The sequence below is a fragment of the Ostrea edulis genome, chromosome 3 (assembly GCF_947568905.1).
Source record: "Ostrea edulis chromosome 3, xbOstEdul1.1, whole genome shotgun sequence".
NCBI classification, from domain to species: domain Eukaryota; kingdom Metazoa; phylum Mollusca; class Bivalvia; order Ostreida; family Ostreidae; genus Ostrea; species Ostrea edulis.
The window spans coordinates 26,051,858-26,104,202 of NC_079166.1; the positions used below are offsets into that span (position 1 = coordinate 26,051,858).

At 35.5% G+C, this 52,345-nt stretch overlaps 2 protein-coding genes across 2 annotated transcripts; one reads left to right on the top strand and one right to left on the bottom strand.

Moving 5' to 3' along the window:
- Nucleotides 1-1,282: 1,282 nt before the first annotated feature.
- LOC125674368 (uncharacterized) lies at nt 1,283-9,387 on the bottom strand. The gene is made up of 3 exons (XM_048911509.2): nt 9,058-9,387; nt 4,104-4,283; nt 1,283-1,835 (listed from the first exon to the last, which is right to left on the bottom strand). The coding sequence occupies exons 1-3, from the start codon at nt 9,368-9,370 to the stop codon at nt 1,612-1,614; spliced, it is 717 nt and encodes a 238-aa protein (XP_048767466.2). The 5' UTR covers nt 9,371-9,387; the 3' UTR covers nt 1,283-1,611.
- Nucleotides 9,388-22,500: 13,113 nt separating this feature from the next.
- LOC125674361 (uncharacterized) lies at nt 22,501-41,991 on the top strand. Its single transcript, XM_048911494.2, has 2 exons — nt 22,501-22,622; nt 38,807-41,991. The coding sequence occupies exon 2, from the start codon at nt 39,634-39,636 to the stop codon at nt 41,989-41,991; it is 2,358 nt and encodes a 785-aa protein (XP_048767451.2). The 5' UTR covers nt 22,501-22,622; nt 38,807-39,633.
- Nucleotides 41,992-52,345: the final 10,354 nt, after the last annotated feature.

Consider the following 52,345-nt stretch of genomic DNA (forward strand, 5'->3'; position numbering starts at 1 on the left):
AATATACAGGGGTTACTTACTCCTCATTGGCACCTGATCCCACCATCTTCATCTTTCATTCTAAACCGATGGGAGAGAGACATATAACTTCCATTAATAAGATAAATGCTATAAAGACATAAGTGTTACCGTTGTTGAGTCATATTCTGATGTTCATCCCTAGCCCACCCAATACTTGTGAAGAATTAGAAAAGTTATCTTGTTATATTTCTCATTTGTATGGAGTGGTTCAACTCCAAGAGTAAATCAAAGTACTGAGAATACTGATAGGCGGAAAGATATTTGTTAGTACAAAATTATTCTTCAGCTTGACCTTGGATCTTCTTACCTGAAAATCAATGAAGGTCATACTCTCTTTAATAACAATCACTATCTGAAATTTAATTAATGTGAAAGATAGTAGCTACAGGCAAGTTTTACATGAAAATGTTAAATGCATTTATATTTGATATGCATGAATAGTAAATAGTACATGTAAGACGGGTATCAGTAAATTGCGACAAGATACCAGGGGAAGAGTCAGAAGCTGGAATACCATATTAACACAAGTACTGGGTTAGGGTACACAGTTTTTACTATTAGTTATTTTAACGAGTATACTTACCTGACGTAAACCAGCAAGCACAGTCCATGATGCATTTTAAAAACATTCCAATCATTTGCATTTTTTATTTTTTTCTATAGGTATTATTGCGGGTGAGACCGGTCGACACGGAATGCTTACTCCTCCCATCTAATCGCATCTCTGGTATATTCAAGTGTCCGATTTTGCCTAATTTTTTATCCCATGTTCCTTATAAAAAAAGTCAATATAACGAACAGTAATCAATCTCATAATTCCTATAAGAAATTTTCAGTTGAGATTTGTCACCGTTATCTTCACCTTTTCATATTGATCTTTCTTGCATTTTCAGACACCTACATTGTAATAATTTCTTTTTATAAATATTTATATAACGAACTTACAACTTCCATTTTGTATTTTCATTGATATTACTTATATTTTACAATTTTGAAAACCACACAAACATTATTTTTAGCATAAATAGTATTAACAATTATCTGTAGAATTATCTAATGTGTGTATCCCTGGAAATAGTTTAGTGGTAGATTTGATGATTTGCATGACACCAATATCCTGTAACTGCATATACAAGTTATTGTGTGAATATATGTGTCGGGTAATTGGCCCGTCCGAGGTCCTGGCGCGGTAAAGAAAAACAATTAAATTGACATACTTTCTTTCTCTCTAAAACTCACAAAAAGAAAAATAACAAGCACATGTATTTATCATTGTTTATAATTTTACAAACTCATACAATGGCTAAAAACCAACATGTAAAATACAATTAGATGTTTTATACGTCCCCCACATATTAGAACGACCGACTTGCATTTCACGTTTCATTTCTAAACACCATTTCACCTCTTTGACTGTAAGAGCCCTACTGGCTTTTCATTTGGTGTCACTGTTACCTTTACAAGAATCAATGATACTAAAATCGCAGAGAAGAAAGATCCATCGTTCATGGTATAAGTGTCTTGTTTACTCCATTAAATTGATAATACTGGAGTCATATTGACAATCATATGAATGAGTTATAGTAAAACCTAAATCACAACGGGCGAGATTCCGTAATGCCTACAGATGTAGTGGTAGGGATACGTTCCCTCTGAAGTCTCCTGTAGAAGTGTTACGTCATCAGTTCGAAGGTAGTTGCCATCCACATAGGGTTCTCCGTCGTCCCACCTAAAGTAAGTCATTGTCTGACCATCATCATCAACGAAGGTGGATCCATTGGAGCGTGTTCCTTGAATATATACTGTCATGGTTTCTGTTCAGGAAAAAAAAACTTAAAGAGCACATCTTGTTTCTCCAAAATGCAATCATTCACTGATATTGAGAATTTAACATTGATAACAATTTAACCCGCTATAGACAGTACACGAAAGGGATGGATGACACACTTCCGATGCTTTTGAAACAAAATAGTAATATCTCTATTTGAATACAAGTACTGTACTAAATTTACACGAATTCATTCCCCGGGAATTTTAAATGGCATATAACAAAGTGGAAATTGAATGCATGCATAAAATTCTACAGAGATGTTAGTTAATTTGAAATCAATTATTTTCACAAATCAACAACATCAAAACGAATGAGTTTTCAACACTTAACACGACCATCCCTCAAGTAAATTAAATACTAGTCTTTTTGGACAACACAGACATGTGTATCTTCAATAAAAATGGTACTCGAAAATAGTCATATCGTGTTATCAGTCATCTATAAAGTACATTGTTAAACATCACTCTAATTCTACGAAGAAGTATTCTAGAAATGAGATTAAAAACATTTTGGACTTTCTCACTGACGGCATCTATGTAGCTTTTGGTGCGTTCGAATTTCTAGGGGCACGAATTGTGTTCTTTATTAGTGACATGTATTCATATTCTTATGAAGCAGAATTTATTCGAAAGATACTGCATGGGAAGAAAAGATATCTTGTTGTGGAGGCCAATGCGACATTTCATCTATTAACAATGCTGATTTGCATTCATATTCTGATTCGCTGAAAGGCGAAGATAACAAAAAATGATCAAACTCATAAATCATATAATCATCATGAAATAGAAAGTTTGGAAAATACGTAATCCTGGATATAACAGAGATGGCATCAGGTGCCTAGGAGGAATAAGCATCTCCTGTCGACCGGTCACGGTCCGCCGTGATCCTTATATCGCCAATAGGTAAACGGAGTTATCCGTGGTCAAAATCAGTGTGCCAACAATTAGTATGAAACACGTCAGACAGCATTTGACCCAATGATAGGTTGTATTGGCAATAGAATAGAATTTGAGAAATATTTGGATATATTTTAACATAAAATATTGTTAACGGCAAACTAACAACTCAATATTATGAAAAACGAGATGATTTCAGCTTTCCCATCGTCGTCAATCGTATTTACCTATCCATAATACATTGCAAATTGTGTTTATGTCTTGATTCAATGCCTCAGACCATGTTCTGTGCTATGTGTTTGATTTTTGTTCTATCAAAGCATGGTACTGGACAAATAAGTCGATGTTATAGGAATTTTAAGAGTTTCATTTAAAGGGACTGGTTCACGATATTTGAACAAAATACTTTTTTTATTTTTGATGTGAAACATTAAAAATATAACTCATTTAATGTTGTCAGCCAACATTTTGACCTACTGAATGCAAGAATAAAAGCAATATTGTAGCCTTAAATCTGTGTTATGTGAACAAAGACTCGGGTCTTTTTATGTAAACAAACAAATCAGCAAAATATCAATTGTGTAATATAAAGCATCTTAATTTTGCATAATAACAAATTTTAACTTTCAGATGACACATTCTACCCGAAGAATGCTTGAAATGTGAAATATATAATAAATTTGGATTGATATCCATTTCTTCTGAAAATTTCGTAAACAATAACGTACCGCAATCTTTGTTTACAAAACAAATAATGAACTCTCTAAAATGAGCTTCCGTGATACTGTATAACCTTAATTTGTATGTGAAATCATTTGAACACAATAGGCAGTAGACTCTGGTCATTAAAAGTGAAAAACAAAATTTTGGGGAAAATCGTGAGTCAGTCCCTTTAAATTCATTAATTAACAAATTTTATGGTCGTTACAATAAGTTGATTTTCAAATACAAGCTATTACTGGATTGAATAGTGTCTAACGTGTTACATACCATTTTCCCGCCGTTCTTGACTGCGGGTTACTCCATTAATGTGACCAGTATAGGGTTCACGGCGGGTCGGTTAACAGGGAATACTTAATCTTCCTAGGCACCAGATTCCACCTCTGATATATCCAGGGGTCCGTGTTTGCCCAACGCTTTAATTTGTTTGGTCTACTCTTTATCTTTATATACTTTGTGGGATATAACAGATTGATTACTGTTCGTTATCCACACTTTTCATTAAAATGTTTATTTTTCATATATTCGTTGTTCATAAAGATAACTCTGATTACCACAAACACTACTGCGTTTGAAAAGTGGAGTTTGTCAATATCTACAATATATGCATCTACAAGATGCAAAAATGTTTTTACCCATGATTGTTAAATGAAAGTCAAAGATGGCATCAGAGTCCACCAGCAACAGTCGACTTTCAGGGTGATCATTGGTGCATTGGTCCTTCGCTTTCGTTGCAATTTTTGGTTCTGTGTAAAGCTTGTAACAAATGTACAGTGCAGAATTCCATGCATATCCAATCGTCTCGCACGACATTTCTGTGAAAAAGCAAACTACCAAGTACATGTTAGGACAAATGAGTAACCATGTAAATAGTGTATTTCTTCCTTACCATACACAGAATGTATTCATAAATATTTCATAAAATGTAATATTCAATTACAGATGTGGTTTGACCAACTTTCATAGGCATCTTTTCTGTGCCACCCCTCCTTCAATATATTGTTTACTTACCACATACGTTCTTGCAACCATCAGAGCAGCTTAGAAATTACATAATGAAACCACAATAGTTTAGGAGAGAAGCTCATGGGAATCATTGGTTTATTTTTTCATATGTACTTGTTTCATGTACCGCAAGTTAGACTCTTGCAAGACGTTCCGGGTCTTATAAGTACGGGCTTTTCATCGTTGCAGTTTCGGAGTACAGATTTGCCATTGTATTTCTCAAAAGCCTATCGCATTCCCCTTTAATTAATCCAGTAAAACTAGATTACAGGTGTGTGCAATTTTTTCATGTATGTACTGAAAGTTGTTGGTAGATTTCGTACCAGAACTCTAATTTGTGAACTTCAGAGAAATTGGCTCCTTCGTCAATGGTAGTGTTTTAGGAAATCATTCAGGTGTCAGATATTTCAGTCATAGATTAATCTCGGCGACATGTGGTAAGAATTGCCAATATCCAAAAAAGAGTTCCGATTTCAAAACATGTTTTTAGATAGGGAACATGAAAACATCCTCTCTAAATCTACCATGATCACAATTCTGGAAATCAGAGATAATCTCATCAATTTTACTAATGAATAGCGGCGAATAGGGACAATGATACAATTCATTTCTGGGTTCAAAGTTGGTATCACCATTATGTGTAAAATATACATAGTGAAAATGTGATAATAACGAATAAAGTAATACAATATGGATCCCTGGACATATCATAGGTAAGAACAGGTGCCTTGGAGTAAAATCTTCTATTGTCCGATCACATCCTCCGTGAGTCTTACATCTTGATCAGGTAAAAGGAGTAATTCGTAGTCAAAATCAGTGTGTAAAGAACAGCCTAACAGCTATTGTGAAACACGCCAATTGACCAAGTGCCACGGAATTTGCAGAGAAAAAATGTATATGCTACGCTCAAAATATCTGTGTAAAATGACGGTTGTCATCGGCCATAATATTAACATTTCAGTTTTGACGCATTCAAGATAGGAGAGAAGATAGTAGAACTCATTAAAATACTCTAATCACTGAGCGAGTATAACCGATGTATTGACGGCAGTTTCTGATGGAAGATGAAAATAACAAAGTGATCAATGTTATAACTCTTAAAAGGAATACAAAAAAAAGAGTCGGGTAAACACGAACCCCCTGAAACACCAAAGGTGGGACCAGTTGCCTGGGATTGGTAGGCATCCCTTGTCGACCAGTCAAATCCACCGTAAACCCTATGAGGTAGACGGAGTAATCCGTATTGAGAATCAGTGTGCCAAGAACGGCTTAACAATCGGTGTGAAACACGTCAAACAGTAATTGACCCAATGATAGGTTGTATTGGCAAACTAGATCAATTTAACGACCACAGAATTTGCAGACTTTAAACAAGACAGATATTTAGATATACCAGGATGGCATAAAAGATCACGACCATCAACAGGTGATAGTGACGATAGACACGAAGTATAAGTGGTTCATCTTCCATTTGTTTGTTAACAGTGATCAAAGACACGCAGTATAACAGACAATATCTCATTTGGCGAATGAAATGAAGTATAGAGAGACATATGCTTTATTTGTTATGTTAATTTCGTTGATTACATACACTTAGAGTCAATATTCGTTACACTTAGACCCTGTCCTGAAATGATATCCATGAGAATCAATAAAGGTATCCCTAACAGCTCTGTTTTAATATTACGATCGGTATATAAATCAATACAACAAATAGTTGAAGTGATCAAAGTGACGGTCTATACAGTCGGAAACAACGGATTTTCTCATTAAATTCGTTCATACTTCGTGATTCACTACATTATTGTTTTACTCAATAATTCGTTAAAGCATTTTATATGAAGTATGATTTCACCATCCAAAGAATGATACTAGCCTTCCAGTATGTTTTGTTTGCATGACATAAATATTAAATAAAAAATAGTATAAACTTTCAGGTAGACGTTCTATTTTTAAAAAAAAGAAAAGATATTTATGAAAATTAAACCCGTTTTATTTGTTCATGATTTCCAAATTAAGAAGAAGAATATGTCATTTAGAACAAAAGATACAATAGCCAACTGAAAGGCAAAGATAACGAACAGTGGTCAATCTCATAACTCCTATCAGCAATACAAATTAGATAGTTGGGCAAACACAAACCCCCGTTTGTTATCTTCCCCTTTCATGCATTTGAAATGGAATTTTATGATTTTTCTGATGTATGAAATAAAATTTATCACTGTTTGTTATCTTCACTTTTCATGCATTACGATTATTGTGATGCATGTGTGCATTTTCAAATGCATTTCCATGATTTTTCTGATGCATGGCGATTTTGTGTATGTATGAAATGCATTATGATAATTCCGATGCATAATATGCATTATGAAATGCATTACGATTATTATTATTATGGATGTAAGGATTATCAATTGAATTTCTCTTATCTTCCTGATGTATGATATGCATTATGAAATGAGCATTTTTGATATACAAAAAACGGAGTCCATATCCAATGGGTACTTTAGAGAAAACCATAAATCAATGGTATCACATATAGGAGTTATGAGATTGACCACGGTTCGTTTGTATAGTAAAAAACGCACTTCCAGATTGTTGGATTTGAATGCTGAAATATCTTGCTGTTACTAAGAGGGAATTTGTATATTGTAGTATATATTTTTAAAACATATACATGTATAAATTATATAAAAGTATTGAATAACATTTACCTTATCGTATGTTCATGGACTTGTTTTTATAATACAAGTATATGTATATATTTACTTTCTCTATGTGTTTGCGTTTGATATCGTTGCTGATCGTGATTGTAATGACAGTCTTGGGAACACGATGCAGTTTTCAATATCTTGATATACAGAAGTATATACATGTAACATGTCCATTTTAACGGAGGGAAAATCTGACAGAAATGAAAGTAAAATGTACAAATAAGATACAAATTCACTTTTGAAAACACGTGAGGGTATGGACTGCAGCGCTTCATAATGACATACTATTCATGATGCATGTATGTTAACGCGTTTCCAATCTAATTAAAATTAGATGTTGGATCCACTCGCATACTCGCTACACAAACATCTAACAACATTCCGTAGAGGGTCACGTCAGAGGTCAAATTCGATTGACCAATGAAATCACCGCTGGCAAAATCATTGAATGTTTGTTGAAGCCGATAAGTCTAGAGTGATACCGAATTTGACCTCTGACGTGACCCTCTATGGGATGTTTTTAGATGTTTGTGTAGCGAGTATGCGAGTGGATCCAACATCTAATTTTAATTAGATTGACGCGTTTCATGAAGAATACCAGCGGAAGCTTCGCAGTTCGTACCATCAGGAATCTTCAAAAACGAAATTGATTTCGAAAATATAAAGAATAAAGAAAATTGAAGTTGGAAGGGCGGTTCGGCTGTACACCCCTGCATACTGTAAAGCTATAATTGAATAAATAGCATTTTGATTTTCAAATCATTTAAGATAATCAAAGTGCATTTTCCCTTCATTTAGAGAGGAGTGTGCAGATGAAGATTTTACATAGAACTAAATTATTGTTCGCCAGTTCATACTTAAAATACGACACTAAGTGGATATATTTCAAGTTGAACAGTACTTGAATAATTTATCTATAAACCTGCATTACACATACTTTGGTTTGGTGCAAAGAATACCTTTTTAAGGAATAATTTCCTTTCTGTGGATTGGAAAACAAATAGGGCGGAGCACCATTTCCAGTTCTCTTCCAAACAAAAGTATTCTATTTTCTGTATTTTCGTTTTAACCATTATACTTTGAAGTGTTATGCGACATAGTTCACTAAATTGAAGATATTGATCAACTTTGAGATTTTACAAACACCTTCTATTTCAGTTCTGTACTATATACACGTACTTTAGAATAACATACATCATCTAACTGTTTAGTATCATATATACATGCATACGAGCCAAAATATGAAATAGATGCACTTGATACCGTGTTAAAATGGACAAGAAGTATGAGAGAAATAATAAAATCTCGTATTTGACACATTCAAAAACGTGATTACCATACAACCTTTTGTGTTTAATATTGCTGTATTTTTAGCATGATAATAATCATTTGAAAGACATCAGATGATTCCATACTCATTTTGAATTGAAAGTGTATTGTGATTCAAGTTTGTTTCTCTGCTAGAAAGGGTTCAAATAAATCTAAAAATTCAAATTAAGTTGTCATTTCTAAATTAAGACCGCCATTATCATTAAAAAAACGATAAAATCAAATTACTTCAAACTGGAAATTATAAAAATATGTCGACTGATTGATTGATTGTATCTTGCTTAACGTCTCGCTCGAGAATTGTTAACTCATATTGAGACGTAAACAAATTTTTCGAATTTGAAATGATAGAAATAGAATTCAAATAACATTCAATATCAGATGTGTTACTTTGGAATTCATCATCTGATCGTGACTTCATCATTTTCATCACATTTTCAAATTAGGGCCAACATCGCACACTAGAGTTAAAGGGGACCAGTGAACATTATAAACATATCCATATATATATATTTATGGAAATCAAAGATTTCAAACAAACCTGCATGATCCTTCGAAACGTAGTAAACTACCCCGGGTTTAGAGAACAGAAATGGAGTGGTCGTCTCAAACACTTGTAAGTGTCCCTGGCAGACTGAACCAGCTGACAAGAACACTGAAACACAGCCGTGTGTCGTAGTGCATCTTCGGAGACATTGTACTGGCGAACTATGGTTCAGATAAAAGATTGCCGGTTGCATTGCTATTTTTCCATCCATGCTAGGGAACGTTTTGAAAATGAAGAATTCCACATTGTTTGATATACATATTGCTTTACTGAAGGAAAAGATAACTGTCAAAGCCAGGAGACACATTGTTGTTCGTACAACTGCTTCCTCGAAGGTTGATATTGGATATAAGGTTGGATTTTTATATGAACATTTAGGTATTGCACAATACATATTGACTGCAATGAGATTTTTTAAAAGTCGATTACACTGATGTTTTTATGCACATTCGTAATACAATTGAATATTCCACGTTTCAAAATCGCTTTAACCACATTCAATATTTTGAAACATTTAAAAATTACTTTTTAAACATTACTCCTTAAAATTGATCACCTATTCCACTTTACGATCTACACCCAAGTGAACCTTAAACAATACTTTGGCAAATATGAACACGTGAAAATGACAAGCAGTGATCAATCTCAAGATTATGAAATTAAAAAAAGGACAAGCACAAAACCATGGACACACCAAAGGTGGCATCAGTTACCCAGGAGGAGTAAGTTTCCCCTGTTTACCAATCGCTCAAAACCTCTCATCAGTGCAATGTTAGTTGGATAGTTTTAGTCGTACCGTTTGTTAAAAAGTTGCGTTGTTAGTTTGCTATTAACGTTTGTGTTCAGTAGAGTATTTAAGTATAAAACAGTGGATGACTGTAGTATCATTTAGTTTAAGTTCACTAGTTGTAAGGTGAAGATAACGAACAGTGATTAATCATAACTCCTGTAAGCAATACAAAATAGATAGTTTGGCAAACACGGACCCGTGAACACACCAGAGGTAAGATTGGGCGCCTAAGAGGAGTAAGCATCCCCTGTCGACCGGCAACACCCGTCGTGAGCCCTATATCCCGATCAGGTAAAAGGAGTTATCCGTAGTCAAAATCAGTGTGCCAAGAACGGTCTAACAATCTCTATGAAACAAGTCTGACAGCATTTGACCCAATGATAGACTGTATTGGCAAACTAGATCGTTGTAATGACCATAGAATTTGCGAATTGCTGATTTTAAACGAGACTCTTAAAACCCCTGTACCATCAACTTGTTTGTCAGTAGCTTGGACGGATGGATGGATAGATAGATCGATCGATAGATAAATAGATAGGTAGATCGATAATAGATAGATAGATAAATAGATAGGTAGATCGATAATAGATAGATAAATAGATACGAAGGATTACACGTGAAGAACTACCAGTGGAAATATCATTATTTTATCTTGATAATGTTGCCAGTGTAACTCCATATTTCATGGCGGCAATAGATTTAAAACTTTTTAAAAAATCCGATCATTGTCAAACAACAAATATTGGGTTGCGTCAATCGAGATGGGACAGCCTTCGAAAAACGTCACAATCGATCCAAAAAGTAACGTTGTTACAGCCGATAGCTGCCAAAAAACAAGAAGGCAAAAAAGAGGTATTAGCAGGGAAAATACCAGCAACCATCGTCATCACATGGATTTGCTGGTAATGCCTTTTAAATAACATTTAATTTGTTATTTTTTATCCCGGCAAAATACGTATTTCTCGTGTTGCTTTGATGATGAAATGCGTAGAATAAAAATTGTATAAAGGGAAATCATATGCATAAACAATGGATAGGTTTACAGAACCATGGACTATGAACTCAGCAAAGAAACTTGACAACTCTCATTATCAATGTTTCTCGATTGTCAATGCGAACATTTAATGGTTGTGAGGTAAGCGAACACATTTAATGGTTGTGAGTTAAGCGAACATTTAATGGTTGTAAGGTAAGCGAATACATCTAATGGTTGTGAGGTAAACGAACACATTTACTGGTTGTGAGGTAAGTGAACAATTAATGACTGAGAGGTAAGCGAACATTTAATGGTTGTGAGGTAAACGAACATTTAATGGTTGTGAGGTAAGCGAACATTTGATGGTTGTGAGTTGAGCGGACATTTAATGGTTGTGAGTTAAGCGGACATTTAATGGTTGTGAGTTGAGCGGACATTTAATGGTTGTGGGGTAAGCGAACATTTACTGGTTGTGAAGTAAGCGAACATTTAATGGTTGTGAGGTAAGAGAACATTTAATGGTTGTGATGTAAGCGAACATTTGATGGTTGTGAGTTGAGCGGGCATTTAATGGTTGTGAGGTAAGCGAACATTTAATGGTTGTGAGGTAAGCGAACACTTAATGGTTGTGAGGTAAGCGAACACTTAATGGTTGTGAGGTAAGCGAACACTTAATGGTTGTGAGGTAAGCGAACACTTAATGGTTGTGAAGTAAGTTCCTTGCTCACCACAGGTTCATGTTGGTTGTTTGTTTTACACGCCGTAGATTAAGACGTCACTAGCTCTAGATGAAGTAACACAAACTTGATAGGTCAATGTTTAGTGCTTATGGCCGAAGCATTGAAGTTTCATTGGTGTTCCAACGCCTGTCAGGACACGGGACCTCTGTTTTCAAGCTCATATGCGAAAGACCTGTGAATCTCACTTCTACATGCAGCGGAACAACCACTATCTCTTAAGTTTGACATGACCATGGCTCGAGCGGGGCTAGAACTCACGGCATTTCGTTTACGACGCGAACGTTCTACCACTAAACTACCTAGAATTATATTATCTTTTATATATCTTGTAAATGGCGGTGTTCTTCTTTTTTAAAGAGGTTAATATGAACATTCATTACATGTAGTTTGAAGCGTTTTATAGGATTGATTCTGTTCTAGAATGTTACTTTATCAAATACATTTAATATTTAGGTAATGATTTTTTTTTCATTAATTTTACAAAAAGTGCAACTTCGATGGTGCTAAAAATACGCGCTTTGTTTTGGAATCCAATTCTAAATAATTCTAAAAATAAACCTACTAGGAAATATATATCGCTCTCAAGAGAGGCATTGGTTCAGATAAATGAAACAACTATGAAATACTTTAAAATGTCACAGCAAAACGATTGTCAAAAAGGTAGGAAGATTAGATGAATAAATACATGCAACTTAAAATATCGATAATTGATATTTAAATAATTCATGATTCAATACATTTAATCACTATAAACATTGTGTATTTACACCCACTGAAGTAAATAACGGAAGTACAATGAAAGGTGAAGATAACGAACAGTGATCAATCTCATAATTCCTGTCAGGAATACGAATAAAGAGTGGACAAACAAGGACCCCTAGCGGATTTTCATCTCTCATTGTATATTTTGCTCGTGGATATAAAAGAATATATCTAGCAATATTCCAAAACACCCGCATATGGTGTAACTGATACGATACGCTAGAGTATATTCTGCGTATGATAAATTTTCAACTTGTGGCAGGCTACTGACAAAAAAGTTGTTGTTATAGGGGTTTCAACAGTCTCGTTTGAAGTCAGCACTTCGCAAATTCTATGACCGTTAGATCAAAACTTGTTTGCAAATACAACCTGTCATTAGGTTCAATGCGGCATGACGTGTTTCGTATCAATATGTTAGGCCATTTTTTGCATACTGATTTTGAATACGGATTATTCTGTTTACCCAAAGAATATGTAAGGCTCACAGTGGCCGTAAACGGTCAACTGGAGATGCTTACTCCTGCTAGGGGCCGTGTTTGCCCAACACACCTTAGCTTCACGCAGAAAACGTATAAACGAGATTAAACCGGACGTGATGAGGAAAGTGTGCTTGCACATGTACAAATGTGGGGTTACATGTATCTGAATTGGGAGTTCTAGGAGGAACACTTCTGCTTGATGGCGCAATGTTTTATATATTGGAACATAACAGGCTTAAACGTAAACGTACATGTGTATAGGGATCGGCAATGTTTCATAAACAATTGTTAAGATTTTGTTTTAGAAAAAAATGTATTGCATGCTAGTAATGATATGGAGTCTAATCTACTCATTTATACACCGTTCATCTCGGCAAACGCTTTATAAAAGTTGTTCATAACATTGGTGAAGTTGCACTGATCTATTGAAATGAAAACAACATTCAAGCTTATGAGCTTTCAATAATTAAATCAGGATCAAGGTATGGAATTTAAACTTTAAATTCTAGACCAGATGGTGTCCCTGTAGTATTGAATTTTCACATCCAGATTAAATATAACCATTGCTAGCAATTCTGGGGTAGAATTAAAAATTATAAAGATATCATAGCAATCATATATCATTACAGTTCTGTCAGAAAAAATTTACAATGAAATGTTTGGATATTACAAGGAATTAAAATACATTTCTATGTCAACCTACAATATCAAGTTTATGTTACAAGTGCATGTTGTGGTCCAGATATTAAATTCTTTTTCAACGAATAACACCGTGTTTGCATTCTTTACATACTGATATGATTGATCACTGTTCTTTATATCTAGTTTTGGACTACGCAGAAAGTTGTAACCCACCCCATCCTCGTATATATCTTAGGAGTTTTAACATACAGAGATAAATTACTGACATTCCTACAGCTTAAATGTTATATGTTCCAAAATTATTTCTTTCAGACTACAACATTAAATACTAAAGGTTTTCGCGAACCATTTATTGATAATCTGTATAATATATGTTTTTGCAGTTGATATTTTTTTGCACTCATAGTAATATTGATATTTGGTTATTGTCTACGAGAAGGATGTTGCCATAATCAACCATGACGAAATTTCACTTCAGGAAAGCCATTGTAAACCCAGAAAAAATACCTTCAGTGGAAATTATTGTCAACCTAGGACTTGGGGAGTTTTGGCCGTTGATGTAATATGTAAACTACCGTATAGTGGGTTTTTGTCTGTGGAGTGATTAATGTGGCTTATTCTAGCTGTTATATAGCTTTCTGCCAAAATTCCACTCGCCAAATATGCATCCAATTGCGATGTCTGTATTTTCAAGAGAGATAACTCTTCCTTGTCCACCAAAATTTATTCCGCTAAAATTATTAGCATACCTTTGAGTCAGCAAATCGCCAAATTTTAGATCCAAAGAAAACCCCCGCTATATACGATACTCAAAAAAAGAATGTATATGCTGCAGGAAATGGTTCAGGATGTCTAGGATATTGAACATCACGTGTGAAAGAAATGGTGGTAAATATAAGTTAACTTTGTTTTGATTGCGTTTATGTATATTTGATAGACAAAGCTCACAATTACAAACTATTGTTCATAAATGCATTCACACATTAGAACCTAGTGTCCGTATACAGTTGTGGTTTAATTGTTCTTATTTCTGTTGCAACTATTCAAAATGGCACTTAAAAACTTCTCCATATCATTCATTGAAGTATCTTGCCCACCGATGAAATCTAAAGAAGTTGAAACCACGCCTACAGAAATCGACTCAACGTCTACTCAACTCACCACTACACAAATAATGCATCGCACACCAACTGCGCAAGCTACTCGTATGCATGTAAAATTACAACAGCATACTTCCCAACCTCAACATACTATCAACGTATCCATACCAGTCATTGATTTACGGTGAGAAGAATAGGTGGTTAATGTTGCGGTACAAGACTCTCTCAAAGTGATAGCTGAGAAGGTGGATCCATTACGTAAACAAGTTGACCAACTGCGCACAGAGAATACAGAGCTAAGAGTACGATGATACCCCTCCCTCGAATAGTAATAACTTGTTTTTCATTTAAGCGCTATTTCAATGTCATTGTGTTGGATTCCCAGTTTACCACATTTTGCATTGATGTTATTTTCTGATTTGAATCTACGTAAAAACAAGAGGCCTATGGGCCACATCGCTCACTTAAGTCACCTTGGCCCATATCTGAAGACTTTCCATATATATTTGCATGTAAAACCTTAGTACCTATTATGGCCCAAACTACCCTTTGCAAACTTGAATCTACACTATGTCAGAAAGCTTTCATGTAAATGTCAACTTCTTTGGCCCAATGGTTCTTGAGAAGAAGATTTTTAAAGCTTTTTCCTATATTTGTATGTAAAACTTTGACCCCCCCCCCACTTATGGCCCCATCCTACCCCCCAGGGGCCATGATTTGAACAAACTTGAATCTGCACTATGTCAGAAAGTGTTCTTGTAAATATCAGCTTTTCTGACTCAGTGGTTATTGAGAAAAAGATTTTAACTATATATTTGTATGTAAAACTTTGACCCCCCTTGTGGCCCCATCCTACCCCGGGGGCCATGATTTGAACAAACCTGAATCTGCACTATGTCAGAAAGTTTTCATGTAAAAATGAGCTTTTATGGCTCAGTGGTTCTTGAGAAGAAGATTGTTGCTATATACTTGTATGTAAAACTTTGATCCCCTATTGTGGCCCCATCCAATCCCCGGGGCCCATGATTTGAACAAACTTGAATCTGCATTATGTCAGGAAGCTTTCATGTAAATCTCAGCTTTTCTGGCTTAGTGGTTCTTGAGAAGAAGATTTTTAAAGTTTTTCCCTATATATTTGTATGTAAAACTTTGATCCCCCCTTGTGGCCCCATCCTACCACCGGGGGCCATGATTTGAACAAATTTGAATCTGCAATATGTCAGAAAGCTTTCAGGTGAATTTCAGCTCTTCTGGCCCAGTGGTTCTTGAGAAGATTTTTAAATGACCCCACCCTATTTTTGCATTTTTGTGATTATCTCCCCTTTGAAAGGGACATGGTCCTTCATTTGAACAAACTTGAAAGCCCTTCACCCAAGAATGCTTTGGCCATGTTTGGTTGAAATTGGCCCAGTGGTTCTGGAGAAGAAGTCGAAAATGTGAAAAGTTTAACAGACAGACGAACAGACAGACAGACGGACAGACAGACAGACGACGGACAAAAAGCGATCAGAAAAGCTCACTTGAGCTTTCAGCTCAGGTGAGCTAAAAACTATATCCCTCGTTATTGTCAAACGAACAATATATATAAAAGTTTAATACTGCCTTATTGTCGCCTTTGGAAAACATGCGTACACCGGCAGTTATTGTTACCATCTTCCTTGGAAGACGGTATACAGAGTTGAAGTGTTTTACAGTCTTCGGACTTTGCACTTCCTCTCTTTTTCATTGGTAGAAAGTGTATGAAGTGAAAATTTTCAATTATTTCATTGGTTGAAATACTCTTCAAGGCAAGGGAGATAATTTTGTGGTGTTCTAATTTTCGTACGACTTAACAATTTTTCAAGATTTTCAATCTTTAAAAAATCTACAAAACGAACAAAAGAAAAATGCAGTTCATGAAACTGACACATTACTTTTTTAAAAGCAACCACTACAAAGCATTTCTATGGTTACTTCATTTATAGCCATGTTTTCATTTTTGCATACAAACAGAAAAACGCGCCGTTTTTTGTTTTGATTGCTTGTGTTTTGGGGGAATTGTCTATTCGGTAGGGCTAATCCCTACAAAACAGTTTTAATGATACCTTAAGCTAAGAATTACATAAGAATAAATAAGGCTTGACTTCAAAATGAGGATCACTGTTTTTTAAAGCATGCAAAAGAATAATCCATCCACCTGTTATTACAATTTAGCAATCAGGAACTTCCAGAAGTATAGTTAATTATGTGTGATTGTTCCATATTTTTTCTTACATATCATAGAGTGACGTTTTTTCATGATTTAAATCAGATACACAATGGTATTTATGTATGTGAAGTAACGTTGAATCACAAGAATTTTTATTCAATTTAACTTAGAATTTTGAGGAATTCACTCTTGATTTCTGATATGTATTTTATGATATAATTTTTGGCAAAACTATTACAATATTCTCAGGTCTTTATCCTGGTTAATTTCTAAAGCAGTTGTACTGTACAATATGCAAGAATAATTTTTATGCAAATTTGAGCAATTTAAATCTTTTTAGTTTGTTTTGTTCCATAACTTTGTTTTAAAAAAAGATATTTTGATATACACACTGAAAATCTCAGTTTCATTTGATATAGAGGCTTTAATCAGTGCTAATACAGGGAACAGTGATTTTGATTTCCAGTACATATACCCTTCATAAATACAAACTTTTACAGTGGGAGTTAAGACACAGCTTTGTAGGCATGATGTCCGTAAGATTATTCATTTTAGCTCAATTCAATAATGAAGACAAGGGACATAATTCAACTTCGCTCTATAGAGTTGCTGCTAAAGACGGCAAGATTTTTTAAAAAGCTTTTCTTGTTGAATTTGTTGTCATCACTGCGCTCAGTCTCTGACCACGGTTTCTGCAAACTGGATGTAGCCTCAGTAGATTAAAATCAAAACCGGTATCGAATACGTACGATCCGGTGCAATCAGTTTGATGCTGATTTGAGGTGAAAAAGGAAAAACGAAAAGAGTTATGAAAAAGAAGTATAAAAACATCCCCACTAAACCTCTTCCTCTCTCCCTCCCACCCCTTCTTCCCTCTCCCGCTGTCCATCCCTTCAGGGGAGCTACAGTGACGGACAAATAATTCGATTGATACAAAACAAATCCACTTTAAAAATCGCCATTTTGGGACGTAAAGTCATAAAAGTACAAGTGTTGGTATTATGAACCACCTTAGATATAAAAAGGTAAGAAACAAAATGGTTCATCTTGATACTATATATACTAAATGATTTTGACATAAATTCATGTTTTACCGAAACGCATTTCGATCACTCTATATCGAATGATTGTCTTACAATTAATGCTTTTTAAATATTATTTTTCGAAAGGACACAAACTGTTTCTGAGGGGGCGTTATGATTTATACATATCAATTCCCTTCGTGTCTATAGAGGTATCCAATTTGAGCCGAGTTATGGGCAGCTGTCACAAATCATGCGTTTACTTCCAATTGCCTCCTCTGTTGTATTTATCGACCTTCATCTGCTGACAAAAAAATGTTGGCCATATAGTTAAAGCAAGCGGCGCATCCGACATATAGTCAATTTGAATGTTCATTTTTAAAACAATCCTCACCCACATCCAATATATAGTAACAAGCGGTGGTTTAGTAAATAACATCCATGATCCCCGGGAATTTCTAAAAGTACGCGCATTCTTATTGACCCAGTTCTCATATAACAGATCCAGGCCAGCGAAGCGGGTACCTGTGTACTAATGACGTTAATTCTTTTCCTACCTATTAATAAAAGTAAAAAAGTACATTTATCATTGACGATTTGTTGTGATCATTTTAAACTGGATTGATTGATCTAACGTCAATCTTTCACTTATAACACCCCCCCACATATATATATATATATATATATATATATATATATATATATATATATATATATTATATAACTTACAACATATAACGTCTAACGTCTTTTAAGGGGGCGCAACCGGTGTTATAGAGCCAGATTTCCATAGTGAGATCCCCCCTCCCCCGGAAGTCTGGCTCTAGAGTAAGCTTTCCCCCAGGGAGAAGGCTCAATCTAGAGCCAGACTTCCCCCCAGAGCCAGCCTTCCCCCCGCAGAGGTCTGGCTCTAGAGTGAGCCTTCCACCGCGGAAGTCTGGCTCTAGAGTGAGCCTTCCCCCCGGAAGTCTGGCTCTAGAGTGAGCCGTCCCCCTGCGGAAGTTTGCCTCTAGAGTGAGCCTTCCCCGGAAGTCTGGCTCTATAGTGAGCCTTCCCCCTAGCAGACCTATTCTAGAATAAACCTCACCCCCATGGAGAAGACTCATTCTAGAGGCATAAAACCCTATTGAAGTCTCGCTCTAGAGGGACACCCCCGCTTCATCCCCTCCTGCGCAAACTATGAAATAAATTTTAGTTTATCGGACAGGGAATTACTTACCTACCTACATACCTATACCTACCAACCTACCTACTACCTATACCTACCTACCTATACCTACCTATCTACCTAACTGTCCCGTGGGGATCCGGGTTAGAATAGGTCCTCAGTACCCCTTGCTTATTGTAAGAGGCGACTAAATGGGGCGGTCCTTCGGATGAGACCGCAAGAACCGAAGTCCCGTGTCACAGCGGGTGCGGCACGATAAAAGTCCCTCCCTGCTCGGTGGCCATAGACGCCGAGCATAGGCCTAAATTGTCATCTCTTCACCGGCAGTGGTGACGTCTCCATATGAGTGAAATATTCTCGAAAGGGACGTTAAACAATATTCAATCAATCTACCTACCTACCTCTCTACCTACCTACCTCTCTACCTGAAGTTTAAGAGCATAACCGATATTTGTACGAAGATGAGAAGAAACAAATTCGAAATTTCCTCATTTCATTTTTTAATCTTCTAAAACTAACCAGGGCATAGGTATTGTGTGGGACAAAGTTCAAGGTCTATAGGTCAAACAAAGTGACTCATTAATTCCAATGTGTTTTATTCACCGTTTTCTTCTCTTGAGTTTAATGAACGACTTAAGCAAAATCATTTAATGCCCTGCTGAAAAAGGTCTTGATATCTAAACAATCTCCATAAAGTGATAGTAGTTTACCAGGAATAAATGAAGGAGGAAGTCCTGCTATGGGGGGAAGTCTGACTCTACAACTAGTGATACAGTAGGTCTTCCCACGGGGAAGTCTGGGTCTAGAGCCAGGCTTCCGGAGAAAGGCTCACTTTAGAGCCAGGCTTCTGGGGGGAAAGTCTCATTATGGGGGAAGGTTCACTCTACAACACCAGCGCCACCCTAATTTTTTTCTATTTTAAGGTTAATCGTGATCCCTTCTTTTAAAAAATGCAATAAAGAAGCAATAATTTATTCCACTCCCAGAGCAATAAATGACAAAATCTTTTGATTTGTTGAATTGCTTTCATTGGGAGAACTTATACATTTTCCTCCAAAACCCTTAAAATTAGCCTCCGAAGGACCGTCCCATTTAGTCGCCACTTACGACAAGTAAGGGGGTACTGAGGACCTATTCTAACTCGGATCCCCACGGGATTCTAAAGTGGAAGTTGTATACTGATCATATGAATAATGCTTGAATGCTATCTGTCCATATAAGTGAAAGAGTTTTGAATTTTAATGAACTATCCGGCATTTCTTCAAACTATTGAACGTTTTCCTATTAATTAAAGATAGGTTGAATTCAATAGAAAAGATAGGTTAAATTCAATAGATGTAGATGGATTCAATTCAGTTAGAAATGGGTCAAATATCTTATTGAAACAGACCCATCATTTGATAGAATACAGCCCCCCCCCCCCTAAAATTTTCAAATTTAAGGTAAATCGTGATATCTTGTTTAGAGTACTACTAGTAAACGATAAAAGAAGCAATAATTTCTTCCACTCTCGGAGAAATAAATGACAAAATTTTTTGATTTCTTGCATTACTTTATTTGGAGAACTCAATTTTTTTTTTTTTAAAAACTCTTAAAATTTGCGTCATTTTATTAATTTCACCTCATAAAAAATGATAGAAAATTGTACAAATGACTAAATAGGAGACACATTTCTAGAGATAGGCTAATGAATTGAAGATCGTATCAAATACTTAAGTATATTGTGTTTAGAAATATTTTATATATTTGAAATATTTTAACGTATGTCTGATTCATTAAACCCATTTTCAAACAATTGGACATTATCATAAAGAATTAAAGATGGCTATTGTTCAATAAAAGATAGCTTTAAGCATATGATCTTAAAGTTGGTTCAATTAAATAGTACCAATTGGATTAGATGTGTTCAATTAAGTTCCAGACAATTAAGTTCAAATTAAGTTCCAATAGTGGAGAATTAAAGATGAGTTTGATTCATTGATAAGTAGATACAATTCGTGAATTAAACCTTTAAATCTTTTGTGGATATGTTATAAAGTAAAAACAATCTTTTTAAGTTAACGTTACGTATCTTGAATTCACCATTAGAGAGAGGTCAAATTATTGGATCTTATGGTACCTGGGAGAGAGAGAGAGAGAGAGAGAGAGAGAGAGAGAGAGAGAGAGAGAGAGAATTAAAAGCAAAGAATGTATAAAGTTTTGGAGTATGAATCAGAATAAGGACTCTCCAATTCCTAACTGGCATTGAGCTATTGATACGACTGAAATGCAGGGAAGAGAAAAGAAAATAACTTTTTCAACACACACTCGGGATATGGTAGGACATTGCTAGTAAGTTAAACCATGTCAGAAACCTGTATAATTCTGTTCCCCAGAGAACCTAGCAAGACATCCGATTGAAGGGTCACCTCACTAAACAATGTTTCATTATTCAATAAATCAGCTGTCAAGACGGTTTTTCGTAAGAGTTACCTCTCTTATGATGGAAACTACGTAAATTTGGAACTGATGTCAATGTCAAAAATTTAGATAACTCTTTACATACAGATATTGTTCACGCTTGTGATTGTTTAGTTTTCGGAGAAAGCTGAACTGAAGAGGCTCCTGTAGGAATCACAACATAATTAATGTGTAGGTAAAATGTAGCTTTAAAATCCACAGTCTGTGACGATCATGGGGACTGCAAACTCTCCCTTCATTGGTTGATTATGATTAATAAAAATTGGTCTTTTTCTTGTCATTAAAGGTTCTTCAACCCCCCCCCCCCCCCCTTACTGTTCAAGTCGCCTTGATTGCAGGAGTATTTCTCGCTAATTTCGAGCCCTGAATGATTATATACTCAATGTCATGCTTAAATCTATTGAATAATTCTTGAATACCCGTGATCTAAATTTGATCAAATATAGTCAACATGCATATCTTGAAACACATGTATTTATGTCGTCTCTTTCTGTGTAGGGAAGGGGCGGTTTAAGTTTTTAGATGTCGTATCCAATCTCTTTGTGATTGAATCACAATAAAATACGTTAAAACCAAACAATGTGTAACTCACGATGCGTTGATAGAAATACAACAACAGCGTAAATACTTGTTAAAAGTTCTTGTTTATATTTCATCAATGTAAGTCCATTAACGTGCACAGTTAATTGCACAATAAATAGTATAAATTGAAATGCCCTGTAACAAACAGAAAGCCGCATATCAAAATGACATGAAAATGTACATCACGTCAAATATATATACAGGGGCGGATCCAGGAATTGCGGTTACGGGGGGGGGGGGGCACTTTATGAAGCAGGGGGGTCTGGGACCATTGACATAGATCTATTCTTAATTTCTCAAGGACCCCATTGGAAATAAGTAATATTACTTTTGCTTTAAATGGGTTATTCTAGATAGATTGTGATATACATGTATGTACATAATGCAGCAGTGATAATACATGTATCTTGTATGTGATGACAATACTGTGATAAATGACTGTGGTAACATCTGGTATGTAAGTTTTATACAATTGACATGAGTATTTATTTATTTTCTGATGATGTTTTATACAAAATGATTGTTCTGCTTGAATAAAACTACTACTACTACTATCTCATATCCGGAGAATGTTTGTAGGGGGTGAATGTTACTCATGAAATCACTGATGTGCGACAAGTCAATTTAATTTCCAGTCAACACTCAAAGGAGTAAGTACGAAATTACTTTTTGATTTCAAATAACTATGATTCTATTTGTGTGTAATAAGATTAATCCTCGGTACCTAACGGCACCTCTTTTTTGGGATAGGAGGGTTTGACTGTGTAGCGGTCAGTCGGATTCGATCGCCGGTGGCCAGTTAGCTCAGTTGGTAGAGCACCTGACTAGAGATTCAGGAGGCCCGGGTTCGAATCCCGGTATGGTCCGTTGCATTTTCTCCCTTCCTGTTACAACTGTTTTGACACTATTTTGATCTACTTGGTCACCTGCACCTAGATTTTGATTATTTCTCAGGATCTTTTAGATTTGAATTATGTATGGGTCTTATTTTTTAGTATATTAATATCCGCCGTATTTCACACCTTGAGTCAGCGTAATGACAACACAGTTCAACAGACAACGATATTTATTTAACAACACACATTGAAGAAAAATAAACAAACAAGAGATTAAAAAATGATATAAGAATGGTAAGGGAAAAAAAATCCGGTCTCTGACTGATAGTAATAGTTTTGATAAACCAACTCCCACCCCAGGGTATGGACAAGTTACCCTACCTAAATTTGACGGAAGGGGGGGGGTGTAAGTAGATTGGAAACCCTATTTCAATTATATATTTTTGTTTGCCGAACTCCTAACTTTTAGGTTTTGGGGTTCTAAAATAATCTAACAGGAACCATCAGAAAAAGACAAGACCTGCTAAATGCCTTAATAAGCCTGGATCTAAAATGAGATACTGACAGCAAGTTAATGTTTTCTAAGTCCCCCAACTAAGAAAAATCAGGGTATTTATACTAAATTGGGATAATAGAAAATCATAACTTTGAATATATTGAATAGAATACTGAAGACATGAACTTTACCCGTATTTCAGTACCACCCATAGAGGTTAAATTATGTACTTCCGGATAATTATCCAATGGGAATTAAAGTTCCGAAAGTTAAAGATTGTTTTGATGATTGAACACGTGAGCATGCAGGAACTGTCAAATAAGACTTACATGTACGTGTAAATAAACAACTAATTCTAAAATGAAGATAGTACAACGTCAGTGACAGGCAAATATACAAAATAAAACATCATTAATATGCATATAAATTCATTCCTGCTACATATGATTGATGTGAGAATGAGAGAGAAAACTGCATTACTTATAGAGTCAATACATTTAAAAATTTCAGTGCATTACTTATATTGTGAATATCTAAAATTTCAGTGCATTATCTATAGTGTGATTATTCAACACTGAGGTCAATAAATAATAGAGGAAGAAGATACCTATTAAGGACATACGACACCCCGACACCTTGTTATAGAATTTTGTAAAACTATTTGCAAATCTTTTGATATTGCTAAAAACCCATATTTACCACAAAATATTCTTATAAAACCACCTTTATTCTTACGTTATTCACAAATTTCAATGGGGAAACATTACCCAAAGATTGAAGTCTTTCAAAACGTCTATTTTTCATGAATTTACATTGTACTTGTTTTGATCAATAACAGACATTACTTTTAAAAAAATGATGATCTCATGTAAACCATAGTAAAACTCCACTTTGTTGATGCGTTTAATATTGTGGGATTTCCTATGACTTAATACCGGTAAGTTATACGTGTCTTTGTGAAGGTCTTCTTAAAATGGCATGACATAATGTACATGTAACACGTAAGTATGGTGGGCCATATTACAATAAAATACTTATTAAATTTTGATTTCATAAAACCGAATACATGTAAATGTACTTGAATATTCTTATCGTTACTGGTATGTAAATTAAAAGTTTTGCATTTCTAAAAGACGATGTGTCTCTGGCATTCATTTTCTGTATAAATCCCATTACTAACCCCAACCCCAACCTTTTCATTCAAGTTGTTGCTCACACAATATTAACCCGACACACACCTCTCCATATCTCTCTCTCTCTCTCTCTCTCTCTCTCTCTCTCTCTCTCTCTCTCTCCATTTTTATTACATGTACCTTGCTCAACGAACTCGGTTGCCTTTTGAAAACCCTTGTTCGACATATCGTGAGCAAATTCTAGTACGTCTTGGTACAAATAGTAATCTGTAAAATTTCACCAATACAAAATTATAAGTTCTATACGTATTTTGTGCAAAATAAATAAATAAAATAACAACTTGTACACGACTTGTCACTTTTAGTTTCAGAAAATGTGAATTAGACATGGTCTGTCAAGAACTTTTATAGAATTACAAGGTCATTTCCAATTTTTATCAACCCAAAAGACGATAAAATATTATCTGCGGATTAAAAATTTTAAAACAGGGTGGGATTACTTCTCCATATTTGCCAAGATAGAGGATTATTATGTTCCCCAAACAAAGTTTGGGAACATATTGTTTTTACTCTGTTTCTTATTATTATTATTAAGGTCTTCCGTCTCCTGCGGAAGACCTTACTATTATTGTTCGCGTTCTTCTTCTTCATTATTATTATTATTTTTATTATTAACGTCTTCCGTCTCCTGCGGAAGACCTTACTATTATTGTTCGCGTTCTTCTTCTTCATTAAGGTATTCCGTCTCCTGCGGAAGACCTTACTATTATTGTTCGCGTTCTTCTTCTTCATTATTATTATTATTTTCCTTGGTAGTACACGCGTTTTTCTCAGTCATTTCTCGATCGATTTTCACGAAATTTTCAGGAAAGATGTCTTTTGGTGACGAGACTCTGCTTGCCAAATTTCGTGCTTGACGTCACTTCCGGTCAGGAGTTATCTCTCTTTTAGTGACTTTTTGAAGGGCCTTGTTGTCCACACATCTCCTCCGTTAGTTTTGAAGCTAGAGTCTTGAAATTTCTACACAAGATAGAGTAAACATTTTAGAAGATTTGTGGGGGATTCGATTTTACCGGAGGCGATTTGCCTAAAGGCTCGCCTGGACCTGAAAAAATGGATGCCAAAATTGTTCGCCGATTTCGGCGATTTTTGACCTTTGATCTCCAATATCTTTTTTCTTGCAAATATTTTGTTAAGACATGTAGAACAAAAGTTGTGCACATTTACGAGATCTTTTCGAAAATATCAAGATTTAGGGGCTAGCCCCTTCAATTAGGGATCTAGAAGGGCTCAAAGTCTAGATCAAATATCTCAAAAATCGTTAATATTTTGGTATAAGTCAAAGAACAAAAAATGTTCATCTCAACAATCCAAATCTATTCATATAAAAATTTAGGTCATATGTTACGTAATAAGGGATTTTAAGGGCCAAAACCATAATTTTTTTACCCCTTGTATCTCGAAAACGACAAATATTTTGAAAAGCAATAAAGAACAAAAGTTGTTCAGAATGATGATCTGAACAATACGCATATTTCGTTTTTACCCTATGTGGCCCCGTTAGGGAGCTACAGTTTGGCCCCTAAAAATTACTTCTAGAAATAACTCGAGAACGGTAAAGAATTTCTAAATACTTGTTGAACAAAAAATGTTTGAAATGTCATGACCTTTCTTACGATATCAAGCAAAAGGGACTGACCCTTTAAATTAGGGGCCCATAAGGGTCCAAAGGTTGATGAGAATATCTCAGAAACTATTCATATTTTGTAATAAGTCATTGAAGCGGAAATGTTCATCTCAACGAGCTTGTTCTTATCAAATCAAAAAGTAGGTCATATGTTACGTAATAAGGGATTTTAAGGGCCAAAATCATAAATAATTGACGCCTCATATCTGGAAAACGACAAATATTTTGAAAAGCATTATTGAACAAAAGTTGTTCAGAATGATAATCTAAACAATATGTACATTTCGTTTTTTCCCTATGTGGCCCCGTTAGGGAGCTACAGTTTGGCCCCTAAATATTTCTTGTAGAGATAACTCGAGAACGGTAAAGAATTTCTAAATACTTGTTGAGCAAAAAATGTTTAAAATGACAAGGCCTTTCTTACGATATCAAGCAAAATGGGCTGGCCCTTTAAATTAGGGGTTCAGAAGGGTCCAAATGTTTTTGAGAATATCTCAGAAACTATTAATATTTTATAATAAGTTGTAGAAGCGGAAATGTTCATCTCAACGAGCTTGATCTTATCCAATCAAAAAGTAGGTCATATGTTACGTAATTAGAGATTTTAGGGGCCAAAATCGTAAATATTTGACGCCTCATATCTTTAAAACGACATATTTTTTGAAAAGCATTATTGAACAAAAGTTGTTCAATGTGTCATAACCTATCGATCAATATCAAACAATGGGTCTGTGGGCCTCATGGCTCGCCTGTAGAGTCGATTTTTGTCGATATCAGTCGATTTCAAAAACTTGTAACTGGTAAATATTTTGTACGGACATATTGAACAAAAGTTGTTCAGTTTATCGAGATCTATCGATTGATATCAAGAAATAGGCCTATGATCTTAATGGCTCGCCTGTAGAGTCGATTTTTTGTCGATATCGGTCGATCTCAATAACTTTTTACAGGTAAATATTTTGTAAAGACATATAGAACTAAAGTTGTTGAGTCTATAGAGGGCTAACAAATGACATCAAGAAATAGGCCCGAGGGCCTTATGGCTCGCCTGGAGAGTCGAATTTCAAACGAATTTCACCGCAACTTTGCTTCAGAAGCTTATGATATGAAAAATTGATTATATCTAAAGTGTCTTAAAGTCGGAAACTAAATTGGGACTCATTTGTCTTTTCTTTTCTTTTTTTTTTAACTCCGAGTGCATCAACAAATCGGACGGAAGACCTACTCGTTGCTCGCAACGAGATCGTGTCTAGTTAGGGCTTTCCACCTTTCAGTGGAAAGTCCTATTGTTATTGTTCTGTTTATTAGGGCTTTCCACCTTTCAGTGGAAAGTCCTATTGTTAGGGCTTTCCACCTTTCTGTGGAAAGTCCTATTGTTATTGTTCTGTTTATTATTATTTTCCTGCCGTCAAAAAAAATCTTCGTCTTAAGACTTATCGAAAAACTTTATAGTCCATCATATAGTACTTCTTGAGAAACGAATACAGTTCACCCTGCGTAATTGAACTTTGACCCCTTACGGAGTTATTTGACCTTTCGCAGAAATCATTGTTAGCACTTCTACTTTGTAACCGTAAATGATAGGAGGATGAAACCTTTTCTAAAACACAGAGGGTAATTAGTAGAAGCGAAGAATTTCAAATGAAGGGGTTCGGTGTCCCCTAAGGGGAGTTAATGCCTCTTTATGTTTTGCGATTTATTCGTAAAACATGTCGAGCTTGAGCACGGTTTGTCGTAGAGACATGGGACCAACTGGAATAGGATCGGTGACCTTTGACCTTGAAAATTAGGTCAAGGTCAAAGGTCAAGGTCATCAGAAAAGAGGAAAAAATAGCACTTTTTATACTCTCTTTCCTGCTTAAGATAGCGTTGAAATATTATATGGATAAGTATTGACTTCTTGATTGGTTTTGATAGTATGCATTACAACTTTGAACTCTGACCCTTCTGTGAATTTCGGAGACTCGCGTCGAAAACCTTGTTATCGCTACTCCTACTTAACGGAAAGTCATAGAGACACGAAACCTTCGCTAATGAATTCACAGTAAAACCCTCTTGCAAAGAAAAAATAATCAAAGGGATACGAAAACCCTTAAGCATAGTTATTGCCCCTGAAAGTCTCCAATATCATTATCTAAGCCTATAACTTTTGTATTAATAGAGATAGAGACATGGGACCACTTTCATTAAGACCGATGACCTTTGACCTTCAAAATGAGGTCAAGGTCAAAGGTCAAGGTCATCATCAAAATTAATTTTTTTCCATTTTCAAGGTCTTTCAAAGTATTTTTAGCATTGAGAAGTTAACCGAAAGTAACCGAAAACCCATAAACAAATTATTGACCCTGAATGTCTTGATTAACATTTTTTAAGCTTATAGCTTTTACATTAATATAGATAGAGACATGGAATCACTTGGATTAAGACCGATGACCTTTGACCTTCAAAATGAGGTCAAGGTCAAAGGTCAAGATCATTGAGAAAATTATTAAATTTTCTAAGTCGTTTTGAGTTTCGTACATCATCCTAAATATTCTTAAATATCTATCTTTAAATCATTGTAGGTGGAAAGCCCTCTAATTGTTCGCGAACAATTAGGATCACTAGTTAGGGCTTTCCACCTTTCAGTGGAAAGTCCTATTGTTATTGTTCTGTTTATTATTATTTTCCTGCCGTCAAAAAAAATCTTCGTCTTAAGACTTATCGAAAAACTTTATAGTCCATCATATAGTACTTCTTGAGAAACGAATACAGTTCACCCTGCGTAATTGAACTTTGACCCCTTACGGAGTTATTTGACCTTTCGCAGAAATCATTGTTAGCACTTCTACTTTGTAACCGTAAATGATAGGAGGATGAAACCTTTTCTAAAACATAGAGGGTAATTAGTAGAAGCGAAGAATTTCAAATGAAGGGGTTCGGTGTCCCCTAAGGGGAGTTAATGCCTCTTTATGTTTTGCGATTTATTCGTAAAACATGTCGAGCTTGAGCACGGTTTGTCGTAGAGACATGGGACCAACTGGAATAGGATCGGTGACCTTTGACCTTGAAAATTAGGTCAAGGTCAAAGGTCAAGGTCATCAGAAAAGAGGAAAAAATAGCACTTTTTATACTCTCTTTCCTGCTTAAGATAGCGTTGAAATATTATATGGATAAGTATTGACTTCTTGATTGGTTTTGATAGTATGCATTACAACTTTGAACTCTGACCCTTCTGTGAATTTCGGAGACTCGCGTCGAAAACCTTGTTATCGCTACTCCTACTTAACGGAAAGTCATAGAGACACGAAACCTTCGCTAATGAATTCACAGTAAAACCCTCTTGCAAAGAAAAAATAATCAAAGGGATACAAAAACCCTTAAGCATAGTTATTGCCCCTGAAAGTCTCCAATATCATTATCTAAGCCTATAACTTTTATATTAATATAGATAGAGACATGGGACCACTTGCATTAAGACCGATGACCTTTGACCTTCAAAATGAGGTCAAGGTCAAAGGTCAAGGTCATCATCAAAATTAATTTTTTTCCATTTTCAAGGTTTTTCAAAGTATTTTTAGCATTGATAAGCTAACCGAAAGTAACCGAAAACCCATAAACAAATTATTGCCCCTGAATGTCTTGATTAACATTTTTTTTAAGCTTATAGCTTTTACATTAATATAGATAGAGACATGGTATCACTTGCATTAAGACCGATGACCTTTGACCTTCAAAATGAGGTGAAGGTCAAAGGTCAAGGTCATCGTGAAAATTATTAATTAAATTTTCTTGGTCATTTTGAGTTTCGTACATCATCTTAAATATTCTTAAATGTCTTTTTTTTAAATCATTGCAGGTGGAAAGCCCTCTAATTGTTCGCGAACAATTAGGATCACTAGTTATTGTTCTGTTTATTATTATTTTCCTGCCGTCAAAAAAAATCTTCGTCTTAAGACTTATCGAAAAACTTTATAGTCCATCATATAGTACTTCTTGAGAAACGAATACAGTTCACCCTGCGTAATTGAACTTTGACCCCTTACGGAGTTATTTGACCTTTCGCAGAAATCATTGTTAGCACTTCTACTTTGTAACCGTAAATGATAGGAGGATGAAACCTTTTCTAAAACATAGAGGGTAATTAGTAGAAGCGAAGAATTTAAAATGAAGGGATTCGGTGTCCCCTAAGGGGAGTTAATGCCTCTCTATGTTTTGCGATTTATTCGTAAAACATGTCGAGCTTGAGCACGGTTTGTCGTAGAGACATGGGACCAACTGGAATAGGATCGGTGACCTTTGACCTTGAAAATTAGGTCAAGGTCAAAGGTCAAGGTCATCAGAAAAGGGGAAAAAATAGCACTTTTTATACTCTTTTTCCTGCTTAAGATAGCGTTGAAATATTATATGGGTAAGTATTGACTTCTTGATTGATTTTGATAGTATGCATTACAACTTTGAACTCTGACCCTTCTGTGAATTTCGGAGACTCGTGTCGAAAACCTTGTTATCGCTACTCCTACTTAACGGAAAGTAATAGAGACACGAAACCTTCGCTAATGAATTCACAGTAAAACCTTCTTGCAAAGAAAAAATAATCAAAGGGATACAAAAACCCTTAAGCATAGTTATTGCCCCTGAAAGTCTCCAATATCATTATCTAAGCCTATAACTTTTATATTAATATAGATAGAGACATGGGACCACTTGCATTAAGACCGATGACCTTTGACCTTCAAAATGAGGTCAAGGTCAAAGGTCAAGGTCATCATCAAAATTAATTTTTTTTCCACTTTCAAGGTCTTTAAAGTATTTTTAGCATTGATAAGCTACCTGAAAGTAACCGAAAACCCCTAAACAAATTATTGCCCCTGAATGTCCTTATTAACATTTTTTAAGGTTATAGATTTTACATTAATATAGATAGAGACATGGGATCACTTGCATTAAGACCGATGACCTTTGACCTTCAAAATGAGGTCAAGGTCAAAGGTCAAGGTCATCGTGAAAATTATTAATTAAATTTGTTTGGTCATTTTGAGTTTCGTACATCATCTTAAATATTCTTAAATATCTTTTTTTAAATCATTGCAGGTGGAAAGCCCTCTAATTGTTCGCGAACAATTAGGATCACTAGTTAGGGCTTTCCACCTTTCTGTGGAAAGTCCTATTGTTATTGTTCTGTTTATTATTATTTTCCTGCCGTCAAAAAAAATCTTCGTCTTAAGACTTATCGAAAAACTTTATAGTCCATCATATAGTACTTCTTGAGAAACGAATACAGTTCACCCTGCGTAATTGAACTTTGACCCCTTACGGAGTTATTTGACCTTTCGCAGAAATCATTGTTAGCACTTCTACTTTGTAACCGTAAATGATAGGAGGATGAAACCTTTTCTAAAACACAGAGGGTAATTAGTAGAAGCGAAGAATTTCAAATGAAGGGGTTCGGTGTCCCCTAAGGGGAGTTAATGCCTCTTTATGTTTTGCGATTTATTCGTAAAACATGTCGAGCTTGAGCACGGTTTGTCGTAAAGACATGGGACCAACTGGAATAGGATCGGTGACCTTTGACCTTGAAAATTAGGTCAAGGTCAAAGGTCAAGGTCATCAGAAAAGAGGAAAAAATAGCACTTTTTATACTCTCTTTCCTGCTTAAGATAGCGTTGAAATATTATATGGGTAAGTATTGACTTCTTGATTGGTTTTGATAGTATGCATTACAACTTTGAACTCTGACCCTTCTGTGAATTTCGGAGACTCGCGTCGAAAACCTTGTTATCGCTACTCCTACTTAACGGAAAGTCATAGAGACACGAAACCTTCGCTAATGAATTCACAGTAAAACCGTCTTGCAAAGAAAAAATAATCAAAGGGATACAAAAACCCTTAAGCATAGTTATTGCCCCTGAAAGTCTCCAATATCATTATCTAAGCCTATAACTTTTATATTAATATAGATAGAGACATGGGACCACTTGCATTAAGACCGATGACCTTTGACCTTCAAAATGAGGTCAAGGTCAAAGGTCAAGGTCATCACCAAAATTAATTTTTTTTCATTTTCAACGTCTTTCAAAGTATTTTTAGCATTGAGAAGCTAACCGAAAGGAACCAAAAACCCCTTAACAAATTATTGCCCCTGAATATCTTGATTAACATTTTTTTAAGCTTATAGCTTTTACATTAATATAGATAGAGACATGGGATCACTTGCATTAAGACCGATGACCTTTGACCTTCAAAATGAGGTCAAGGTCAAAGGTCAAGGTCATCGTGAAAATGATTAATGAAATTTTCTTGGTCATTTTGAGTTTCGTACATCATCTTAAATATTCTTAAATGTCTTTTTTAAAATCATTGCAGGTGGAAAGCCCTCTAATTGTTCGCGAACAATTAGGATCACTAGTTATTATTATTATTATTTTCCTGCCGTCAAAAAAAATCTTCGTCTTAAGACTTATCGAAAAACTTTATAGTCCATCATATAGTACTTCTTGAGAAACGAATACAGTTCACCCTGCGTAATTGAACTTTGACCCCTTACGGAGTTATTTGACCTTTCGCAGAAATCATTGTTAGCACTTCTACTTTGTAACCGTAAATGATAGGAGGATGAAACCTTTTCTAAAACATAGAGGGTAATTAGTAGAAGCGAAGAATTTCAAATGAAGGGGTTCGGTGTCCCCTAAGGGGAGTTAATGCCTCTTTATGTTTTGCGATTTATTCGTAAAACATGTCGAGCTTGAGCACGGTTTGTCGTAGAGACATGGGACCAACTGGAATAGGATCGGTGACCTTTGACCTTGAAAATTAGGTCAAGGTCAAAGGTCAAGGTCATCAGAAAAGAGGAAAAAATAGCACTTTTTATACTCTTTTTCCTGCTTAAGATAGCGTTTAAATATTATATGGGTAAGTATTGACTTCTTGATTGGATTTGATAGTATGCATTACAACTTTGAACTTTGACCCTTCTGTGAATTTCGGAGACTCGCGTCAAAAACCTTGTTATCGCTACTCCTACTTAACGGAAAGTCATAGAGACACGAAACCTTCGCTAATGAATTCACAGTAAAACCCTCTTGCAAAGAAAAAATAATCAAAGGGATACGAAAACCCTTAAGCATAGTTATTGCCCCTGAAAGTCTCCAATATCATTATCTAAGCCTATAACTTTTATATTAATATAGATAGAGACATGAGACCACTTGCATTCAGACCGATGACCTTTGACCTTCAAAATGAGGTCAAGGTCATAGGTCAAGGTCATCTTCAAAATTATTTTTTTTCCATTTTCAAGGTCTTTTAAAGTATTTTTATCATTGATAAGCTAACCGAAAGTAACCGAAAACCCCTAAACAAAGTATTGCCCCTGAATATCTTGATTAACATTTTTTTAAGCTTATAGCTTTTACATTAATATAGATAGAGACATGGGATCACTTGCATTAAGACCGATGACCTTTGACCTTCAAAATGAGGTGAAGGTCAAAGGTCAAGGTCATCGTGAAAATAATTAATGAAATTTTCTTGGTCATTTCGAGTTTCGTACATCATCTTAAATATTCTTAAATGTCTTTTTTTAAATCATTGCAGGTGGAAAGCCCTCTAATTGTTCGCGAACAATTAGGATCACTAGTTATTATTATTATTCTTTTTTTTTCTCCTTACCGATTTTTGTGCAGAAGATTTCTCGGAGATGGCTGGATCGATTTGCTTCAAATTTTCAGGATTGATGCGTTGCCATTTGAAGTTTGTACCGCCGTTTCAATTGTCGAAAAATCACTTCCGGTTGGAAGTTATCCCCCTTTTATCGATTTTCAGATGACCATTTTGTCCAGACAAAAACTCAAAAACGATAAAAGCTAGAGTGCTGAAATTTTCAGTGATGTTAGACGACATGTTGTAGTTGTGCACCTGGGTTTTAAAAATTTCCGGAAGGGCGTAGTATGGAAGCTCGGTAGGGGTCGAAAATGGAGTTTTAAAAAGTGTCCAATTTTTTTCCACGTTTTGAATCATAACTTTTTACTCGTACATATTTTGTTTAGACATATATAACAAAACTTGTACAGTTTATTGAGATCTTTCGTGCCATATCAAGAAATGGGCCCATGGGCCTCATGGCTCGCCTGAACAATTGAATTTCTGTTACAATGATTAACTTTTTTCTCACGAAACGTTTGATAAGACATGTAGAATAAAAGTTGTTCAGTTTTGCAAGTTCTATCTAATGATATCTAAAAATAGGCCTCCGGGCGTCATGGCTCGCCTGAACAGTGGAATTTGTATCACAATTAATAACATTAATAACTTTTTCCTCGAGAAACTTTTGACAAGACATGTAGAACAAAAGTTGTTCAGTTTCGCAAACGTTAACTAACGATGTCAAGAAATAGGCCTGCGGGTCTCATGGCTCACCTGAACAGTTGGGTTATTGTTGCAATCTATAACATTTTTGTCAAGAAACTTTTAATAAGACATCTAGAACGAAAGTTGTTCAGATTTGCAAGATCTTTCGAACAACATGATGAAAAAGGCCAACGGGCCTCATAGCTCGCCTGAAGAGTTTGATTAGTGTCACAATCAATAACTTTTTTCTGGAGAAACTTTTGATAAGACATGTAGAACAAAAGTTGTTCAGTTTCGCAAGCGTTAACTAACGATGTTAAGAAATAGGCCTGCGGGTCTCATGGCTCACCTGAAGAGTTGGGTTATTGTTGCAATCTATAACATTTTTGTCAAGAAACTTTTAATAAGACATCTAGAACAAAAGTTGTTCAGTTTTGCAAGATCTTTCCAACAACATCATGAAAAAGGCCAACATACCTCATGGCTCGCCTGAACAGTTTGTTAGTGTCACAATTACTAACTTTTTTCTCGAGAATCTTTTGATAAGACATGTGGAATAAAAGTTGTTCAGTTTTGCAAGATCTTTCAAACGATATCAAGAAAAAGGCTCACGGGCCTTATGACTCGCCTTAACAGTCTGATAAATGTCGCATAACTTTATACTCGTAAATATTTTGTTTAGAGATATATAACAAAAGTTGTACAGTTTATTGAGGTCTTTCGTGCCGTATCCAGAAATGGGCCAATGGGCCTCATGGCTCGCCTGAACCATTGGATTTCTGTTACAATGATTAACTTTTTCCTCACGAAACTTTGATAAAACATGTAGAATAAAAGTTGTTCAGTTTTGCAAGTTCTATCTAATGATATTTAAAAAAAGGCCTCCGTGCGTTATGGCTCGCCTGAACAGTGGAATTTGTATCACAATTAATAACATTAATAACTTTTTTCTCGACAAACTTTTGACAAGATATGTAGAACAAAAGTTGTTCAGTTTCGCAAGTGTTAACTAACGATGTTAAGAAATAGGCCTGCGGGTCTCATGGCTCACCTGAACAGTTAGGTTTTTGTTGCAATCTATAACATTGTAGTCAAGAAACTTTTAATGAGACATCAAGAAAAAGGCCCACGGGCCTTATGACTCGCCTTAACAGTCTGATAAATGTCGCAATCAATAACTTTTTTCTTAAGAAAATTTCCATAGGACATGTAGAACAAAATTTGTTCAGTTTTGCGAGATATATCTAGAAAGATATAAAAATAGGCCTCCGGGCGGCATGACTCGCCTGATCAGTCGAATCTGTATAGCAGTAAATAACATTATTAACTTTTTTCTCGAAAAAAAGCTGACCCCTTTAATTAGTTGCCGAGAGGTAGAGAGAGTCTTTAATTTATAACATTTAAATATCAATATTTGTAAAACATTACCAAAGCTAAATTGTACGTTTAGACAATATATTTGTATCATTATTTATGAACGATAATGTCAGTCAAATTCTTATCTAATCACATCTAAATTTGGACGGAAGACCCACTCGTTGCTCGCAACGAGATCGAATCTAGTTATTATTCTTTTTCTCCGGTACTTTTTTGTCCGGTAGTGTTCTCAGAAACTACAAAAGGGATCGATATGAAACTTTCCAGGATGATAGTATAGCGTTTGTAGATGTGCATAGTGATAGTCATTTTGTTTGCACGTGCATGCACGCGCGCGCACGTGCATTGCAATTTTGGTACAAAAAATGGAAAATCAGAATATTGAAGGAAGCGATATAAAACCTAAATAGGATGATAGTATATCATTTGTACATATGAAAAATAATAGTTATTTTGCCAGCACGCGCACGCATGCGCGTGCACGAGCATTACAAAATTTGTACGCTAACTTTGCAATCAGTCTAACTTTTTTGTTGTTCATTGAAATGGCTTGAAATTCATATCATAGGTAGATATTGAGACCCTTAACTGATTTACATGGTCAAAATTACCAATTTGCACGCGCATGCACGTGCGCTTCATTTTGATTGGATAATGCTAAAACGTTTGTAACTCTCTTATTTATGAAGCGAATGAGATGATATTCACAGCATATGTAGACAATATGTGTATCTATATGTTGGTGCAACAAAAAATGCCAACGCACACGCGCATGCGCGTGCAACGTTTTTTAAATGTTCAATTTTTAAAGGACGATAACGTTTTTGTTTTTCATCAAATTCTATTCATATTAGGGGTTTAGATGTATCTTGGTACTCCTTACAAATTGCTGTGGTTAGAATTACTGCTCAGCACGTGCATGCACGTGTGCTGATTTCTGATTGGACGATTTTAAAATCGCTATAACTTCCTTATATTTGGTGGAAACGTTATGAAATTCATACTGTGGGTATATGATACAAATGCCTGTTGAACGACATCAACAAAAATTCGGAATCATACACGCATGCGCGTGTATGCACGTGTAATGCTTTCTTTCATTTCTTGGTACTGAAATGACCATATTAAACGTACTACATGTAATTAAAGGCTAAAATAAAATGATTTTTTGCTATAGATTCACAAGGACATCACATTTTATTTGGGGGAGGTTTGGGGAACATATGTAACGGTCCCCGTTACAATTAGAACTAGTTATTTTTATTATTCTTTTTCTCCGGTACTTTTTTGTCCGGTAGTGTTCTCAGAAACTACAAAAGGGATCGATATGAAACTTTCCAGGATGATAGTATAGCGTTTGTAGATGTGCATAGTGATAGTCATTTTGTCTGTACGTGCACGCACGCGCGCGCACGTGCATTGCAATTTTGGTACAAAAAATGGAAAATCAGAATATTGAAGGAAGCGATATAAAACCTAAATAGGATGATAGTATATCATTTGTACATATGAAAAATAATAGTTATTTTGTCAGATATATTTCTGATATATTTAAATGGTTTTCGTAGGAACAGAAAGCTCTTTACCGGAAGTGGTCTAACGGAAGACCTACTCATTACTAGTAATGAGTTTCTAGTTATTATTAAGGTCTTCCGTTTCCAACGGAAGACCTTCTAGTGATTCTACTGTTTTTCCTTATTATTAAGGTCTTCCGTTTCAAACGGAAGACCTTCTAGTTATTATTGTTATTATTTTTTTTTCCCTTTCGTCTCCGAGACCGTTGGATGGATTTTCCTGAAACTTTCACAGGTTATAGGGAACGATGGTACCTCGAGGCATTTTTTTCATTTTTTCAAAATTCACTTCCGTTCGTCAGATACGTCCGATTTTCCGGTTTTTGAAAGAAACTTTGTCCGGGGGTAAACTTGAAAACCACTAAAGATAATCGAATGAAACTTTCAGGGATGATAGATCTATATTCTCTATAGTGCATGCACGTAATATTTTTTGTCGCCGTCACTTCCGGTCGTCACCGGAAGTGATCAAATAAATCATCAATTTCAAACTTTTTTCTTTCAAATTGAAACCTACTTTGGTTTACTATATCTCGTTCTAATTCTCAAAAAATGTTGACCCCACCGGAAGTTGAATCTCCAACTTCCGGTTATATCAAAGAAAGACTATTCATTCTCTCATTTTTCAGTGCCATAAATCTCGGTCATGAAACTAGTTAATGAGTTGAGTTTTACATATATTATAGTCACTATAAATGTCTAGAGCAACGTCAAATATTTTTGTAAAATTCACTTCCGGTCGGCAAATACGGCTTATGAGCTGTTTTCGTTGTCAATCGTTTTTCTCAGAAACGGTAAAAGATAGAGTCACCAAAATTTCAGAGTTAATAGATCTCACTTTGTAAGGGTGCAGTAGGGGGGTAAGAATGTCTATAATTAAAGCATGGAACACGATCTTTCAACAGTCTTTAAAATGTTAAGCATAAAATATTACACATGGCTTGAATAAATGGCTAGCGTCCTCGTCGCGGTGCCGGGCGTCACACCTTCACATCGTTAGCCTCCTTTCCTACACCACCAATTAAATTGACGTTCATTTATAACGGTGATGCCTTTTTGATATATACAAAAGTGCTACAAAAGTGAACGTGTGATGGCAGATAGCCATTTGTCCCAGTGGACTGGAAAATTTTGTTACAATATTTATTTGTTGTTTTATGCCCCCATGGAAAGTTTTACATTTGATTTGACACAGTGATCGAAATTCGAACCGGGCTTTCCGAAACGAGTGATATAACCACCAGGCCACAAAGTGTCTTCATGATTAGAACAAATATAACATCGGTCACAAAAACGAAGATCTGTATGCAGTCGATGATTTATTAGTACCTAACATGCAAATGTTAAGTGCACATTATTTCTTCTTGCGTAAAATGGTATCTAACATCTGTTTCTTATTTCAGGAAATGGACACAATTGATGCTACTCTGTTGCAAATTGTTGGGCTGTCATATAAGATGCAACAAGAAGGAAAGATTAGTGCTACACATATGGCAATGTTAAATACACTCTCTGAGAAAGTGACAAAGGAAATCAATGAAATAAAGAGTGAATTCAAAGTACTTGAACGAAAATTGACAGCTTCCAGAAAGAATGAAGCTTTTCTGAAAAGAAAATTTAAGGAGGAAAGAAAGGAGGTAGAGGCTTTGAAAGCTAAAAACCAGAAACTAGAAGAAGAGTCATCCACTCTCCAATCTCAATGCCAGGACCTCAAGAAGGAGCTAGATTCCAGCTGGCTGGAAGACGTTAGTGTCGGAGACGAACATACACTACTAGAAAATAGAGGAACAGGAAATGGGAGGAAAATAAGTGAAAAGGAAGACATTTGATATGTGAAGGACAAACAGAACAAGAAACAGACAGAAAACAATGACCATGACTTTGTACACTATACTGTATTTTTGCTATGTATCTGAAATGTATTGGCATAATCTTTATCAAACAAGATTTAGTGTTTTGACATAAATATTTTTGAACAAACCAAGATATATCTATATTTTAGAATTGTAGTTGTCAATTTTTGTAGTAGACTAATAGCTTTCAGATTTATAAAGCTTCTCTGAAATACATTAACGAATATAGTCTGTCAAATAAATTTCCTATAATACATTATTCTTTTAAATGACGGAGTATTTCAGAGCAGCTTTAGGAGACACGCGTACATTGTGAGTGTCTCCATTAAGGAGGAAAATTACAATAAAGATTTTTTTTCAGGTAGAGCCACACGAGTATGACCAAAAGAAAGAAATCCTACTCTGGTAGAGGGAAAAGGGATAAAGACAAGAAAAGAAAACGTGAATTACGGGATGGTGCCGCTCCCAAACAGAAGCCGACAGACAGTGTTAGTGCCCAACGAAAAACACATGAACATGACTTTAACATTGAACTTGCACATCCATCAATGTTTCATCAGACATCTCCAGATGGGAACTGCTTTTTCAACGCCTTATCATTTGCACTCACTGGGACAGAAGATCACCATTATGAATTTAGAACAAATTTATGCAATTACATTGCTATGCATGCACAAGACTTGCGGGCATTTCTGCCACCTTCCTTTAAAGGTGATGCACAGCGATATTTGATGAAAACATCGATGAGAACCTGTGGGACTTGGGCGACAGAAACAGAAATATTTGCAGCTGCTTATATGTTAAACATGAACATTTATATTTACACGAAGTATGGGTGGCAGTGGCGTTGGATTCAACATTGTCCAAATCAAGATGAAACTGTTGGAAATATATACCTTTATCATCGCAACTTGAACCACTATGATGTCGTTCTCGGTGTCCAACAGCAAAACATTAAAAGCCTGAAACGAAGACAAATGTATTTGGAATGTAAAGAGAATGTGAAGAGACGTGAAAAATTTAACTACCACAATGATTTTACTCACAGAGAGACAAAGAAAACTCGACAGAAAGAAAATTATCACAAATATTCAATGTTAAGAGATAATGTGAAGGAAAGAAACAAAAACTATGGTCATAAGAAATACAATTCAAATGAAGCCTACAAACACAATAAAAAAGTGTCCGTTTTAAAAAATGAAAACCGAAAATATCGTGAAAATAAAGAATTTCAGGGAACCAAGATAAAAGCATCGAATGTAAAATACAGAAACAACAAAACCACAAGAAACAGAGTGAAAGATGCCTCCAAAGAAAAATATCGACAAAACCTCGGCTTCCAACAGCACGTGAAAGATGCCTCCAAAGAAAAATATCGACAAAACCTCGGCTTCCGACAGAGCGTGAAAGATGCCTCCAAAGCAAAATATCGACAAAACCTCGGCTTCCGACTGAGCGTGAAAGATGCCTCCAAAGCAAAATATCGACAAAACCTCGGCTTCCAACAGAGCGTGAAAAATTCCTCCAGACAAAAATACCAGCAAAATTTTAACTTTAGGCAAAGCGTGAAAAACTACTCCATTTTGAAATATAAAGAAAATAAATATTTCCGACAAATTGTTCGGGCTTCCTCCTTAAAACGTTATGCATCATCGCCTCTTTTTCGCTATAATCTAAAGAAGAAACTTCTTCAACAATATCACAGTTATCCAAGCATACAGTTAAAGAAAAAACAGTCAGTGAAAGAAAGGAGGAAGTTATTACAAAGTGCACTAAAAACGTTCCTCCATAACATCAAGCAAACACCAGTATATCCATGCATTGTCTGTGCGAGAAAACTGTATAAATCTCAGGTAAAACATTGCAAAAGATCAAAATATCTAGATGGAAAGCACCCAGATAATGCAAAGAAGTGCTTGATTGGACAATATACTCGGGATTCTAAAGAATGGATATGTACTACATGTGACAGACATTTATGCTCCGGCAACACTCCACCTCAGTCGCTTGCAAATGGTTTACATCTTAAGGCACTTCCTGAAGAATTGAGCACTCTTAATACCCTTGAAAGACAACTTGTTGCTCTTCGTATTCCATTCATGAAGCTTCTTTCATTGCCAAGAGGTGGACAGAAAGGAGTAAAAGGCCAGATTGTAAATGTACCATCAAATATCAATATCGTAACATCTTCACTGCCTAGAACAATATACGATGCTCAGATGGTAACGGTAAAGCTTAAACGAAAGTTCTCTTACAAAGGTCATCACCAATACGAATGGGTTAATCCAACAAAAGTTGTATCAGCAGTAAAATATCTCGTGAAGAACAATAAATGGTACTCCAATATAACCTTAAACGACAATTGGTTCGATTCCAACATTGATTCGGATGTAATAATGACTGACGCACAAAATGATAGCACAGACGAAGAAATTTCTGCAGAAGACTCAAAACAAGATAATGTACAGGCTCATCCTGTAGAAACATGTTCAGAACCACTTGATTTGGGACAGGAATATTTAGATACCAACAGTAATGTACTTTGTTTGGCCCCTGGAGAAAACCAGACACCTCAGAGTATTTTTCAAGAAAAAGGAGCAGATGCAATGGCATTTCCAGCCCTTTTTCCAGATGGAAAATGTGGATTTTTTTCATCAGAGGCCACTCAAACTTTCGCCAACAAAATACTTCAATGCACGTTTGTTTTGTGCCGACGACCGATTTGCAAAAGATAATCAATATATCTTTTACGCTCAATTCATGATAGAAATAAACAACATCAAATCAAACATCTCAATTGCTTTGCGTAAGGGAAAAGAAAAAACAGATGATGGAAAGAAAGTAACGGCTTCAATGCTCACCGACGCAGAAAATTTGCAACACATTTTGAAATCCGATTCTGGATTTCGTTTTCTGCAACCTGTACGTGGATCTCCACCATATTGGCAGAGGACTATGAAAGATTTATATGCAATGATCCGTCAATTAGGAATACCAACATGGTTTGCTACATTTTCGGCAGGAGAAACAAGATGGGATGAGACTATGGATGCTCTGAAATCCCAAAATGATAAAAGAGCGACAAAAGACATTGAATGGACAGAAAAATGCCATATCATAAGGGAAAATCCAGTAATGTGTGCAAGATTGTTTAATAATCGAGTTCAACGACTCTTCACCGATCTCATAATGTCACCAGCAAAACCAATTGGAGAGGTAGTAGATTTTTTTATAGGATAGAGTTCCAACAGCGTGGATCCCCACATATCCACTGTTTATTATGGGTGAGGTATGCACCAAAACTTGAAAGCACTGACGATGAAATATGTAATTTTGTGGACAAATACATATCATGTCGATTACCAGAAAAAGAAAGATTCCCAAAACTTTACGAGATTGTAAATGCTGTTCAGGTGCACAATAAATCTCATACAAAATCATGCAAAAAAAATTCAACAACATGTAGATTTAACTTCCCAAAACCACCAATAAAACAGACGTTTATTGCTAGAGTTGTTGAAGAGAAAGATATCAATGTTACTGATAAATGCACGAATATGCCTACTCTTGAACAGATTGATAACATATGCAAGGGCGCATCAGACAAATCTCCCAAAATGAAACTGAGGGACGTAAGGAGCGCTATCAATTCTTTAGAAAATGAGGAAATTGTAGTACTAGATGAAATTTTGAAAACTTGCAATATTACATACTCCGAATTTGTTGACAGCTTAAAAGCTACAGCAACGAGAAATTCCATTTTTCACAAAAGAAATTTATCAGATACCTGGGTGAACAATTATAACCCAACCCTTCTCAGAGCTTGGAATGCCAATATGGACATTCAGTATGTAATGGATCCATACTCATGTGTAGCCTATATACTCTCCTACATCAGTAAAGCGGAAGCAGAAATTGGTGAACTACTTGCAGCTGCAAAGAAAGAAGCGCGAGAAGGAAATAAAGATGCAGCGTCTGCAATGAAGGAAATTTCGCACGTATACATTCATAATAGAGAAGTGTCAGCACAGGAAGCTGTTTATAGAGTATGTAGCATGCATCTGAAAGAATGTTCACGACAGGTTGTGTTTATTCCAACAGGAAATGATGCGTTTAAAATGAGTCTTCCACTGACTGCTCTAAAATCTCGAAAAGGGAACTGTGAAAACGTATGGATGAAATCTATCATTGACAAATATTATGCTCGCCCTGACAAGAAAGAATTCAATGAGCAATGCCTGGCTGAATTCTGCTCCTGTTACTCAATTCACCCAGCATCAAGGCCTCCAAAGAGAACGAAAACAACAAGCAAGCTACAGGTATACGAATTACAAGACAACCTTGGATACATTAAAAAAAGAAAAGCCGGGAAAACCGCAATTATTCGCTATCCTCGATTCAATCGCCTGAAAAATCCCAAAGACTATTATTTGACTTTGATGCAATTATATATGCCACACAGGGGACCAATAGAGAAGCCTAATACATTTCAAAGCTTCGAGGAATACGTTAAACATGCAAAACTTGGAAAACGACCAGTGTTAGAAATTATTAACCGAAACAGAGCTATGTTTGAGAAACATGTTGAAGAATTAGAAAAAACATGGGACGATGTTCAGGAGGGACGCATTGGGGAGGATTCTTGGACAGCAGTTGCTCCAGAGAGCGAAACAGAGCGATTAACACTTCAGAATGAAAAGAAACAAGTAATCATTGAGGAGGAGGAGGATGAAGTCTCACCAGATATAGAACTTTTAGCAACATCTGAAAAACAAAATAGCATTGCCTCTGGCGTCATCGAGTATCAAAGACCGAAATCATCTGCGAAAGAAATTCAGAATTCTCTCAGGAATATGAATGACATGCAAAGACGAGTGTTCTATCATGTTCGAGAATGGGTTTTCAACGTTGCATGGAAGAAACACCCCGATCCATTTCACACATTTGTGACAGGGGGAGCAGGAACAGGAAAGTCACATCTTATCAAATGCATATATCACGAGACTACTAGAATACTCTCTAAAATAGTCGACAACCCTGATGCACTGACGGTCCTTATAACAGCTCCAACTGGAACTGCTGCTTTCAACATAGGAGGCATGACTTTGCATTCAGCATTAAGTATCAGCAAGAATATAAAACTGCCTTACACGCCATTGGGGGAAAATATTTTAAACTCTTTAAGAACGAAGTATGAGCATTTAGAGCTTCTCATCATAGACGAGATATCAATGGTTGACCATAAACTTCTGACTTACATTCATGGTAGGCTCTGTCAGATAAAACAATCGAAGAAAGTATTTGGCAATGTTTCAATTCTTGCAGTGGGTGACTTTTATCAACTTCCTCCTGTTAAAGCATCACCACTCTATAAGATCAAGGATTCTGTTATGATGGACCTATCGAATCCATTTTTTCACATAGCAACACTGACAGAGATTATGCGTCAGAAGGAGGATGCTCAGTTTGCATCAATGTTAAATCGTTTGAGAATTCGGATACGGGGAGAGCCTGTGCTGAATATAGATAGACGCTTGAAACTTGTAGAGTTGATCAACTAACATTAGTCCATTGTACACATACATTCAATTTTTTCCTCCGTCACTTCCGGTCTATACCGGAAGTATTTGAAAAATGTCGATTTTCCGATTTCTTCGAGTGATTTCTCAGAGATGGTGGATAGATTTTCTTGAAATTTTCAGGAATAATGTCTTATGAAAGGACCTTCCTATAACTATTTTTGTTTTTACAAAATTCACTTCCGGTCGGAAAATATGGCCGATTTCCTGTTTCTCAAAAGGAATTTTGTCCAGCATTTTTCTTGGAAAAGGTAAAATATAGGTTCATCAATTATTCAGGAATTATAAATCTCCGTTTGCAGTCGTGCAGTAGAGGGTTGAATATGTCGACCGTCACTTCCTGTCGTCACCGGAAGTAATTGAAAGAATCGCAAATTTCAAACTTTTTCTTGTAAATTGAAACCTATACTAGTTTATTAAGTCTCTTTGAAAGTGTCAAAAGAATATTGACTCCGTTGGTAGTCAAAACAACTACTTCCGGTTTCTTGATAAAATACATTTTTACTTTTCATCTCTTTGTCACCATAAATCTCGCGTATATTTGAAGTCTTTCATATGATTTTCACATGTCATAATAAAAGTATCAACTTCTAGAGTTTGGGTCATTTTGTTTTTCAAAATTGACTTCCGGTCGATAGTAACCTACTACTTTTTCTTTCTTTAGTCTACTTCTTTTTGTTGAGAACTCTTTCAGATAGAGACGTGAAATTTTCAGGGAATATAGACAGTAAAGAGTCGCTGTCATTTATAGGAAAACGCATCATAAAAGTACTTCCGGTCATCACCGGAAGTTACGAGAAATGAGTAAAAAATTCGATAATACATTTCTCATTCATTGTTAAGGCACATTTTCTGATGTATTTAAATGGTTTTCGTAGGAACAGAAAGCTCTTTACCGGAAGTGATCTAACGGAAGACCTACTCATTACTAGTAATGAGTTTCTAGTTAAGGTCTTCCGTTTCCAACGGAAGACCTTCTAGTGATTCTACTGTTTATTAAGGTCTTCCGTCTCCTGCGGAAGACCTTACTATTATTGTTCGCGTTCTTCTTCTTCATTATTATTATTATTATTTTCCTTGGTAGTACACGCGTTTTTCTCAGCCATTTCTCGATCGATTTTCACGAAATTTTTAGGAAAGATGTCTTTTGGTGACGACACTTTGCTTGCAAAATTTCGTGCTTGACGTCACTTCCGGTCAGGAGTTATCTCTCTTTTAGTGACTTTTTGAAGGGCCTTGTTGTCCACGCATCTCCTCCGTTAGTTTTGAAGCTAGAGTCTTGAAATTTCTACACAAGATAGAGTAAACATTTTAGAAGATTTGTGGGGGATTCGATTTTACCGGAGGCGATTTGCCTAAACGCTCGCCTGGACCTGAAAAAATGGATGCCAAAATTTTTCGCCGATTTCGGCGATTTTTGACCTTTGATCTCCAATATCTTTTTTCTTGCAAATATTTTGTTAAGACATGTAGAACAAAAGTTGTGCACATTTACGAGATCTTTTCGAAAATATCAAGATTTAGGGGTTAGCCCCTTCAATTAGGGATCTAGAAGGGCTCAAAGTCTAGATCAAATATCTCAAAAATCGTTAATATTTTGGTATAAGTCAAAGAACAAAAAATGTTCATCTCAACAATCCAAATCTATTCATATAAAAATTTAGGTCATATGTTACGTAATAAGGGATTTTAAGGGCCAAAACCCTAAATTTTTTACCCCTTGTATCTCAAAAACGACAAATATTTTGAAAAGCAATAAAGAACAAAAGTTGTTCAGAATGATGATCTGAACAATATGCATATTTCGTTTTTACCCTATGTGGCCCCGTTAGGGAGCTACAGTTTGGCCCCTAAAAATTACTTCTAGAAATAACTCGAGAACGGTAAAGAATTTCTAAATACTTGTTGAACAAAAAATGTTTGAAATGTCATGACATTTCTTACGATATCAAGCAAAAGGGGCTGACCCTTTAAATTAGGGGCCCAGAAGGGTCCAAAGGTTGATGAGAATATCTCAGAAACTATAAATATTTTGTAATAAGTCATTGAAGCGGAAATGTTCATCTAAACGAGCTTGTTCTTATCAAATCAAAAAGTAGGTCATATGTTACGTAATAAGGGATTTTAAGGGCCAAAATCATAAATAATTGACGCCTCATATCTGGAAAACGACAAATATTTTGAAAAGCATTATTGAACAAAAGTTGTTCAGAATGATAATCTAAACAATATGTACATTTCGTTTTTTCCCTATGTGGCCCCGTTAGGGAGCTACAGTTTGGCCCCTAAATATTTCTTGTAGAGATAACTCGAGAACGGTAAAGAATTTCTAAATACTTGTTGAGCAAAAAATGTTTAAAATGACAAGGCCTTTCTTACGATATCAAGCAAAACGGGCTGGCCCTTTAAATTAGGGGTTCAGAAGGGTCCAAATGTTTTTGAGAATATCTCAGAAACTATTAATATTTTGTAATAAGTTGTAGAAGCGGAAATGTTCATCTCAACGAGCTTGATCTTATCAAATCAAAAAGTAGGTCATATGTTACGTAATTAGAGATTTTAAGGGCCAAAATCGTAAATATTTGATGCCTCATATCTTTAAAACGACATATTTTTTGAAAAGCATTATTGAACAAAAGTTGTTCAATGTGTCATAACCTATCGATCAATATCAAAAAATGGGTCTGTGGGCCTCATGGCTCGCCTGTAGAGTCGATTTTTGTCGATATCAGTCGATTTCAAAAACTTGTAACTGGTAAATATTTTGTAAGGACATATTGAACAAAAGTTGTTCAGTTTATCGAGATCTATCGATTGATATCAAGAAATAGGCCTATTGTCCTAATGGCTCGCCTGTAGAGTCGATTTTTTGTCGATATCGGTCGATCTCAATAACTTTTTACAGGTAAATATTTTGTAAAGACATATAGAACTAAAGTTGTTGAGTCTATAGAGGGCTAACAAATGACATCAAGAAATAGGCCCGCGGGCCTTATGGCTCGCCTGAAGAGTCGAATTTCAAACGAATTTCACCGCAACTTTGCTTCAGAAGCTTATGATATGAAACATTGATTATATCTAAAGTGTCTTAAAGTCGGAAACTAAATTGGGACTCATTTGTCTTTTTTTTTTTTTTTTAACTCCGAGTGCATCAACAAATCGGACGGAAGACCTACTCGTTGCTCGCAACGAGATCGTGTCTAGTTATTATTATTTTTTTTTTTTTTTCCCTTTCGTCTCCTAGACCGTTGGATGGATTTTCCTGAAACTTTCACAGGTTATAGACAACGATGGTACCTCGAGGCATTTTTTTCATTTTTTCAAAATTCACTTCCGGTCGCAAGATATGTCCAATTTTCGTCTTTTTACAAGATATCTTGTCCAGCGTTTTTCTCAGAAACGGTAAAAGATAGAGTCACCAAATTTTCAGAGTTAATAGATTTCACTTCGTAGGCGTGCAGTAGGGGGTTAAGAATGTCGGCCGTCACTTTCGGTCGTCACCGGAAGTGATTAAAGGAATCATGAATTTCAAACTTTTTTCTTTCAAATTGAAACCTATTTCGGTTTACTATATCTCGTTCTAATTCTCAAAAAATGTTGATCCCACCGGAAGTTGAATCTTCAACTTCCGGTTATATCAAATAAAGACTATTCATTATCTCATTTTTCAGTGCCATAAATCTCGGTCATGAAACTAGTTAATGAGTTAAGTTTTACATATATTATAGTCACTATAAATGTCTAGAGTAAAGTCAAATATTTTTGTAAAATTTACTTCTGGTCGGCAAATACGGCTTATTAGCTGTTTTCGTTGTCCAGCGTTTTTCTCAGAAACGGTAAAAGATAGAGTCACCAAATTTTCAGAGTTGATAGATCTCACTTTGTAGGCGTGCAGTAGGGGGTTAAGAATCTTGGCCGTCACTTCCGGTCGTCACCGGAAGTGATTGATGAATCATAAATTTCAAACTTTTTTCTTTCAAATTGAAACCTATATCGGTTTACTAGGTCTTGTTGTAATTTTCAAAAAATGTTGACCCCACCGGAAGTTGAAACTCCAACTTCCGGTTATATCAAAGAAAGATTATTCATTCTCTCATTTTTCAGTGCCATAAATCTCGGTCATAAAACAAGTTAATGATTTGAATTTTACGTATGTTAGAGACAATATAATTGTCTAGATTATATTTAAATATTTTTGTAAAATTCACTTCCGGTCGTGAGATATGGGGTGGACATATTAAAACCTTGTTTTTTCAGTGTCTCAATAATGAATATAGATAGACGTTTGAAACTTGTAGAGTTGATCAACTAGCATTAGTCCATTGTACACATGCATTCAATTTTTTCGTCCGTCACTTCCGGTCTATACCGGAAGTATTTGAAAAAATGTCGATTTTCCAATTTCTTCTTGTGATTTCTCAGAGATGGCTGGATATATTTTCTTGAAATTTTCAGGAATAATGTCTTATGAAATGACCTTGCTATAGGTATTTTTGTTTTACAAAATTCACTTCCGGTCGGAAAATAGGGCCGATTTTCTGTTTCTCAAAAGGAATTTTGTCCAGCACTTTTCTTGGAAAAGGTAAAATATAGGTTCATCATATATTCAGGAATGATCAATCTCCGTTTGTAAGCGTGCAGTAGGGGGTTGAACATGTCGACCGTCACTTCCTGTCGTCACCGGAAGTGATGGAAAGAATCGCAAATTTCAAACTTTTTCTTGTAAATTGAAACCTATACTAGTTTATCAACTCTCTTTCAAAGTGTCAAAATAATATTGAGTCTGTCGGTGGTCAAAACGACTACTTCCGGTTTCTTGATAAAATATCTTTTTACTTTTCGTCTCTTTGTCCCCATAAATCTCGCTTATATTTGAAGTCTTTCATATGATTTTCACATGTCTTAATAAAAGTATCAACTTCTAGAGTTTTGATAATTTTGTTTTTCAAAATTGACTTCCGGTCGGTAGTAACCTGCTACTTTTTCTTTCTTTAGTCTACTTGTTTTTGTTGAGAACTCTTTCAGATAGAGACGTGAAATTTTCAGGGAATATAGACAGTAAAGAATCGATGTCATTTATAGGAAAACGCATCTGAATAGTACTTCCGGTCGTCACCGGAAGTTACGAGAAAGGAGTAAAAAATTCGATAATACATTTCTCATTCATTGTTAAGGCACATTTTCTGATACATTTAAATGGTTTTCGTAGGAATAGAAAGCTCCTTTACGGAAGTGGTCTAACGGAAGACCTACTCATTACTAGTAATGAGTGTCTAGTTATTAAGGTCTTCCGTTTCCAACGGAAGACCTTCTAGTAATTCTACTGTTTATTATTATTATTATTTTTTTTTTTTTCCCTTTCGTCTCCTAAACCGTTGGATGGATTTTCCTGAAACTTTCACAGGTTATAGACAACGATGGTACCTCGAGGCATTTTTTTCATTTTTTCAAAATTCACTTCCGTTCGTCAGATACGTCCGATTTTCCGGTTTTTGAAAGAAACTTTGTCCGGGGGTAAACTTGAAAACCACAAAAGATAATCGAATGAAACTTTCAGGGATGACAGGTCTATCTTCTCTATGGTGCATGCACGTAATATTTTTTGTTGCCGTCACTTCCGGTCGTCACCGGAAGTGATTAAATAAATCATCAATTTCAAAGTTTTTTCTTTCAAATTGAAACCTATATCGTTTTACTAGGTCTAGTTCTAATTCTCAAAAAATGTTGATCCCACCGGAAGTTGAATCTCCAACTTCCGGTTATATCAAAGAAAGACTATTCATTCTCTCATTTTTCAGTGCCATAAATCTTGGTCATGAAACCAATTAATGAGTTGAGTTTTACATATATTATAGTCACTATAAATGTCTAGAGCAACGTCAAATATTTTTGTAAAATTCACTTCCGGTCGGCAAATACGGCTTATTAGCTGTTTTCGTTGTACAACGTTTTTCTCAGAAACGGTTAAAGATACAGTCATCAAATTTTCAGAGTTAATAGATCTTACTTTGTAGGCGTGCAGTAGGGGGTTAAGAATGTCGGCCGTCACTTCCGGTCGTCACCGGAAGTGATTAAATTAATCATCTATTTCAAACTTTTTTCTTTCAAATTGAAACCTATATCGGTTTACTAGCTCTCGTTTTAATTATCAAAAAATGTTGATCCCACCGGAAGTTGAATCTCCAACTTCCGGTTATATCAAAGAAAGACTATTCATTCTCTCATTTTTCAGTGCCATAAATCTCAGTCATAAAACAAGTCAATGATTTAAATTTTACATATGTTAGAGACACTATACATGTCTAAAGTATACTTAAATATTTTTGTAAAATTCACTTCCGGTCGTGAGATATGGGGTGGATATATTGAAGCCTTGTTTTTTCAGTTTCTCAATAATGAATATAGATAGATTCTTGAAACTTGTCGAGTTGATTAACTAACATTAGTCCATTGTACACATACATTCAATTTTTTCGTCCGTCACTTCCGGTCTATACCGGAAGTGTTTTAAAAAATGTCGATTTTCCGATTTCTTCGAGTGATTTCTCAGAGATGGCTGGATATATTTTCTTGAAATTTTCAGGAATAATGTCTTATGAAATGACCTTGCTAGAATTATTTTTGTTTTTACAAAATTCAATTCTGGTCGAAAAATATGGCCGATATTCTGTCTCTCAAAAGGAATTTTGTCCAGCATTTTTCTTGGAAAAGGTAAAATATAGGTTCATCAAATATTCAGGGATAATCAATCTCCGTTTATAAGCGTGCAGTAGGGGGTTGAATCGTCACTTCCTGTCGTCACCGGAAGTGATTGAAGGAATCGCAAATTTCAAACTTTTTCTTTCAAATTGAAACCTATACTAGTTTATTAACTCTCTTTCAAAGTGTCAAAAGAATATTGAGTCTGTCGGTAGTCAAAACAACTACTTCCGGTTTCTTCATAAAATACCTTTTTTCTTTTTGTCTCTTTCTCCCCATAAATCTCGCTTATATTTGAAGTCTTTCATATGACTTTCACATGTCTTAATAAAAAGTATCAACTTCTAGAGTTTTGATGATTTTGTTTTTCAAAATTGACTTCCGGTCGGTAGTAACCTACTACTTTCTCTTTCTTTAGTCTACTTCTTTTTGTTGAGAACTCTTTCAGATAGAGACGTGATATTTTCAGGGAATATAGACAGTAAAGAGTCGCTGTCATTTATAGGAAAACACATCTGAATAGTACTTCCGGTCATCACCGGAAGTTACAAGAAATGAGTAAAAAATTCGATAATACACTTCTCATTTATTGTTAAAGTACATTCTCTGATATATTTGAATGGTTTTTGTAGGATCAGAAAACTCTTTACCGGAAGTGAACAAACGGAAGACCTACTCATTACTAGTAATGAGTTTCTAGTTATTATTATTATTATGTTCCCCAAACAAAGTTTGGGAACATATTGTTTTTACTCTGTTTCTTATTATAATTATGTTCCCCAAACAAAGTTTGGGAACATATTGTTTTTAC

Bases quoted from the DNA above. Each gene is read 5' to 3' on its own strand.
- LOC125674368 (XM_048911509.2), bottom strand. From the start codon at position 9,370: ATGTGTCTCCTGGCTTTGACAGTTATCTTTTCCTTCAGTAAAGCAATA. The intron at 4,284-9,057 runs GTTTGTTTGAAA...GCTTTTTCACAG, and splicing joins CGTTTCGAAGGATCATGCAG to AAATGTCGTGCGAGACGATT. The intron at 1,836-4,103 runs GTAAAAACATTT...TTTCCTGAACAG, and splicing joins CTTTCATTTAACAATCATGG to AAACCATGACAGTATATATT.
- LOC125674361 (XM_048911494.2), top strand. From the start codon at position 39,634: ATGACCAAAAGAAAGAAATCCTACTCTGGTAGAGGGAAAAGGGATAAA.